This window comes from Chenopodium album, chromosome 12 (genome assembly GCF_948465745.1).
Source record: "Chenopodium album chromosome 12, dcCheAlbu1.1, whole genome shotgun sequence".
Classification (NCBI taxonomy): domain Eukaryota; kingdom Viridiplantae; phylum Streptophyta; class Magnoliopsida; order Caryophyllales; family Amaranthaceae; genus Chenopodium; species Chenopodium album.
The window spans coordinates 48,649,210-48,721,298 of NC_137845.1; the positions used below are offsets into that span (position 1 = coordinate 48,649,210).

General features: G+C 36.0%; 2 protein-coding genes across 2 annotated transcripts in view; both read left to right on the forward strand.

Moving 5' to 3' along the window:
* The window catches only part of LOC145570564 (serine/threonine-protein kinase CTR1-like), a 17,616-nt gene extending 12,243 nt beyond the window's left edge, over positions 1-5,373 (forward strand). The window contains exons 9-16 of the mRNA XM_081629690.1: positions 67-167; positions 331-415; positions 634-732; positions 1,585-1,653; positions 1,741-1,872; positions 2,935-3,029; positions 3,124-3,343; positions 4,923-5,373. Of these exons, the coding sequence (XP_081485816.1) occupies positions 67-167; positions 331-415; positions 634-732; positions 1,585-1,653; positions 1,741-1,872; positions 2,935-3,029; positions 3,124-3,232 (690 nt within the window). The 3' untranslated portion in view covers positions 3,233-3,343; positions 4,923-5,373. The remainder of the gene's footprint in view (positions 1-66; positions 168-330; positions 416-633; positions 733-1,584; positions 1,654-1,740; positions 1,873-2,934; positions 3,030-3,123; positions 3,344-4,922) is intronic.
* A 15,348-nt stretch (positions 5,374-20,721) lies between these two features.
* On the forward strand, positions 20,722-23,559 carry LOC145572495 (heat stress transcription factor A-3-like). Its single transcript, XM_081631468.1, has 2 exons — positions 20,722-21,420; positions 22,342-23,559. Exons 1-2 carry the CDS (start codon positions 20,848-20,850, stop codon positions 23,437-23,439), a joined length of 1,671 nt encoding a protein of 556 aa, XP_081487594.1. The 5' UTR covers positions 20,722-20,847; the 3' UTR covers positions 23,440-23,559.
* Positions 23,560-72,089: the final 48,530 nt, after the last annotated feature.

The following is a 72,089-nucleotide window of genomic DNA, read 5'->3' on the forward strand; positions in this document are numbered from 1 at the left end:
ATAATTGCTTGAATATGTTGATTTCTTGTGTTTCTGGTCCATTTTAATTGAAATATTGTTAATTAGGTGGCAATAATGAAACGATTACGGCATCCAAATATAGTTCTCTTCATGGGGGCAGTTACTGAGCCACCTAATTTGGCCATAGTGACAGAATATTTATGCAGGTCTGCGTCCTTTAAACTTTTATACCACATTCTCTTAAAAAATCTTTCCTCTGTTTTTCTTTTGCTCCTTCTATTTCCGAACCCCCCACCCCCTCTTTTTTTTTTTTTTTTTTTTTCCCCCCCCCCCTTATTGAACTAGTTATATATGGTACTTGGATTGCAGAGGAAGTTTATACAGGCTTTTACATAAATCGGGTGGCAGAGAAGTGTTGGATGAGAGGCGGCGTTTGAGTATGGCTTATGATGTGGTATGCATGCTTAGTCTCCTGTGCTTCCCCTCATATCTTTTTTTATATTTTTTTAATTTTTAAAAAAGAACCTACCATGCAAAAAAAAAGAAAAAAAAAAAAGAGTAAAAAGGAGTAAAAAAAGAAGAAAGAACTATCATGCATGATTCTCAGGATTAATGACATGTTTGTTGGCACTAATTGTTGGCTCTTCAACTAAAGAACTTTCTGCTTTGCAGGCAAAGGGAATGAATTATCTCCATAAGCGTAATCCACCTATTGTTCATCGGGATCTAAAGTCTCCTAATCTTTTGGTGGATAAGAAATACACTGTAAAGGTAAAGTTGCTATAAACCCTACCCCCCTCGCTAGGGGCCTATCCTTCTGTGTGAAGACCGAAGAATAGAGTTGTATTGTAGTGCTAACTTTTGTACAATTAATTTGGCAAATACACTATAAAGGTAAAGTTGTTATACACCCCCACCCCTTCCCTTGGGCATCTAATCCTCCTGTGTGCAGACTGAAGAATAGAGTTGTATTGTAGTGCTAACTTTTGTACAATTAAACACCATTTATTGCTTTAGCGAAATGCTGGATCTAGACTGAAGACCTCTATTTTTATGCATCAATTAATTTAGCATTTCCCCCTTTTTCAATGCTTATTGTTATTGTGCATATATAACTTGTCTTGCACAAGGGCATGGTCGCGTGAGGGGATAATAATGAGTAGGGGAATGGGTTTTCAAACTTTTAGTGATAACCTTATTCCTTGGCAATTGAAACAATTACATTGAACTCTGAACATCATTGTGTATTTAAGGACTGTTCTATGTAAATTCCGCACTATGGGGTAGTCTTGTGACAAGAAGTTCTATCAGAGATGGTTAGTGATTAAAAGTCCTAATTTTTTTTTTTTTTACTATGGGTCATTCGTTCACAAATGTCTTGTTACCCTTTTACACGTATTCTAGTTCTGTCAATTGCTCCTAGTTATCTATTTGTAGCTTTTTGCTATTTATTTAGCACACTAACTATTTTTTGGGCTACATTATGTTCTGGTTGACTTTGCAATATGTCTTGTCTTCTGTCCTATTTTACATAATTCTTCATATGTTCTGTTTTTAGCTTTTTGTCTTTCACTAATCACATCGATTCTAATTTTTCTCTTATGATTACATTTACTTGAATAGGTCTGTGATTTTGGCCTTTCGCGTCTAAAAGCAAATACTTTTTTGTCATCAAAATCAGCAGCAGGAACGGTAAGCTCTTGTGATGAATGGCATGGGACCAATGTTAATTTCTCTGCCTGTTGAATTTGTTGTAAACTGAATAATTGTATTGAACAGCCTGAGTGGATGGCACCTGAAGTTCTCCGTGACGAGCCGTCAAATGAGAAGTCAGATGTCTACAGCTTTGGTATAATATTGTGGGAACTTGCAACATTGCAACAACCGTGGAGCAGCTTAAATCCTGCTCAGGTGATCCTCCCCCCCCCCCCCCCCCCCCTCCTTTCTTGTTTCTCTTCTTGATATGAATTTTGTATCTTTTTTTACTGATCTTATTTTTTTCGAGTTTCCAAAGTTATTGGAAATGCTAAATAAGTTATGTTGTTGCTCCCTTTAATGATAAAGCTGGTGTGAAGATATTATTGGAGATAATTGAGGGGACATTTGGTTCTCTTTTTCTGGTAGTAGGTTTTCTATTAGATTCAAAACCAAGTTGCTGTTTGTTTCAAGAAATTTTCAATGATTAAAACCCAAGCTCCTTATCGGTATGGGGTCCTTAGATCGGAGAGAGATGGGGTTTGGGGGGGGGGGGTGTGCTGATGGCCCAAATAGCATATATGGGTCAGATGAAGAGAGAAAAAGGGGAGACAAAGAAACTCAGGGGAGTGAGAGCATTGTTAATAATTACCTTCCCTATGCTTTGTAAATAGGTACAAATTGTACTTACCCTGTTTTGACAAAGAACGGAACTTTGGGTTTTGGAAAATTCAGGGTGCTGATGTCCCAAATAGCATATATGGGTCAGATAAAGAGAGAAAAAGGGGAGAGAAAAGAAACTCAGGGGAGTGAGGGAGAGCATTGTTAATAATTAGTTAATTACCGTCTCTTTGCTTTGTAAATAGGTACAAATTGTACTTACCCTGTTTTGACATAGAACGGCACATTGGGTTTTTTAACTGGATAATTCGGGAATGCTCAAGTTTTCAGAAGTATCCCTTGCTAGTTGTCAGTGGGCACTGAGGATTGAGTTATAGTATTTTTGAATAATTAACAATCTCTATAGTCTGAATAGATGACAGTGACATGTATTTGGCATAAAGGGAGCATCAGTTCAAAGGCTAACTTCTTGTTCACACTATATACTTTCTTATGACTAGTTAGTGCATCTTCATGTCTTTATGCTCCTATTCCCTACACGCACATTCCTTTTTTTTTTTTTTTTTTTGGGTAAAATTGTGCTTAATATTTTTGTATGGATATTATTTCCTTAATGCACATTCTTTCGTGACAAGTTTGTGTTCTACCCTTCTGTAGGTTGTTGCAGCTGTTGGTTTTAAGGGCAAGAGACTTGATATTCCACGTGATGTAAATCCTCAAATAGCTGCTATTATTGAGGCGTGTTGGGCAAAGTGCGTAAAAGTCCTCTGTTTTTTTGTTTTTACCTTGCATCTGTCAGCGTTTACTATATTGTTTTGCTTATCTGATTTTTTTGGTTTTCTGTAGTGAGCCTTGGAAGCGTCCATCTTTTGCCAATATCATGGAATCCTTGAGGACACTTCTTAAACCTCCTGCACCTCAATCAGTTCGTGGAGATGCACACATCATTACGTAAATCATTTGTCAGATGGGAGTTTTGCCGTTTTGCTCTCCTCATTCGTATTTGCAAGATTATTTTCCTGGCTAGACGTTTGGAAAAGGGTATCTGTCCATCCAATAATCCCAGGTGCGCCCATCTGGGTCTTGCATCCTACCCTCTCTGATTATCATATCATTTTGGCGTTTAAAATATATTCCAAGGATGATTTCAGCTGAAGTTGATATTTATAACCTAGGACAAATGAAATATTTTAACACAAGGACATATCTACATGTGGACCGATGAATTGATTAAATTGATATCTGATAAAAATTATTGTGAAGACCGACTAAAGTGGCAGCTAATTTGAAAAACAAAAAATTTATGGAAGAAGTTGATATGCTAAATGCTTTCAGAATATGTTACCATGTCCATATCTATCTTGAACGAAAGTGGATAATCATTTTATTGAATGAACTGTGCTCTTTCTTGTTCTTGGCCGTGCTGCTGGCTGGTTATCTGTAATCTGTGAGCTAATAGACAGATCTTGGATTCCCTGTCTTCATCACTAGGTGAAACTGGTCAGTACCATGGATAGACTCTGTTGGATACCTCTTCTGGGTGTTATTGAATTTCAGAGTTGGATACCTCTTCTGGGTGTTATTGCATGTCGTGTGAGGTCACCATAGGGTATTCACTCTAGATGGGTCTTTTAGTTTTTGTAGAACTGAATACTTCTTTAGCTATTGAGGGGGAGAATTCTTTGGCTCTTGACTGGCGAATATAACCAGTAGCTGAAATGTCACTGTCTTTCCTGCTTTTCTAGTTTTCATTTGCTCATCTTGGAGTTTGGTCTTTCTAGTGTCACATGCGTATGACCTATTTGGAATATTTGTCAGAATCCACCTTCTAAAATGGTATGGCGTTTTATGTTAGAAACCACCTTTAATTTTTTTGGTAAAAAAAGAGTTGTTTCTAATTTTTTTTTTGTTGTAAAGTAGCACCTTTTCCATTGACTTTTTATTTCAGGTGTTGACCACCCCGTCATGACTACTGAAATCACCCATTTCTGACACACCACCACTTGACCACCAACACCGCCCCACCAAAACCCACCCTAACCACCCAAAATCCACCCAATCACCTCCAAAACCACCCATCCACCACCAAAAACCCTACTCAACCTCCTTGAAACCACTTGTCTACCATCAAATCCACCAACCCACTACCGAATCCCACATCAACCTCCTTAAAACCACTCCATTTCCACTAAAAATCTACTTAGTCACCACATAACCACTCTTCCACCAATGAAAAAAACACCCTATACCACAAAATCACTCACCCACTACCAAAAACGGCCCAGGGCAAAGAGAGAGAGTGAGAGTTAAAACGAAGTCAATGCCGGAAATGTGAATCAAAGCCCACAGTTTGGCTATAAAGGTGGACTTTGGCAAAAACAATTATAAATCAAGTCTTCTTTTTCTTTGACAGAAAAATAAGGCGGTCTCTGACAAAAACCGTACGTTAAAGGTGGTTTTTCCAAAAAAATGTCCATTTTTTTTGGGTGTTGTGATAACAATGATCTGGTACTCCGAATCTGATAACCCAACTTCTTGTTCTTAACACCGTATTTTCTATCCTTTTTATCTGAATTATATTTTTGTAATCCGAAGATGAAGACCTTCGTTCTTGTAGGTTCTGAAGCCTGTCTCTGTTGATGCAGGTCAAATGCTGTACATCTCTGTTACCTTGCCAATTGAGAATTGATTTTTTTGACAAATATACATTACTCATACACTATACTAGATGATCAAAATGAATAGTCTTCCAGTACAGTTGTCCGCCTATTCTAATTGTATCATTATGATTTTGTATGTAATTTAAAGCACCGATGCGGACAAGGTTTCTGGAAATTAGCATCTGAGTGAATTGTGCATAATTTGACGTAGGAACTAGATAGATAAAAAAAACACTATTTTTTTCTCTTGATTTCGGCACTTTGAATTTGTAATAGCACTCTCGCTTATTCTCTCATTGATGATAAAAGTAGGGTGAGAGTGTTGATGTAAATCATATCTCAATCAGTATAAAAGTCCTAACGAAGAAAGGTTGAGCATCCCAAAATGTCTAATAAGATTTGGTTGCTCGTGATGGCCGACTTTCGTGTGTATCAATTCAGCTAGAATTATAATCTCTTACAGCAAAGAATATTACCTAATACTCGGTATTGTTTTTCTAGTTCTTGCGAATAGTTTCATTGTAAATTTGTTATGGACATTGGATAATTAACTTTGTCTGCGCATAGAAGACACATCCAAAGCGGGTGTAAGTTACAGCAGCAATTTATCGTTGATTAGATTGGTGCTAAAAAAGCTCAATTTAAGCTTACAATTTACAAATTTCTCCGCTTCTGCATTAGTCTTCTATCTATGCAGCTGGTGCCTTCTCTTTTTCCTTTTATGAATATGGTAATGGGATCGGTTCATTGAAAAAAGTCATACACTATGTGCAAAGAAATATAGATCTAAAAAAGTTAAAAGAAACATAACAATTGAATCAAATATAAGCGATCTTTCGTTGTTGCATATGTTTATGCTACTTCATAGTATGGAGATTTACACGTTGACAACACCTGTTAAAAGTTTTACTAGTGTGTATTAATTCTGTTCAAATTGGACGTGAATGTCTAATCAACAAAAAGAAACACCTATATATTTGCTTGTACATTTGACAATAATCTTATTAATGGATGATGAATTGTTGGACGATTTACAAAACTAAGGTCATTTAAAGCTTTTTTATACTTGTGTCGTAATGAAACTTAATCACCAAAGTATTGCTCATGTAGGATCATATACAATTACTTAAAGTCTTAAAAAATTTTGCAGAGCGGAACCACCACTGCTTTAGATAGCAAACCGCTACAAGTTACAATTAAAAAAAAAAAATAATAATAAAATTAAGTAATCTGTAATTGTTGTTTCATAGAGAATACTATCCCCTTTCCAAAATAATTGACACGGTAAACTTTCACATTTAATATACAAATTCAACCCGCAAGTAATTTATATGTTTATAAAAATTGTTAAGAAGTTGATATAGTTTATATTAATACTTCTTTGTATTTTAATGAGTGTTACATTTTGATTTTTTTTTTTTAAAAAATATTCACATAATGGTTTTGACTTGATTAATTTACTAATATATAAAAAACAAATGATATTGTATAATACATTGTTGGATTCGTTATAATGTATAGTTTCCTATAACTTTACTAATGTATAAGTAGATAAATTAGTGGTCAAAGTTGTGCCTTGTGTGTTTGGTCAAAGTGTAACACTTATTAAAACATGGAAGGAGTACCTTTTAAACTACATTTTTACATGATATGGAGTACCTATCTAAAAACAGTCAAATTGTAGCAATTATTATGAAATAAAGGGAGCAAGGGTGCTAATCCAGCGAGTCGATCACGAGCTAAGGGGTGCTCAACTCGACTCGAAATTTTTTTATATGTACTCATCTCGTGCTCGCTAAAGTTTCGAGTCAATAAAACCTGCTCGACTCGTGCTCGTCAAAGTTTCGAATCGAGTCAAGTAGCTCATGATCTGCTCGTTAAGATTTTGGTCCTTTTAATTTAATGTTGTAGGCCTTAATTTATAGTTTCCTTGATTATTAATTTATTATTAAAGCTATAACCTTTCTCTTTTGATAATACTAGGGTAGCCAAACTGCGCGTTGCGCGCGGGGTGGTCAGCCCTTTCGGCTTAATTTTTCTTGGCTTGTGTTTGCACTTGACATGGAGTTAATGGAATTAGATATGAATATCTCTCCGTTGCTTAGCCTTAATTTTTCTTGGCTTGTGTTTGCATTTCACATGGAGTTAACGTCCGCTGCCTAGGGCTCTTGTCTTTAATGTTGTAGGATATTCTGGAAAATCTGATACAACATGTGAACAAGCTACACCCTTATTTAAGTAGTTAGTTAAAAAAAAACGTGCTAAGACTTTATATAAGAATTTATGATACTAGTATATCCTCTACGTTCATTAACCTAATTGGAAACAAGGTACAACATATAGCCATACAGGGTACATCATAATACATAGCAGTGGCATTAATATATAATAGTATTCAAATACACATGATTTCACAATGCTCAAAAGTTAATCAATAATTAAAAAAAAATGAGCTTGGACAAAATGCTTCGTCTAACAATTTGGTTTGACGGTAAAATAAGCACTATATGTAGCCCCATAATCCCCTTGATAATTCCCTTGAATCTCTTCTTGCTTTCTTCCCCTTTTCACCATAGTCAGTTTGGTTTCCTTTCTTTTTAGTACATCTACTTCGGCACAACCATAGATTAATTTCATTAGTTTCACTGTCCTTTAAACACAATTATGTGTAAGTCGTTAAATTTTAACCTTTATAAAAAATAAAAAATAAAAAATAAAAGGTTTTTCTAAGCTATGCCCCCCAAGTTCTTTGGTTTCTAAGCTGTATCCATGCATTTTCAAAGTTATAAGCTTTGGCCTCCACCTCACGATATTTTTTCAACAATACCCTTTGACAGCCATATCCGTTAACGAAAGTTAAGTTATTTTATCAACAATAGTGTCGTGGCGTTATTAATTTGACACGTGTCCCATTCTAATTGGTTTAACACTTTAAAAAAATCTAAAAAATATATATATAAGGTTGGGATCCAATGAGAAGGATCTTAAAATGAGAAGGAATTTTGTAAAATGCACATTCAGCCCAAAAAATATGCATATTTAGTACATAATTTATGCATATTTAATTCAAAAATTATGCACGTTCGTTTTTTAAATTTCATTTTCCTTTTCAACGAAATATATTCTTTCTCTCTCCTCCATTAAAGCTTATTCAAAGTTCCAACTTCTAATTTTAGAGGTGATAAAGTAAATATGGTTATGAGCAAATTGCAAACCTAGTAATAAGGATTGGATTTCTAAGCTTCGCTACTTAGGTGAGTTCATATGTCAATTGCACTCCCGAACTCATATAGTTAATAAATGATGAATTATGGAAATCATCAAGCAATTGGCCGGAGTTTAACATAAATAGACATACTTAATCATATAGAGATTGAATATTCAACAATATGTGCTTTTAATAAAAATATGCATATTTAGTATAGAGGATTTGCAGATTTCTGCTAATAAATATGCACATAATTTGTAAATTATATATGCACATTTTTTACATAAACAGTGCAAATATAGCATAAAGTTATGCATATTTAATCTTCACTTTTTGATATATTCCCCTGTTACTACATATTTTCAACGACACATTGTTCAATCATAATCATTTTTTTTTTTTTGTTTTTTTTTTTTTTTTTTTTGAAATCAGAGAGAAAAAAGGGTGAGAGAAGAGATAATTAAGGGGGAGAGGAACAGGGAGGAGAGAGAGAAACGGGGAAAATTTCATAAGTTATTGAACCTTCTTTTGAACTCTAAGAAAAAAATAACGGGGATGAGTGGTGAAGAGGGAAGAAAGAGGGGAAGATGACTAGAGGAATATGAGGAGGAGAAAGAGAAATAGAGAAAATTATATATTATTTACAATTTTGCCATTAATGAAGCTTATAATGAGAGCCATTAGATTAGATCATCTAATTTGAACGTATGAGATTCCTTCTCATTCTTCTCATTATAAGGTCTTTCTCATTTGACCCTATATATATATATATAATTTAACTCATATAAAGTGTCAAATTTAAACCTGGCAACTTTATTTGTAGATAATTTATTAATATAATACATTTATTAATATAATACATTATTGAGTTGCTCCCGAGCTTATCGAGTAAGGTTAGAGCTTGTTCAGTCATGCTCGTTAACCTTCGAGATGCGTCAAATTCGAGACGAACCAACTTGGGCCGAGTTGTGAGCGAATTGAGTTCGAGTTTTTCGAGTTCCCCTGGGCGCATAGACCCTATTTGTTTGGCTTGTAAATAGGAGGATAATTTGGAGTTCAGTGGTACATTTTTTCCCTCTTAATGATATAGTGGTACATTTTTGTATACTATTATGCATGCATAATGTGCCATTAAAGCACCAGTTGTCTAAATAGTACTTTTTTGTGTACTATTATATATTATGCATGTAGTGATACTTTTTGCCATCATATTTTCCACCTTTACGTTTCCATTATTTACAAAAATGTCATCCTATATGCAATTTTAGTAAATAGGGCCTATGCGCCTATAGTTAACCCGATTTGTTCGCGAGCTGTTCAACTCGATTAGCTCCCCTAGAAGGGTATACTACTTTTGGGCAATGTAATAAATATAATTTCCTAAGTCGACTAATAAAGTTGTTTTGTCACTCTTAAGTTTTTAAGACCTCGTTTGTTTTGACGAAATTATTTCTTATAAAATGTTTTTCATGAATTTCTCCTTTCCATTGTTTGGTTAATAAGGGATGAACATCAATTTTTCCCTAAAGTAGAGAATAATTCTTTATATATATATATATATATATATATATATATATATATATATATATATATATATGTATATATAGGGTCAGGATCCGGTGAGAACCACCCTCTATGTGAGAACCCATCCATTATGTAAGGACTAATCTCAGCCATTAGATTGTATTAAAACCAACAGCTGAGATTGTTCAACTAATAATGACAACAATGTAATTTTTAAAACGAACACATCAGCCCCCAAAACCCAAATTACCTAAAATTTGTATACTCCTCTTTCTCTCTCTTCAAAGCTTGAAGGTGGGATTACAATGGAGACTAAAAATTGAAGATCAACGATTTCTCTCTCCTCTTCTTCACTACTGCATAATTTCAAGTAGTAATTTTCAGGTTTCTCTTATTCGAATTTCTCTTAATTTGATTTTAATTTTGATAATTTCAATTGAACATTGCAATAGCGCCGAAGATCCGGAGCAGAAGAGGAAAAGCAAAGTAGAATGCTCGCAATCCCAAAGACCAATACAAGCAGCCACGATTCAATTGTTCGGAGACATATTCAGTAAACTCTTCCCTTCCTTCGGTTGATAGTGATGGTACATTAAGAAAGAAACTAATATGGGCATAATATCTGGTTGTCTGCATATTGCAAAAAATGCTACAAGAAAGCATATTAAAACTGATAAATATTTAATTGTATTGTGTAGTTTAGATTACTTGAGCTGCTAACAATAGCACTGATCAATGAACTCAGAGTTATTGCAATTTGCTAAAAGTGTCCCAAGATAGTATTTTCGTCAAAATTTACGAATTTGATGTTCTAATTTTTTATTTTAGTATTCAGAAAATTTACAAATTTGATAGCTCATAAATTTCGTTGTTATTCAAATGTAACATTCTAATTTTTGCTAGATTTTTTTAGCTGAGTGTTCTCAATTTAGGATGTTTGTATGGCAAGAGCAAACAGAATTAAAATGAGCAAACAAAAACTTAGTTGCTCATTTGGCAAATGAGCAAATAATTAGTTGCTCATTTGACAAATGAGCAAAAAAATTCTTTAATCAACAAACATTTTTTTGCTCATTTGTGAAATGAGCAACCATTAGTTTGCTCATTTGTCAACTAATTAGTTACTCATTTGTAAAATAAGCAAATATTTCTTTGATAATTTAAATTGGGTAATGAGCAATCAATTTTTTTGAAAATGAGCAACTAGTTAGTTGCTCATTTATCAAATGAGCAAATACTTAGTTACTAATTTAACAAATGAACAAAAACTTAGTTTCTTATTTGTCAAATGAGCAAACATTTCTTTAATCAACAAGCATTTATTTGCTCATTTGTGATGAACAACCATTAGTTTGCTCATTTGTCAAATAATCAAATAATTAGTTACTCATGTGTAAAATAAGCAAACAATTCTTTAATCATTTAATTTGAGAAATGAGCAATCAATTTTTTGCTCATTTAGCAAATGAGCAAATAGTTAGTTGCTCATTTGTCAAATAAGCAAATACTTAGTTGCTAATTTAACAAATGAGCAAATAGTTAGTTGCTTATTTGTCAAATGAGCAAAGAGCAAACAATTTCTTTGCTCATTTGTGAAGTGAGCAATCAATTATTTCCTCACTTGACAAATGAGCAAATATTTCTTTACTCATTTTTCAAATGAGCAAATAGCTCGTTGCTCATTTATAAAATGAGCAAATATTTCAAGTAAACGTTGGGTATAAAAGTCACCATAATATAACCACCACAAAAGTCACCATGATATAACCACCAAAATAGTCACCATAATCAAAAATCACCACAAAAGATCCAATTTTGATTCAAATATAACCACCATTTTTACATCATTCAAAAACTAACAAAGATCTAACCACCATTTATAAAATGAACAAATAATTCTTTGCTCATTTATCAAATAAGCAACAATTCTTTCATTCTTTGTTCATTTATCAAGATACTTGGTGAAGTAGATTTGTCAATTTGTCATCATCATATCCTCATTTTTGTATCTAACTCTTATTTGTTTAAGTAAGTAGCTTCGATAAAATAGTAACATTCACTAATACATGATCAAGATACTTCTAATCTGATATGATGAATCAAAGCATAAGATGAACTAGAATCTCAGACTTTGATAAGATGTAGTATGAATAGAATCAAATACAAATTACAGAATACTAGCTTGAATGCAACAATTCCAGAAAAGGCACCAACTTAGTCTCTAACTTGAAAGTATAATACTACATATAATACTTTCAAAGTCTGAAAGATGGAACTAGACACTCCATCTTTATCATAACTTGAAAGTATTAAAGATCATTTCATAGGTCATACACATAATGACTCAAAGATGAAACAAATGAAGCAATATATTCAGCACAATGATCTACTACAGAAATTCCAATCACCGCACATGGATGTAAGGCATGGCACAGAAGATTGAGAGGCAAAAGGTAATAACACATATGATATCAGAAAATAAATAAAATTAAGAAACTGATATATGTATAAAAATACCACAGCTAACTGAGAAGAGGTTACGATAAAGGTCTCTTCAAGTCAACCATATGAGATGGAAGATGCAAAAAAACGTATAAGTGCCATCACTTTAAAATATTCAAATACTTAAAACTCCACCAACAAAGCAACCTTTTTATTCCTACCCAAAAAACAAATGTTGCCATGTCTAGTGGTTGCGACACATTATCCATTAATATTCCTTAAGTTGTTTCTGAGTAAACCTTAGTAACAATTAATTGAAACCTTCACAAACATGCTTGTGCAACTACATTACCAACCCCAAAAAAAGATCCAACTACTGCAAGAGAAGCAAAGTATAGTGCAGCTAAAATGTGCAAGTCTTGGGCAATAAAACCCAATCAATGTCTTACATTTTCATCATCTTATTCATCTATATGCCTCAACAATTCACAATATTTCACTAAATCTGCAAGTGGATCTTGGTTGCAATTTGCATGTGCAGTGTCTTGTACCTTAATGTCCTTGAATGTAAATTCTTCTATTCTTTTATAATTGAAACATAGAGAGAGCCACACATATTAAGGAACCTATGTGATGAGAAGAGATATAGAGAGATAAACAAAGGGACTCGTGTGATGAAGAGAGGTGGAGAGAATCCAAAGCCAAAACAAATAATGTTGCATTTGAATTTAAACTTCCTATACAGGAAAATGCTCCCATCCACTTCTTATGGACAATGGACCACACTCTCAAAAGTATATATATCCTTAGATGAGGACCAATAAGTACCCATCTCAAATAGATATCTGGAAGTCTAGGCTACTCAAAACTTTCAATGAACCTGAATTAAACACAAGATTTCATCTTTTGTATGTCATTCAATTGGTTCCAAATTCAACTGTTAGCCACAATTAGTTATCTGGCTGTCCTAGCAGGTCAAACAGCTACGCGCAGTATAATAGTAATCCAACCAAACTCTTATTCAATAATGCTTCAAATACGGAGAATATGGCAACAATTAACTCAGGATCATCCAAAAGTTGAAGTGTACCAGAACTACGATTCAAAAGATCAACTACAGTCTCATTGTAGATCTCCAAAGCAGACATTTTCATAGAAAATTTTCTTTCAAGATGCTGCAAGGATAGTATAAAGTATCAAAACTAGCCTTCAAAACCAGATTACAGTAACATGGACTACTAGGTCTGCTGTAATATAACATTATCACCAATTACAGTCATTTTAAAATTCACAACAAACTATGAAATTCAAAGTAAATTACTTCCAGCATACAAATCCCACATAACTAATGTAAAACAATGACCACAGATATAACAGGAACAATCACAAGTAGTTAAAGCTTACACTTTGCATACACTGACATATGTCCTCAATTGCATATTTAGAGATTCCTCTCATGGTATATGTTTTATCACTACTACTCACAAGTACATGATGATGTGGTTGATAGGATCTTGGACAACGGAGTCTTGGGATCTCCCATTTTCAACACCCAATTTCAAAATCCACTGCTCAAATAGTTCAGGCATTTTATCAAACACTTAGATGGCAATTATAAGAATTGGGTTTAAGTGTTAAAAGACATTAAACAAAACTCTTGCATATGTAACTGGGTACAAAATCAATCTAATCAAACTTCACATTATCAATTACTATTAAATTAAACATAATTGAAGCAAATAAACGAATATATAACCTTAATTGAGCAATTAAACGGAAACATATAAGAACATAAAATTCTTGAAAAAATAAAAAAAAAAAATTTGACAACACAAAATTTTTGAAAAAAATGCAAAATTACATCCAACTAATTCGTATATAACAAAAAATTAGTTATTTTTTTTAATTTTTTTTTTCTTTCATAGGTAAGAACAGGAGATTTCGATTCTTCATCATTAGTATCTTTTGTTAAATCCATTTAGCGATTCATGATTTCTAGGCTTTTCAAGTGAAAATCGAATTGAATAATAATGCACTAACAATAATTGAATATTGAAGCCAAAAATCAGAACTAGGTAATAAAGACAACAATTATCTAACAATATTCAAGATTCAAGTGGAAATTTGAAGAAATTCAAGTAGAATTTGAAGATGTAGAGTGCATTTAGAGAGAGAACGTTCTGTTAGAGAGAGAAACAAGCCAATGAAAGAGGAAGAAGAAAAGGGGTATATAAGTGCATGAAATTACAATTTTGCCCTTACTAAAATGCGTTTTTGGCTGTTGGATTGAATCTAATCAACGACTTAGATCTATTCTCATATAACAGAAGGTTCTCACATAAGGGATGCGTTCTCATATGATCCCATTTATATATATATATATAATTCCTCTGTTTTTCTTTTATTGCACCATAAGGACTTTTACACTATTCACTTAATCTTTTTTGACCATCTTTTGTGATTTATCCATTAGGAAAAACATAGTCATGTGGGATCTAGTTAGATTCATCTCGAAATCTACTTTTCAAATATCAATTTTTTATTTTTACAAAAGTATAATTAAAGATATTAATAGCCAAAGTAATGCATTGGCAAGCGTGAAACCCCTTATGGTGCAATAAAAAAAGAACAGAGGAAGTATATAAAATAGATTTGGGGTCAAATGAAAAGGTCTTTAAAAGAGAAAAATGAGAAGGATTTTATGTGCATAATTTTTTTACTAAATATGCATGTTTTTTTTTGAACTAAATGTGCATAAAAAAATTTGACTCAAATTTTATGTGCATATATTGTGAAAATAATGTGCATAATTTTGTTTGTTTGTTTTTTTTTTTTTTTTTTTTTTCAGAAAACTCAAAAATAAAATTTAGTACAAAATCAATCATGCACATATAGTGAAAATAATATGCACATTTAGTGAAAAACTTATGCACATTTCATCCTTCTCATCTTCTCATTTTAAAAAAACTTCTCATTGGAACCCAACCCTATATATATATATATATATATATGTGTGTGTGTGTGTGTGTGTGTGTGTGTGTGTGTGTGTGTGTGTGTGTGTGTGTGTGTAGACACCTAAAAATGTCTCCCCAAAACCAAACTCGATGATGAGCAACCTTTCACCGCCATTATTGGTCGGGTTGAGTATTAAACCTTTGGAGTGCTTAAATCCATATACATTCCCAATACATTTCATAAACCAATCCAATTCCTAGCTCATTTCCCTAAACCATAACTTACTTTTCACTTTTCGTGTCCATATCACAAAACCGAGAGAAACTGATTTTGTGGCCCTATAATTTTTGATCCAATTATTATTTGGTTGGATAGGCCTTGAAATAAGCTTTCCAACGATATATCATAAGCCCAATTCCGATTTAAAACGAAGAAGATATGAGCAAAATACTAAACTCGATCCAAAACCGATACCCTTTCACTAAAACGGCCATATCTTAAAATATACAAATGATTTTGATCTGATTCTATTTGGGTTGGAAAGTAGACTTGATAAGATTTCCAATTATATATTATATGCCTTATTTCGAGTTATGGATTAAAAGTTATCATAGTTTTAAAAACGCGTAAAAAACTGGAATTACCGCGCAACAACTAAACTGCCGCGTCGCGGCAATGCTGATGTGTCACGGTGTATGGTACAGTGATACAGTATTCTACACCGTGTCACGGTACATACCGTGACACGATGCTTTCCCGTGTCTATTCCGCATTTTTTCAGACGCGCTTATGAACCTGGACGCATTTTTAGGCAAACTGTACATCGCGACACGGTGTGCTATACCGTGCCATAGTGGACCAGTGCCATGTCATGGTACACATACCGTAACACGATTTTTTCACGTGTCTTCTCCGTGTTTTCTTTACGCGCTTTATGAATCTGCACGTTTTTTGGCCGAATTGTGCACCGCGACACGACGCTCTGTGCCGCGCCAGGGTGGACAATGTCGTGACACGGTGCTCCGTACCGTGTCACGAGGCCCAACACCATGTCACGGTGCCCAATTAGGGTTTTTTTTAGCAGCTCTTATCTTTTTCTAGGGTTCCGTGCATCCCTCTGCTCGTCTCCTCTATAAATACAAACATGATTTCCTCAGTTTCGGGGCACCAAAAAATCATTCTCTCTCTTCTATACCAAAAATCATTCTCTTCTCCCTTTTTAGCCTAAACACTAGCCTCCCTATTCTTCCATAATAATTCCCCTAAGCACTCCAAGGAGTCCATACGATACCCGAAATTCTATACTTAAACCAAGACGTGAAAGGTATAATTAACTGAGCGTTTGGACCAAATCAACTCTATTTTTTATTTAATTTAATTGTTTTAATTTGATTTATTATTTATTGAAGTTACTAACAGTTTATTCATGATGTAGCAATTTAAAGGAGCGCGCGAAATGTGAGTATTAATTAATTTAATTACTTATTTTATTTTAATATTGCTAATATCATGATTTGGTTTGTTATGTTTTGATTTGACTAACAATTTATTGTTGAATTGCTTCCAATATTATTGTTGATTTTTACTATATTTGTTGATTATTGCATGTTTCAAGGGAATATGTAATTGAAAATCACGCCTAATAAGATAATTTGGACGATCGGTTTAGATTTCTTTTTAATCTTGTTATTTAATCGAAGTGATCACAATATTTTAGAATTATATGTTGCATTAATATTCAACCAATTTAGCATAAATAATAGTTTAGAGCGAATTGAATCTTTGTTTGTATGCCTTTGAGATCGCATGAATCACTTTTCACTATAAGAATCGAGTAGAGGCCAATACGGGTGAATGTGACTCCATGACTCACTTTGCACCATCATCCCCGATCCTCCTTTCGTGGTTCCGAACGATATGGAGTTAGTAATCTCATGGATTATGAATGGGGTGTAACCTTCACGGGTCAATCGTTGTTGTCTTTCGTTGTCCCTTAATCGTGGTTGCCTTAAATGATCCGTGAACGGTTTACAAGTTCCTTAAAAACTTAGTGGTGGCTCCCTACTTTATTCGTCCCTAATCGTATATGTCAATTCTCACTTCCTAAAAGTGCCAAGCATATTCACAACATGCTTACGTAGGCGCACTTCAAACGACGCCTACAATATATACATATATATATATATATATATATATATATATATATATATATATATATATATATAAAGGCAAAGTATGTCGATCACATTTTTCTCTATACGCCTTACATCCCTTACCTCCTTTCTCATCATTTTCTCTCTTCCACTTTCATTTTTTTCTTTCTATATTATTTTTCTTGTAAGGAAACAAATAAAGGAAAACTATTTTTATAATTATATTTTTCTTGAAAATTATTTTTTGTGGAGAATAATTTCATAAAATGTTGTTTTTCGTTAATGAAATTAATATTTTTGTTTTGTTGCAATTTAAAAAAATTAATACGGAGTCTGGAGTGTGGAATTTAATTTTTTTTTTTAAAAACAAGGAGTTGTTAAACATCGCCCTCGAATCTATAAGTAACGCCTGCAAAATAAAATGTATTTTACTACTTTACCCTCATATGTAAACAGAAATTTACCCCACAAACATAATTTACCCTAACCCTCATTCCCTCTTCTCTCTCTTAAAAACATTTCTCTCTCTAAACCACCATCACCACCACCTCCTCCTCCTTTTACCACCCATCACCACCTCCTCTTACCATCCACCACCACCTCCTTTTACAACCAAACTACTTAATCCACCTAATTTTCGCGGAAATGACGAGGAAGGCGGTCGCCGGAGATCGATAGTTTTTTTTTTTTATTTTCTGGAATCGGGCTGAAACGCCCAACTATTTCAAAGAATCTAGGTTGAAAAGGCTAGATCTTTCGAATAACCAAGTTATTCGAAAGATCTAGGCGTTTTAGCCTAGGTTCTTTGAAATAGATGGATTGTAAATCGTTGAAACACACTTGTTTTATTCATAAGACAAGCTTTGAGGTATTGACGTATTGTGGGAGCTTTGTTGCCAGAAATATTGAAAATCTTGGAGCTTGTTACCTTTGTTAAAAATAAATGGTGGAGGTCTTATCCTATATATAAAGTGAAAGGGGGTTTTGGGTGATAAATTTCACTTTCCTAAAATACCCTTCTCAATTATTTTTTTTTTAAAAAAAACTACAATTCTTAAAAAAAAGAAAAAAAAAAACTATCTAAACAAAAAAACTACCACCTAAAAAAACTACCATCTGAAAAGAAAAGAAAAAAAAAACCTTCATTGAAAAGAAAAAACAAAGAATCGAGCCTGATATATTCACACACACGAAAATATTCGTGTGTAGCTTAGCTTGTATACATAATTAGCAGAGACATATACTTCATTCATGGAATTTCAGTTACATTATGTTGTTTGAGCTCTCCGTCCATTTCAGCACTTCTCTTCTCATCATTTAGATGTCATTTTTGTAGTTAAAAAAGAAAGAAAAGGCTGATCCAATGTGAGATTTTTGTGAATTTTTTATTTTCCATGAGATCCAAGGAATTTTATTTTGCTAAATTTAAATAATTTGTTTAATTTTGAAAATTACGGTGGTTGGTGGTTGGTGGTTGACCATGATCGTTGGTGGCCGGTGAACACTAGAAAGAATGGTTAAATTTTTTGTTTAGGGTAAAAGTGTTAAGTTGAGGTAAGATTAAATATTTATATAATAAGGCTACGTACGTTATTTTAAGTTATTTTGCGGGCGTTAGTTAGAGATTCGAGGGCGACTACTGTTGAACGAACCAATTAACCTGTCCGAATATATATATATATATATAAATATATATATATATATATATATATATATATATATATATATATATATATATATATATATATATATATATATATATATATATATATATATATATATATATATATATATATATATATATAATACATACACACACACACTTAAATAGAACTGGTTCACTCTAATTTATTGTGGACCGCTAACATTATAGACAATTGGACACTATGGTTGCTTTATTACTTATAAAAAACAAATACTATATTAAAATAAAGGTTATTATGTTGAAATAAAAGTCATTGTGGTATTATAAAGGCAATAAGAGGTTAGTTTTTTTAATGAATATTTTTATATACGTGTCAATATGAATAATAAAGGTCACTATGTTAATAGAGACATTATGTTCAACATAAAGTCGTATATCAGATTCACAATAATATTAAAGGCCACACAAGTTTTAATAAAGGTTACTATATTAAAATTAGGGTCACTATATTCAATATAATATCAATTGCGTGCGTATTAACCTCAGGTCGGCAATAATATAATCATGAATCAGATCCACACTTGTTTTTTTCCCTAATATTTAATACTATCTATATTTAGTATTTAAATACACAAATCATCATACCCTTCACGCCACATACAAACTTTATTTTCCACCAATGCCACATGTCTCTTCACCTTTTCATTAATTAAATCCCCTTTCTCACAGTGATTTCCTTAAATAATGTTAAAATACAAATTAATTCTCTATATAAGTCGATTTAAAAACTATTTCCCACAATACCGTTCACGTAGGATCGGTTCCTAAGTTTGGAACTTGGCAGTAAAGAACTGCTAATACCATTAGAGGTTCTATATATAGAACCGATAATACCATTAGAGGTTCTACGTATAGAACCGCTAATACCATTAGAGGTTCTATGCATAGAACCTCTTCTTTAGCTTCACTAGCGACTCTTTATATAGAACTGCTAAAGTGTTAATGGTATTAGAGGTTTTACGTAAAGAACCACTAATACCAATAGAGGTTCTATGCATAGAACTTCTATAACCTCTAATATCATTAGAGGTTCTATATTAGTTAAAACCGCCAACAATGTTAGCGGTTTTATACTTGCAATACCGAACCTTGAAACTGAGCTTACGTGGACAATATTGTGGGATATAGTTTTTAAACCAATGTATATAAGGAATTAGTTTATATTATTACATTACTTTGGAAAATCACTCCCTTTCTCATATTTAAAAAAAAAAAAAAACTAGCTTTAATTCTATATATGTATGAATTGAATGTTATTTGATTCACCTTCCCCCAACTTAATCACTTTTACAATTACTTTTCATTTATCAAGTAAAGCATATTATAAAATAAAAATTTATATTGTACACCACTAAACAACCTATGCATTACACGGACCAAAAAGCTAGTTTAGTATTAAGACGAAAACGTGTAGTGTACAGTGAGCACTGTTTTACTGATACAGTAATACTAATATGTCGGTTTAAGACGAGTCGCGTTTTTTCTTTTGTCCTCCCTTCAACCCATCAAATTTGATCGTCAAATTAAAAAAAAAAAAACATCAAAGTTACACTCACTTGTTTAATGGATGAACACGATTGGCTCCCAACATCATCACTCGTGGAACTCCACCATTGGCTCCTCCATCTCACCCTTCCTCATAAACCATCGACCCCACCAAAAATATCTATCATGACATTTTCACCCAATTTGCCAATTTGCAAAAAAAAAAAAAAAAAAAAAAAAAAAAAAAAAAAAAAAAACCTCTCACTTTCATCTAAAACCCAGAAAAATTCCCAGTAAACCCAGAAAACAGAGTACAGTATCCCATTTATATCCAGGAACATTCCCACTAAAAATTAAGGTCGGTGACCCCTTCATACATTTACACCGCCTTACTTTGCTCAGATATTTTTCCCCTCTTTACTTAGTTGGCAAGTCTCCATGTTTATCTATAAATTCTCTCCTCCATTTTTTTTCCCATTTACTCTACTCTGTTTTTTTTTTCTTTATAGTTTTCGTTTTCCGGCTCCTCAATTTATGGATTCTGATGATAAAATGTTTTTCCCAGAAATACCCACTTCATCTTCTGCTCCAATTCCATCTGGGTCGACTTCGACTTCGACTTCGTCTTTCGACCCATCCTCTGTTTTTAATGAACCATTTTACTCAACTGGGTTTGAATCTATGACATCATCCAATATCAATATGAATTTTCAGGGTTTTTATTCTCCACCTCCTCCTACTCTTCCTTCGCTTCCTGCTGTTTTTTCTGTGGAGTCGGAAACTGAGCAGAAACCGCAGCCATTAGAGTGTTTACAGGGTACTCCAATTCCACCATTTTTATCCAAGACTTATGATCTTGTTGAAGATCCCAACTTGGACATGATTATATCTTGGGGTTCGCGAGGCGAAAGCTTTGTGATTTGGGATCCTGTGGATTTTGCTAGACTTGTTCTTCCTTGGAATTTCAAGCACAATAACTTTTCCAGTTTTGTTCGTCAGCTCAATACTTATGTGGGTATTTCCCCCTATATTTTCTATTTATTCTGCTGCTTTTTTATTTTATTTTTATTTTATTTTTATTTTTTATTATTTCAATTATGTTCAATTATTATGTATCATCATTTTGTATCAAATTTGGAAAAGTTGTAACTTTGGTTGTAAAAGGGATTGATTTTGCTGTAATGTTGTGGGGTTGGTTGTTGTAGAGTTGTACATATTTTGAGATAAATGTATTAATGTTTTTTATTTGTAGTGAATTGTGTTCTTGGTTGTATATTTTGTCGGTCTATCTATATGTGTAATGAAGAGGAAATGCTTCTGCGATGACTGGGAATGGATCATACATACTTGAATCTTGATCGTGCTGTTCTTCGCATTTCCAGATATAACAATGAATTTACTGGTTTGATTGTTTGCTCGAGTAACGGAGTTTCACCATATTACAAGGTAGAATCCGGGTTTTAATGAATTTTAGTAGTTATTACTGCTACATTACTTCAATTCATCTTTATGCATAATAGAATAGTATGTTTAATATTGTTAGTGTTACACTGGTTGCTTGGCTTCTTTTTTGTAACAGTAGAATGTCAGGTTATTGTGAAATTTCAGCTTGCTGTTGCTAATCACTGAATCAGGTTATGCTCTACTTGTTTCTTTTATTCGAAGTTCTTTTGTACTGTTGTATTAAGTAACTGTATGACTGAAATTTCGAGTGAAGTTGTATTAATGCAATTTATAACTGAGATTCCAAGTGTTTCAGTGTACTGATGCAGTGTATGACTGAATTATCGAGTGTGCCTGTCGTTTTGATGCAGTGAATGACTGAAATATCGAGTGTGTCTGCACCTTGTCATGAGTTGATGTTTGTATTTGGACTAGTTGTAATATTTCTCATGATTTAGCATTAATTCTGGACATTTTTGGTTACTTCAGGGTTTTCGTAAGGTTGATCCTGATAAGTGGGAGTTTGCGAATGAGGGGTTTTTGCGTGGAAGCAGGCATTTGTTGAAGAATATTCACAGGCGAAAATCCACTCAATCTCAGCAGCTTACCTCCTATGGAGGGTCATCATCTTCTGAGTCTGGAATTGGAAGTGAGATTGAGAAACTAAAGAAAGAGAAGAGTGCATTAATGCAAGAGGTTGTTGAGCTGCAGGAACAGCAGCACGGAACTGCAGAGCATGTAGAAAGGGTGAAGGGTAAGATTCAGGCTTCGGAGCAGAGACAGAAACAAATGGTTTCATTCTTAGCTAAAGTGCTTCAAAACCCGGTATTTGTAGACCGTTTGAAGCAAATGAAAGAACAAAGGACAATTGTTTCTCCAAGAACAAGAAGGAATTTTCTGAAGCAAGCACATCAAGAAGCAGGTAGTTCTGGTACTTCTCTGGAGGGACAAATTGTCAAATACAAACCCGAGTTTGAAGAATTGAGGGTGTTTCCGTCTTCTGATATTCCAATGACAAGTGCCCAAGATTATCTCTTGCAAGATGTGATGGGAATGTCAAGTAGTGGAGCACTGAGTGTGCCTTTTCAATGTGAAGCTGTTCCTTTGGATGAATCTGCGACAGCACAGGAATTTATGGAAATCCCTAGCTCAGTTGGAGCTCCCCTTTCGAGTTCTGGGATAGGAGATCCCTTTTCAAAGGGAAATCAGGTAGCTGCTCCTCAATCAGAAGCTGCAGGTGACTATTTTGTTTCATTTCCTGAGGAATTGGTCCGACAGAAAACGTTTCCTGAATTCTCCTCTCCTGCAATTGGAAATATAAAGCAGGAGGAAGTCTGGAGTATGGGGTTTGATCTCAGCACAGATGTCTCAAGTTCTACTCCTGCATTTTGGGGCAACGTTGCCAGTTATGATATTCCGGATGTTGCAACTTCTTGTCCAGGCGAGTTTTCAGATGTTTTTGATTTAGGTTCTCTTCAGGCAGGAGGTACAGGAATTGAAAATTGGCTGGATGATGATTCTTCTTCTGGCCACCCTGAGAATCAAGGTTTCGAGTCAAAAGATAATATTCCTAGGACTAATTCATAGGTTGCACTTGCTAGCTTAATGCGAGTGCAGCCCTATAGAGTTTTTAGGTTTAGATTAGTACATAATTGATTGAACGAGTGATTCTATCATTTAATCTATAAATTTGTTTGATTGATTTTAGCTTCAATTTCTCCAAGTTTCTTTCTTTAATCTTATTTCATTTTACATAATGGATGTGGGTATTTATCCCCATCTGTTTGCTGATACACATTTGCTGGCTCTCCATTAGATATCTGCTAATGACTGTATTTCCTGCTAGATATATCTTTGCTAACAGCTAAAAGTTTCTGAGTTATGAATGTTGCAGGTAGGCATGTGCAGCAATGTAACCAGGCTATGTGGTAGGCACTTCTTACAACTGACAAAAGAAGAAGCAAGATCCGGTAAACACTTTTTTATATCAGCATGCTCAGTATTATAGAATTTAAGCATGCAACCCGTATATAGCCTGTTTTGATTTTTCTTAGTAAGGATGATTATCAGTTGGGATCACTGGACTTGGGAGGAAGGGGAATAGAGCATCCAGGGTGATTTCGAGCATTTAGATATAGCTTCTTATCTCTCCTAGAGGTCGAAAGAAATGAGAGAACTGATAATTTTTGCACACTGATTTTCCTAACCTTCAATAATCACCTCTAAAATCTCAGCTCATCATGCTAAAAAATTCTCTCAACTTTTGTGCTTCTTCTGGAAATCATTCTTACATCTCAAGAGAGTATATAAATAAGCTTAATCCCTGATATTTAGATGCTAGGACAATGTAGAAATAGTACATATATACATATAGTATAACAAGTTAGGCTCCCTGCTTCCTGCTTGAAAGGTGTATCATTCTTATCTATGTCTGTTAAACTCAAGGAAATATGGAGAAAACGGCTTAACCCTTGCATTGATATTAATCACATATATATACACAATACATTAGGAAATCTAATTAGCCTAAAATTCCTAACAAGATAAACTTAACATAAATACAATATTAACATAAATATAACCAAACCGACTCTAATACTCCCCCTCAAGTTGGAGCATGCAAATCACGTATGCTCAACTTGCGTAATAGAAAACCAAACTGCTGTCGTCCAAGAGCCTTGGTTAAAATATCTGCCAACTAATGACCTGTCGAAACATAGGAGGTAGAGATATTACTGTTTATCAACTCATCACGCACAAAATGACAGTTTATCTTAATATGCTTCGTACGCTCATGAAATACTGGATTCTTAGCAATATGCAGGGCTCACTGACTATCACAAAACAATTGCATAGGCTTAGAATGATAACACCGAGAACAAACAACAACTGCTTCAACCACTTCAACTCACGAGTAGTGAAAGCTATAGACCGATATTTGGCTTCTGCCGAGGACGTGGAAACAGTAGGCTGTTTCTTAGTCTTCCAAGAAATAGGGGATCGACCTAAGAACACAAAATAGCCTGTCAAGGAACGCCGAGTCAATGGGCACGCCGCCCAATCACTGTCGCAAAACGCCATCAAGCGTAAATCTTTCATAGGTCGCAATAAAATACTTTGTCCCGGACTACCCTTAAGGTAGCGCAAGACACGAATTGCCGCATCCCAATGAGAAACCTGTGGAACACTAAAAAAAATGTGCCAAAACATGCACTGAGTAACTCAACTTTGGTCGAGTGACCGACAAATACACCAAACGACTAACCAAACGACAATATTGTTCCGGTTGAGCAAACGGCTCACCATAAGCATGTGCAAGACGATGATTCTGCTCCATCGGAGTGTCAATAGGTTTACAACCCAACATACCTGCCTTAGTCAAAATATCCAAGGCATACTTTCGTTGAGAAAGAAAGATGCCCTCCGGACTCCGAGCAACCTCAATGCCTAAGAAATACTTAAGCAAACCCAAATCCTTCATATAGAAGCATTTGCACAGATATGCCTTAAATCGAAAAATAGCATCATGAGAAGAACCTGCAATGATCAAATCATCGACTTAGACAAGAACATGCAAAGATACACTGCCTTGGACATAGCTAAATAGATAGTAATCAGCATATGAGTTTTTGAATCCAAAACCTCGCAGAATACTAGACAACTTCGAAAACCACTGTCTCGGGGCCTGTTTAAGGCCATATAAAGACTTCCGCAACCTGCAAAATTTGCCAGGTGTCGGAGTACCGTACCCTGGAGGAAACTGCATATACACTTTTTCATCCAAATCACCATGAAGAAATACATTATGAACATCCATCTGATATAACTCCCAATTCAACGACACAACAACAGCTAAAAAAATATGTACCGTATCCATCTTTGCAACAGGGGCGAACGTCTCATTATAATCAACACCTTCAACTTGACGGTTGCCATGAATGACCAGACGAGCCTCGAGACGTTCCACCTTTGATTTGTCGGTGTACTTGATTTTATACACCCAACCACTACCAATCGCTCGCTTGCCGGGAGGAAGATCCTCAATGGTCCATGTGCCATTGCGTTCTAGAGCATCAATTTCATCTTGCATTGCCTTACGCCATCCGACATCTTTAACCGCCTTTGTGAATGAAGACGGTTCCTTTCCCTTAATAATCGTAGCCAAAAAACACCCGTGTCCCATAAAAAAATGATTATATTCAACATGACAAGCTATAGGGAAAGTTTTACCTGAGGAATGTGATTGAGAAGGGGCGACAATTGATGTAGAGGGGTCTATATTTTCAGTGATGATAGTGTGAGAAACATAATTATGATGCCACGAAAGAAGGCGTCTCTCACGATGACTACGACCCAAATTTTTCGACGAACTCCCCCTCAAATAATTCGGCGAAATAAAAATATTTTCACCGTCCAAATCTTGCTCAAGAACCACTCCGGTGTGAGAATAATCACCGGATGCATTACCGGCGCGAAAACCATCGCCGGTTGCTTCGCCAGCAAGCTAACCGGAGCTCACCGGGGCTACAACCAGTTGGGCAGCAGCCTGCTGTGACGCGTAGGGCTGCTGCTGCGTAGCACCACCCGCAGGACAGTGGCGCGGGGGGGGGGGGCTGCGGGGTAGCTTCATCCGTAGCTCCCCTCGTGTGCACTCCATTTAAAACCGGGTCATTGCCTTCATCATCTTCCTAAATCGGAGGATTTGCAAAATACTTTTCCCACAACAAAAGTCGGTCATCCGGAAGAGACTCTAAATACGGGAACTTATCTTCAAAAAATTGCACATCCCGGCTCACAAAAAAATCATTTGTCTCTAGATCATAAAGACGCCAATCTTTCCTTCCATGAGGATAACCGACAAAAATACACCGCCGACTTTGAGAATCAAACTTGTCCTTAACTCGAGGACGATTCGCAGCATAAGCAAGACAACCAAAGACCCGCAAACTATCATATGAAGGTAACTGACCGAATAAAAGCTCATGAGGGGTTTTACCTTTCAAAACCGGAGTAGGAGTGCGATTAATAAGATGAATCGCAGTCAAAACACACTCACCCCAAAAATACTTCGGCAACTTTGCATGAAATCGAAGAGCACGGGCCACATTTAAAATGTGATGATGTTTACGCTCCACTCTACTATTCTGTTGAGCCGTATCAACACACGATGTTTGATGTAGAAAGCCCTTATGAGCAAAGAATGACCCCAAACTCAGAAATTCTTGGCCATTATCACTACGAACCACCTTCACTTTCTTGCCAAATTGAGTCTTCGCCATAGCGCAGAACTCATGAACCAACTGAGAAGCCTGATATTTACCAACCATTAAAAACACCCAAGTAGCACGAGAAAAATCATCAACAATGGTTAGAAAATAACGAGCATTACAACTAGAAACAATCTTGTTCGGACCCCAAATATCACAATGAACTAAATAAAAAAATTCCAGATGCTTTATTCATACTTAATGGAAAAGAGTTTCGGGGCCGCTTCCCCATAAAACAAATAGAACAATCAAAAGAACAAACTGAGTTACTACTATGAGTACTACGACTACTAGAAACTCCCGGAAGAGAGCTTACAACTTGCATTGACGGATGCCCGAGACACCTATGCCATAACAAACTTGCATCTGAAATAACTACTTTGTTTGCCTGCAGATTCCGAGCATGAACTGGACGAAAAATATAGACCCCATCACATTGGACCCCCGCTCCAATCAGGTTCCTCAAACTACGGTCCTGAATAATGCATACCTTGTCAGTGAACATAATAAAATAGCATTGTTTTTTAAATAATTGAGACACAAATAACAAGTTGCATTTAAGAGCAGGAACATATAAAAACATTTTCAAGAGTTAAATTATCAGACAATATAACTCTTCCTTCCTTTGTTGCCGTCGTGCTCTTCCCATTGGGTAAACCAGCAGGCGAAGAGATGTCATGTAAATCAGTGAAAAGATCAATATTACCAGACATATGATTTGAAGCTCCAGTGTCAATGAGCCAATCAATGGAGTTAGACGTACCAAGTTTGTTGCCATCTGACTAAGAACCAGACTTGGCACCCTTTACAGCAGACATGAGTTCCTTCCATTGAGCATCAGAAATCGTAGGAATACTCCCACGATCAGAATCAGACACCGGCTCATTATTACCACGAGAACTACCAACAGCACCAGCAAACTCACCCTTGCCCTTACCGGACGACCGACCACCACTACCTCCTCGACCACCACGACCACTACGACCTCCACGCCCCTCACCCGGGAAGCCATGAAGCTGATAACAGTGGTCCTTATCATGACCAGACCTTTTACAATATGTACACTCTATCCGTTCGGAAGTTCGACCGAAAGCCGTACCTGTTGCATTAAAACCAACAGTCGCAGAAGAAGAAGAGGTCTCATGTGCCTCAGACACAGTTTTCTTACGCTATTCAGCAACAACTTTAACATAAGCAGTATTCATAGAAGGCAAAGGATCACTCATCAACAAAGTAGACACCACAGAACCAAACTTCTTAAGTTCCAAACCAAGACAAAACTGATGCAACAACTCATTTTCATGCAACTTAGCATATTCTTTCGCAGCGGAACAAGTACAAGCAGGAAATTTGACATAACTAGACAACAAATTCTGCAATTTATTCAATTCACCATAATAAATTGCAACAGAACGACTCCTTTGCTTACAATCAGCAATATCATGTTTCAACTAAAAAATACGAGGACCGTTACCAAGAGAGTAACGATCACGCAAATCATCCCATAAAGTTTTAGCATCATTAGGAATAATAACAGTAGAACGAATACTAACATCAAGAGTATTATAAATCCAAGAAACAACAATAGAATTAATACCCCACTGACGGTAATCTGGATGCTTGGGATCGGGTTGAACAATCGAACCATCAACAAACCCGAGCTTGCTCTTGGACCGAAGATTGTTGCAATTGACCTCGACCACTCTTCATAGTTCTCGACGGTAAGCAAAACAAGACAAATAACCAATTGAGACCCTTCACTCGGATGAAGGTAATAATCAATGAACGGCTCGTACTTAGGAGGAGGAGGAGGAGGAGGAGGAGGAGGAGGAGTTTGATTATCGCAACCTGCCATCACACACACAAACACGATCAACCAAAAAATAATAAAGGAGCACGCAACAAACCACTAGCAGCAGTACGTTGCATACAACGCACCACACAAGCGCACGCCAAGACTCGCAACAACAAAAGAACAGCAGCACAAAGGGCAGCACACCACTATCGTAGCACAACCCACAGCAGCGCACTACACACACCCACTGTCGCAGCACACCTACACCACAACTCACCCCACTGTCGCAGCAGCATCACATCACACACCAAACTGCACAGCACACATCCTCTATGCGCACCACACAAAAACAGCAGCACCCTCTAGGAGCACCACACACAAAACTAGCACCCAAAGATGCATATAACCAAACTAGAAAAAAAATCGAACCAAAAGAATTAGGGTTTGTGAGCCCTAATTTCGAACAAATTAAATGCAATTTGCAAGAAAAGTAATCTGTTGAAAAATTATTTGAAGCCTTAAATCCTCAAACAAACAAAAAAATGCGGAATTAAATCTAGAACTGACCAAGATTGAAGTAAAAATCTCTAATAATTAGAGAGGCTTGATACCATGTTAAACTCCAGGAAATATGAAGAAAACGGCTTAACCTTTGCATTGATATTAATCACATATATATGCACAATACATTAGGAAACCTAATTAGCCTAAAACTCCTAACAAGGTAAACTTAACATAAATAAAATATTAACATAAATATAACCAAACCGACTCTAATAATGTCAATTGGTTTTTAGCTATCACACTTGAATAGATTTGGGAAATAATGTCTTGTACCTCTGAAGTTTGTTAGTTACCTTAAAAACTAGGCTAATTCACTGGCACCCTTCTCAGTGATCTATAATCTGCCTTAGTAAAAAAGGAAAGATCTCGTTCTAAATTATTTATTAAACCATATGTTCTTGTAAAATGGTGTCTGCCTGAACAACTAAAGACGTTATACATTTTTTATCAGATCGAGGATTGAGTGTGTGTGAGAGAAAGTTTAACTTTTCAATCATCTTCCTCTGTAGATCTGGATCTGGATATAGTTCTCCATCATCAAAAATTATTTTGTTGTTCCTCTTCCTGTTTGTTATCTTCCATTTTTTTTTTGGTATATCTTCTGTTCGTCATATATAATGTAGTATATTACTTGAAGATTGGACTTAAAGCTGTCACTTAGAGTAGCCGCAATAGTGTGCTAGGAATTAGCTCAGAACAGAGTAATGAGGAAGATGATTAATGCAGAAAATAGATAAGTAACTGATATTTGTATTGATGATCAGTGTAATCAAGCAATACAATCACTCTTCATTCGAGAGGAAGAGTATCTCTCCAAGTTTGTTTACTCAATAATGATTTTTCATACCCTCATCCTCAAGCAAACCTCTATTTAATACAATTAATCATAACAAACTGACTGACTTTAGGGAATAACAAACTAGGAGATGAATTACAAAATTGCCCTCAAGGCTAACAAACTTTCTAACAAAATGTTCCAGCTTATTCATCAATTAGATGCTGAAGCTGATTTAGTTATCTTCTAAGCATAAGTGAACCGTATAGCAGGCCTGGGTTGAATATTGGGCCGATTCCTTGCAATACCCCCTTCCCAAAGATTCACCTTGTCCTCAAGGTGGAAGTGAGGGAACCCGCAATCTAGCTCAGTGAAATCCTCCCAAGTAGCTTCCCAATATGGCAGCCCTTTCCATTGAATCAGAACTTCAGTTGCTGCTTGAGTGGTTCTCACCCCAAGCATTGCTTCTGGCTCAGTGTCAAGTACCCATTCAGAAGTAAGCTGAATTGGTAAGGAAGAAGCCTGCTGCCTTACTCTCAAGGCTTTCTTGAGCTGGGAAATATGAACAACTAGATGAACCCGAGCTATGGCAGGAAGCTTTAGCTTGTATGCCACCTCCCCAATCCTTTGCACCATAGGATAGGGTCCATAGTAGCGTGGAGAAAGTTTTTCATACCTCCTTTTAGCCAATGTCTGCTGTCTATAAGGCCTGAGCTTCACATACGCCAAATCACCAACCTGAAATGAGCCTTCCTTTCTGCTTTTATTCTCATGTTGCCTCATATAAACCTGAGCTTTTGTGAGATGGAACTTGAGATCGTCCAAGATAGCATCCCTCTCCAACAGTTGGTCCTCCAAGGAAGACACATTAGTGCTGCCAGGTGTACAACGCAACAAGTGAGGTGAGTCTCTCCCATAGACTGCCTTAAATGGAGAGCACTTAGTAGCTGAATGATAGGCTGTGTTGTAGCAGTATTTTGCCCATGGCAGCCAGGTGGCCCAAGTCTTGGGTTAGCCATTAACAAAGCAACACAAGTAAGACTCCACACCTTTGTTCACAACCTCAGTCTGGCCATCAGATTTCGGATGATATGAAGTGCTCCTTCTCAATTGCGTGCCTTGAAGCTTGAATAATTCTGACCAGAACACACTCAAGAAAATTTTGTCCCTGTAAGAGACAATAGAAGATGGAATGCCATGAAGACGGACTATCTCCTTTGAGAAACTCTGAGCCACGGTTTGAGCAGTAAATGGGTGTTTCAAGGTTATAAAATGGCCATACTTGGACAGCCTATCAACCACAAAAAGGATTGAATCCCACCCCAAGGATTTTGGCAATCCCTCTATAAAATCCATGGATATGTCTTCCCAAACTTTGTCCGGAATGGGCAAGGGTTGGAGCAATCCAAGAGGGGAGAGAGTGGATGCCTTATTTTGTTGACAAACATGACAGCGTTTGACATAGTCGGTGATATCTTTTCTCATGCCTTCCCAATACCATTCTCCTGCCAACCTTTGATAAGTCTTCAGATCTCCAGCATGTCCACCAACAGGTAAATCATGATATTCTCTGAGAAAAAGAGTAATGAGTTCAGAATTCCTTAGAACAACCACTCTGCCCTTATATTTCAGAATTCCATTTTCTAAGGTAAACCATCTGGGAACCTCTCCTCCATTCCGTAATTGAGAAGTCAGCTTTTGTAGTGCTGGATCCTTGGCAATATACCCATGAACAACCTCCTAATTAAACCCACAAGTAGTGATTAAGGTAGAACACTCCGGAGAAAATTGGCGAGATAATGCATCAGCCACTTTGTTGAAGGTCCGGGTTTTTAGTGAATTTCAAAGGTGTATCCCAGCAACTTACTCACCCATTTCTGATATGCTTATCCCACTTCCCTTTCTTCCAATAAAAACTTCAAACACTTTTGATCGGTTCGAACCACAAATTGTCTACCCAAGAGATAATTTCTCCATTTCTCAATGGCAAACACAATTGCCATTAACTCCTTCTCATAAATGGGCTTTGTCCTAGCACGCATTTCCAACATTTTGCTAAAATATGCAATTGGGTGAACATCTTGAAGTAACACATCCCCAAGGCCATGGCCAGAGGCGTCTGTCTCCACAATGAATGGCCGAGAAAAATCTGGAATAGCTAGGATGGGAGCTCGAGTCATAACTGCTTTCAAGGACTCGAACGCCTTAGTAGCCTCCTCTTTCCACCCCCAACATTCTTTTCGAAGTTGGTCAGTCAAGGGACGAGCAATCAAAGCATAATTTTGAATGAACTTTCTATAATACCTCGTATGTCCCAAAAAACCACAAAGCTCCTTGAGGCTAAGAGGAACAAGCCACTCAAGCATTGCTTGGACCTTAGTTGCATCGACCTCTACCCCTACTGCCGAAATTATATGACCCAAATAGGCCACTCGAGACTTCCCTATCTCACATTTCTTTAGGTTAGCATAGAGTTGGTTTGATGCCAAGGTGAATAAGACTTGTTGCAAATGATCCTTGTGCTCTGCCATGGACTTGCTGTAAACTAGGATGTCGTCAAAGAAAACCAAGACGAAATTCCGGAGAAATGGTCTAAACACCTCATTCATTAATGACTGGAAAGTGGCAGGAGCATTAGTGAGGCCGAATGGCATCACTAAAAATTCATAATGCCCTTCGTGGGTTCTAAAAGCGGTTTCATGAACATCCGCTTCCTTAACCCGAATCTGGTGATACCCTGATTTGAGGTCCAATTTGGTGAACACCAATGCCCCAAATAGTTCATCCAACAACTCATCAATTACGGGAATGGACAATTTGTCAGGTACAGTTTCCTTATTCAAAGCTCGATAATCTACACAGAGACGCCACAACCCATCCTTTTTTTTTGACTAAAAGAACAGGACTAGAAAAAGCACTAGTTGAGGGCTGAATTATACCTGCACTAAGCATATCCTTCACTAATTTTTCGATTTCATCTTTCTGGTATTGAGGGTACCTGTAAGGGCGAACACTAACTGGGTTTACTCCACTCTTCAAGGTGATGGAATGATCGATCTGCCGTTGAGGAGGTAATCCATCGAGCATGTGAAAAACCCCCTAGTATTGAGTGAGCAAGGGTCTGAGAGTAGCTGGTGGCTGCGGTTCCTCCTTACCCAAATTCTCCAGGTGGTTCAACTCCAATAAAACACCATGGCCAACTTTCTAGATGGTTTTCACCATTGCTTTGAGCGTTATACAAGTGCGCCCCAACTGAGGATCCCCTCTTAATGTCACCAAATCACCACCCACTTGGAACCGTAGAGTCTGGGTCTTCCAATTAGAAGAAATTGTGCCCAATTTTTTGAGCCACTGGATCCCCAAGATGACATCCGAATTACCTAATGGAAGAACAAGGAAATCCTCCACAATTGTGACCCCTTGTAGCTCCAGCAACACACCCACGCACACTCCTTCTCCTTGTACAGCCGCGCCGGTACCCAAAGTAACCCCAAAACTCTTGGATTGGGTAATAGGCAGTTGCAAGTGCTTCGCCGCCTCCGTCGAAATAAAATTATGGGTCGCACCCAAATCCACCATCACAGTTAACTTGCCTCCATTGATAACACCCTCCATTCGCATGGTCTTTGGGTTGGTGATGCCCATGACAGAACAAAGAGAGACCCCAGGTGAAGGCTCAAGTGGTAGAGAGAGGGGCGGCGGTGCGAGCGGTTCAATTTCAGCGGCGGCGAGCTCACTAGTGTCACTGTCGTCTCCCTCCTCGTCATCTACCGCGAGCAAGACACTAAGCTCACGGCGGCGGCAACGGTGGTTTACATGCCACTTATCATCGCAATGGAAACATAAGCCCTGTTCCCGCTTTTGTTGCATCTCCTTCTCCGTTAACCGCCTTATTTCGCTAGTGGATTTGGGAAATTGGTGGGTGGTTCGATTTTGGGAATGTTGGGTAGTGTAAGGAGGGGGTTCCCATCGTAAGGGGTCCTCTCCTTAAATGCCCATGGCCCTTTAAAAGCCTATGACTTTACACTTGTTAGGGTGCAGTAGGATTTGAATTCCTGACTGTTTGGGGGACCTTGAATTAGAATTGATTCTATCATTACGCTTTTTTGTAAGAAACAAGTAGGGAGTCGCCAATGAGTTTTAGGAAAAACTCATAAACCTCGTTCATGCCTTTCTTCCATGTGGAGTTCATGGAATAATTAGCACGAATCATAAGTTTACCCATGCCCAAATTGGTCTATAAACCAGAAATGAGTTCAGGAGCGAGGGTACTAAAATAACGTTCCCTTTAGAGGGGAATCGTTATCTTAGCCCTAGTGCGGCCTCTACTAGCTCTTCCTTTTTTACAATTTCATCACCAAACAATATATGCAATGCGATACCTAAAACTATGTTAGTTGATTTTATTTACACGTACCAATTCACGTAGGAATTACATCGTAATGTCGTTATTCTTTATTTAATCAAATTCGTGAAAAGGACAAGAAAATAAACAATATTCTCCTTGGCTTAAGTGATCAACCAACAATTATTTAATTCAATTCTAATCTTTATTTAACGCAAGATATTATGTGGAATTGATTAATTAATTATTTTAAAGGTGATCAAACAACACTAATTAATTAATTAAGGTTCTTTTAAACAAGAAAATAAATGTGATTTAAGTAAGTGCTCGGGAATTTACCACTTCTCTTTGCTAGATCTCCGTTTAGAATACTTATGGACTCCTTCTTGTTGGGGAACCTCCACCGTAGTAACAAAATATCAAAGGGGGTAAGTGTTTAGGACAAGAGGGGCTAGGTTGCACAAGTTCACAAGTATTTCGCCAGAGTTTTTTAGGTTATTTTCTGTCTCTTTAAGCCTCGGTTTAAGTTCTTATTTATAGGAAATGATTAGGTTTAGGGTTACGAGCATTCTACCGCAGCAGGTGTCGCGCGCAACAGGATGAGTTGCGTGCGGCATCCCAGCACAAGTGATAAGGTTGCGCTGCTATGGGCAGCGCAACTAATTGTCTTGCGCGCGGCTTTATGGTAAGATTCGATTATATATTTTTCGTATAATTCTGAATCTTCCGCAGCGCAACTTTGGAGGTTGCGCTGAACTGAATTAGCTGCGCGCGGCAGCCCAGCGCGACTGTTTGAGATGCGCGCGGCTTTTTCTGCGGCAGCACTAAAATTTAACCTAGGCGCTCCTAAATCCGTCATTATTGGGTTTTAAGCACGGGCTTAAGCCTAATTATGATCGGGTTTAGTTAATTGGACCTTTGTTTTGGCTTTTATCTTTAATTTGGGCTAGTCTTTTGTGTTTTGTGGCTTAACCAGTTCTCCATAAGTATTCTTCACTTTGATCCAACACGAAGATGGATTTATTTATCGTCATTGCACTTCCTGTCGGGACAGGAGGCCAAAAGTAGATGTCTACAGGTAGTAGTGTTTAGATTCGGGTTTGTGTTTAGGTTTGGGTTATTTGGGTAGGTGGTTTGTAGGTTGGATTTGAAAGTCGGGTTTGGGGTCCGCCAAGTGGGTAGGCTTCCAGTGGGCTTGGGCTTTGGGCTGAGCTTTAATTTTTCTTCAATCCTCATAGATAACTCCATGGCCTGATCCAAAGTGACCGGATCTAGGATCCGAACTTCGACCCGGATATCCTCTCTTAAGCCATTGATGTATTGGCCTTTTGCGATCTCTTCCGGCACCTTATCAATTGGAGCCAAGAGCTCAATGAAGCGACGTCTGTAGTCGGCCACCGTGCCGGTTTGCTGATGAGCGAGCCATTGCTCATGCAGCGTTCCGGTGGCGGTGGTTCGAAAACGTCGGAGAATTAGTTTCTTCAAATCCTCCCACGAGAGCAAAGGGTGGCGCCGATGCTCCCATTGGTACCAAAGTAAGGCGTCGCCGTCGAGCGCAACCATTGTGACCTCAAGCTGATCCTCAACATTTAAGCGGTAAAAATGGAAGAATCGCTCAGCTATGAGGATCCAACCATCTGGGTTCGTGCCATCAAATAGGGGCAAATCAAGTTTTCTCAATTTCCAATTCGAATGCCCATTGTCTCCGTACTCCAAGCCCGGTTGCGAGCCGGTGAATGGATTGTCCCACTGATATGGTGGTCCATTCTCCATGGACGAGCGGTTGTCCGTTCGGTTTTTCTCTGACCCAGCAGCGAACTGAGTAGTAAGGTCTGCTTTTAACGTCGCCAAAGCCTCCGTAATCTCCTGAGCAACACGACCAGGTACTTCAGAAATCTCTTGTTCTAGCAAATCCAAGCGTTGCGCATGGGTCAGACGAGCCATCTTCTTCTTTGGTGAGGATTGAGAATGCTCTGATACCAATTTGCTAGGAATTAGCTCAGAACATAATAATGAGGAAGATGATTAATGCAGAAAATAGATAAGTAACTGATGTTTGTATTGATGATCAGTGTAATCAAGCAATACAATCACTCTTCATTCGAGAGGAAGCGTATCTCTCCAAGTTTGTTTACTCAATAATGATTTTTCATACCCTCCTCCTCAAGCAAACCTCTATTTAATACAATTAATCATAACAAACTAACTGACTTTAGGGAATGACAAACTAGGAGATGAATTACAAAATTTCCCTCAAGGCTAACAAACTTTCTAACAGAATGTTCCAGCTCATTCATCAATTAGATGCTGAAGCTGATTTAGTTCTCTTCCAAGCATAAATGAACCGTATAGCAGGCTTGGGCTGAATATTGGGCTGATTCCTTGCATAGTGACCAACCCACTAATTTCCTGTATTGTGAGACCTTGGCATGATCAAGGTACACTCTTAAAGTGCCAAGTTTGATCCATTAGTGGAAGAGATAAAGACGGTTGAAATTTGGGTCAGTATCCACTGTTCTCAAAGTTGATTAAACTTAGAATCTATTGCAAGCTTGCTTTCGTTTGATAATATTGGCAGGCTCATAAGATAAGATCGTAGATTCATAGATATATATTGAGAAAGGAAGTCATATTTTCTTGTGCACAAGGAAACCTAAGATGAGGCTCTCATGTATGGAATTCAATTGTTGATATGTTGTTTGGTATCAAAACTTAACTTGCTAATTGCTCATTTCGTGGTGATGAAAGTTAATCTAATGACATTTCATAAAAAAAAAGACAATATTATGCTTGAAAGTTGTAGCTACTGTAACCATGCTGCTTAGCCTTGCTAATTCTTTCACTCCTTGCAGTCTGACAGCTCGATACTAGCAAGATTGAATGTCTCAAGATTTGGCTCCAGTCCATGCTAAGATAATCCTAGCTACGTAGGATGTTTGAGGAGATGACGATTCAGCCTTCATAGCAATAAAGAAGGCTCTGATCTTCGCCAGAGTTATCTCATGATGTTAATATTATTTGAACATTTGTAGATTAGTGCACTAGGTGATGTTTAACTCTAATTCATAAAAATAAAAACTACTAGTATTTGTAAAGTAATTCAATAAAGGAAAACAATACTTCGTATTATATTGCATTTGCATATTTAGTACATCTCTTTGCTATAATTTCTCAAAAGTAATTCAATATTAGATTGCATTTGTAATCGTACAACTCGGTCGCTATTTGCTATTATACTTTTATCTAATTCCTTACTATGTATATTCACTAGAAAATGGACCAACGGTTTTGTTGTTAGATCACAAAAACAGATATACTTCTTCCGTTCTTTTTTTATTGCACCATAAGGGACTTCACGCTTGCCAATGCATTATTTAGCTATCAATATCTTCAATTATACGTTTGTAAAAATTATAAAAATTTTATATTTGAAAAGTAGAGTTCGATACGAATCTAACTAGATCCCACATGACTATATTTTTCCTAATGTATAAATCACAAATGATGGTCAAAGAAGATTAAGTGAATAGTATAAAAGTTCTAATGGTGCAATAAAATAAAAATGGAGGAAGTATTTTTTAGTTAGAAATATCATAAAGAACATAGATGAATATATATAAAGGCACAATTGATATTAATAGTATTTTTTATTTAACCATTTATTTGGAGTTATGTAGACGGATGATGAGAATCGATTTCATGATTTACCGAATCAGAGGAAGGTTTTATGTAGTAACAAATAAGCTAGCTCCCACTCTCTTCTATTTAACCATTAGATTAGTGCTCATGCAATGTACGATAGTAATAATCTTTTTCCTATAATTAAATGCGATATAATATAAAAATGAGGTAACTCATGTGGAATAAACAAATGCAATGCAATAATGCATATAGAAAAAATAAATTAATAAGGCAAACATTATTAAAACTATAATTGAGAAAAAAAAAATTATAATTGATTAGTTGTGTTGAAAATATTTAAAAGTATTATACATTATATTATATTAATGATGCTTATTATTCCCAATAGAACTATACAATCTAGTAACTATATATATATGACTAACAACAATTTTTTGGTGCAGCAGGCCACACCATGCAGCAGGGGTTACTCGAATTTTTTTGTTAGGGGTTACTTGAGTTACTCGATCAGGGGTTACTTGAGTTTTTCAACCAGGGGTTACTTACTTGAGGGGTTACTCGAATTTTTTTGTTAGGGGTTACTTGAGTTTTTCAGTCATGGGTTACTTGAGTTACTCGGTCAGGGTTTACTTGAGTTTTTCAGTCAAGGGTTACTTGAGGGGTTCAGACAGGGGTTACTCGAGGGGTTCACTCGGTTAAGGGTTACTCAGTCAGGGGTTACTCGAGTTTCTCAGTCAAGGGTTACTCGAGTTTCTCGGTCAGGCCGCATTCAAAAAATTGTGACTCGAGTAACCCCTGACCGAGAAACTCAAGTAACCCCAGCAACTCGAGTAACCCCTGACCAAAAAACTCGAGTAACCCCTGACCGAGAAACTCGAGTAATCTCTGACCGAGAAACTTGAGTAACTCCTAACCGAGAAACTCAAGTAACCCATGCTGCATGGTACAACATGCCGCATATAAAAATTTGTGTATGACTAAAGACTTATTTATAAATGTCACAAACAGAATAAAATCTATCGTAAAACTATTAGCACAACATACATGGAAATATATAAATTACAAATAATATATCACCTTTATATCCAATAAAATAATTTCAATGTAAATAAATACTACATGGATCTAAAGGCAAAAATAATCAATAATTAGGCAACATTAACCTAGTTTATTTTTTATTTATTTATTTATTTTTTATTTTTTAGAGAGCCACAAGAGTGAGTGATGAGAATCGATCACAGGATCACCTTAAACCGGGAGGGAAGCTCTAACCACTTAAGTTATCCCTCAGTCTCACTAACCTATATTATTAATAGTACATTTTTTGTTTATGAATTAATGCTATACATGATATAGTTATTGCTCTTTGTTATTATATAAAAATGTGTTTAGCTATCCAATAATTGTAGTTTGATCAATGTTTGTTTATTGCCTTAAAAATTTATTGAAAAAAGGATACATAAGAAGATGACACTTGTCACTATGTCCAACGTGTCTTTTACTATATATCTTATTTATAATGTAGAACGTAATAAATTTACTATCTCAATCACATATTTCAGCAAGAGATAATATATATATATATATATATATATATATATATATATATATATATATATATATATATATATATATATATATATATATATATATATATATATATTATACACTAAGATATTAATTTATCTAATTACGTAATAACAAAAAATAGATTGTTATTTCACATTTTCCTAGGATTAATAATATGATATGGTTGTCGATTGTCGACCACAACATTTATTATATAGTCAAATGTAATACTCCATTAGGAGCGCTACCCGGTTCATTCCCCAGATAAACGGGGTATTTTGGACTTTTCAAGTTAGATTATAAGGGTAAATGCGTCTTTCGCTATAGATGGCTAACTAACTGCTGTTGCACCAATAATTGAAGCGTTGGCAAGGGTTGGCGTGAAGGCGTTAACGGAAGTAAACCATAGTTACTTTTCGTTAGATAAATCAAATTTCTCTCTAGGTTACAATCTTATCTCTCCCCTTTTTACGGATCTGTAATGTTTGGGTCTTTCATTTAATACTTGCTCGGAGATTTGTTCTATATGGTCCCGATTTGCTTCGTCGACAATCTCACCGCTAGTAGTGGTCTATCGGTGTTTTGAGCTCTCCGATATTGGATACAAAATTCAGGTACTGCGGTAAACAATTGAGTCGTAGTAGTGGTTGTTGTATCAGTCCTCTTCGTGATAGTATTTTATTTTTTCCTCTTAGTCCAGCAATGGATTTATGTCAGTTATATGTGGTTTAGTTTATAGTTGAATACATTGAACTCGCTTTATATTTTTAAAGTTAAATATAAATGTTTTTGTGGAAAGTATATAAGTATGAATATAAGCTGTTGATATTTGTGGTGTCAGTGATGTGGTCGACTCATGTCGATGTGTGTGGGAAAATGTGGAGTCGAATTTTAAATTGATTCAAGATGTATTGTATACTGATTAATAATGAGTATTTCTCATAATTATATTGATTTTGATTTTATGACGTGAGTAAGAGTTAATGTTTGGACTTGTGCTGTCTAAATGGAGAAACAAAGGATTATCTTGTTATGGTTAGACTACGATACTAAGGTCTTACATTTAGTTGATTTCTCTTTGTAGCAGTTTTAGATTATATAACTAGGTGGACGAGACCAAAGTTTGGCTTAACGGTAGGGTGTATTTTGCAAATTATACTGGTTAACGAGACCAATGATAGGGTTAATGCTAAATTGGAGCAATGGAAGCGACCAAATTAAGTATATGGACTATTGTTGTAAGAGTGATTGTTTTAAGCACATTAGGAGTCCAAGGGTTGAATCCGTAAAGGAATGGATAAATGACTTAGATGTTACCCAATTATACTATTGAAGTTAGAAGTGAATATTCTATCAACTTATTAATCGACAAGTATTGTTTTATGGGTTGCAATGTTGAGGTTTATGTTAATTTTGAGCAATGGAGGCAGTTGTTACAGTCTAGAGGGTTTAGACTAAGAAGTTGAAGTAAAATTGAGTACGTGGAGTATTGTTTTGGCACTAGAAGGGAATCTTAAAGAGGATATAGTAGAAGTTAAATGATGTAGAGTTGCCTAAGAGTGATCAAATTTAACCTTTGGTGTCCTCATGTAAACTTTGGTGTTAATGTGAAAATACTATTGGATGACCATGATATTATCTTCATTGTGTGCATTGGAATGTTATAATATCAGAAACATATGATTAGTTGAGGTGTATATGTGTGGGGACACTTAAAACTATGGACTTACGAATGATGATGTTAGGGGGAAAGTTGGAGTTGCGGCTGTTGAGAATGAAATTAGGGAGAAACAATGACATTGGTTTAGGTATGCGAGTTGTATAATTTGAATGGCCTTGAGTTGGAGTTAAAATTAGGGAGAAACAATGGCCTTGGTTTAGGTATGCGAGACTACGAGTTATATAATTTGAATGTGCTCGGGGAGATTGAATATGATGATATAGAAAGAGTTGAGGTGTGTATATATATATATATATATCATTTGAGGATAAGAGGGCGGATGGAAGGACATTATTGTTGGTACGTTGCGAGATAGCTTGTATAAAGTATGGTATAACGTAAAATATTTAGTGAACCTAGCGTAAACTGCTGTACTAACACAATACTTTTTCTTTTTCCTTTTTTTTTGTTTTTTTTTGTTTTTTTTTTTGTAATGTTGTTTAATTGCTTTTATTTTATTTATTAATTATTTTTATTAGTGAACAATTCCCTTGTCTTAGAATTAGTTAAAATGTAATACCTATTGGCTGTTGCTGTATCTGCGTCTAAGAAGTTGCAAGCCAATTAGTTTCATAAAACATGTTCGAACCAATTCTGGCTACATTGGTAAGTTGTAAGGTAATTGTTGTGTAATATCGAGTTTTGTTTTTTGATACTTTCACTTTGCTCCGATTGGACTTGTGTAATTCAACGAATTGTATGTTCATTTAGCTTTAGGATTGTAATGGACTTGAGCTATTCATCCTCAGATAATGCGGTTTCGGATGGTGATCTGGATTTGGTAATAACAACTTACACTTCAACTTATTATGATAAGGCGAGAACTTTTACTAATTATTACTTTATGGTAACAAATTTAGGCATTGGGGCTAAGCTCAAAAAGGAGAAGGGATGGAAACAGGTATGAACGGATACCCTAATCATTCCACTTGTGTTTTAGAGAGCTTGTGATGATTCATGTTACATCCCGAACTAGGTTTATAGGACAACATCGAGTGTTAGAGCTAATGGGAAGCTTGTAGAACTTTGCCCTGAGATTTTTGAGGTATCACAAAGTTTAATTTACGCTGTCGGATTCTGCCAATTTTATTTTATTGAAGTTTAAATATCAAGTTATGTAGGTTTCTTACTGCTTGTATTCAACAGGATGATCACTTGACTGTGGGTAGGTTAGTTAAAGCTAAAGGTGAAGTCTTGCTATATCAAGCAAGGGGTAGGAGTAAGGTTTGTTACTGTTTTATTATATAAGTTTTAAAAATGGTAAGACCATTCGTCTCTATGTTGAATGTGGTTGACTCGAAATTTTTGTATTGACTTGTATTGTAGGCACCAAACTTAACATGCCGTATTGAGTCATTTGGTAGAATATGTCAGAAGTTGGATGAAACAAGAAAGAAGTGGGTGCACGACATGGGATTTGGGGGACTGCTTTACCTAGCATCAAGCATGCAACTTCCTAGACTGCTAGCCTATTGGCTATTGAGCCGTGTTGATCCATTAAACAAGATTATGCTGTCTCTTGATGGTAAGAAGCTAAAGATATCCCAGAATCAAGTCCATTGGGTCTTAGGCCTTCCAAACAATGGCAAAGCTGTACCGTTGAAGAAGAGTGTGAATGATAAGCTGCGTCTCAAGTTTGAAACATTGTTGAACAAATACGACCAATCTTGCGAGATATAAAGGAAGGGTATATATTGCTAAGGGTAAATGGAACGAGTTGAGGGTGAGTAGGAAGATGATGAGGAAATCGAATTTAAGACACTATTTCTCCTTTTGTCCTTCCACATGGTTCTTTGCCCGATGCAGTCACCACGATTGTCGTCTGATCTTGTCCCTGCATTGATATGTGCAATGGAACGTGATCAGTATGACGGGTGTAACCTTGTATTCACAAAATTTATTGGTAGTGTGATGAGCTTTTCAAAAAGGTTTTATGCCATAGGCTATGCTGGTGGCAGCGGGGGTTATTTGTTGTTTATTGTGGTTAGTGAACTGATATCGTTCTAAGCATACATTGTGAAATATCTTTCTATCTCGCACAAATAATTTACATTTTTGTGTATAGGTTTATTATCTGGACCATTTGAATAGAGACCCTGTGAAGTGGTTTATTTATCCAAAGTTGAGTGTATGGTATATGCAAAACATTAGCGCTGCTACCAAGGTTGATCGTCTCTATGCAAACGGTGATTACGGAAAGCTAGGGGTAAGTAACGATAGATTCACCTCACTTGTATGGTAAGTAATTCTTCATTGTTATCACAATTAGACTAATGTTTGTGTCCATGCTTAGATGTTGGATGTTGCGTATGGGGAAAAACATCCAAGGGATTCCCGGGATAGTGACGGTCCTTTTACCGGTGCCCATTTTTCGGTAAACACTAGTAATTGCAAGTATTGGTAAATATGTTTTTTGATATTAATGATTTTGTGGTTCGATACGTACCTGACTGTCACCAGGTATGTGCTTCTGGATCAGCAGAAATGTCGCATGTGAACCCTAGGAGGAAAAGGAGACCGAATCGCACTGGGGAACCCTGGTTTGCAAAGTGTATCTCTCCTATAAATGGGAATTTCGGTGTAGACATAGATATGCCAATTCTAGAGGAAGAACTTCATGATGATTCTACTGAAAGGAATGATGTCCTTCGAACAAGTGTATTATTCTGATAGCGGGTTCTGAATTATTAGAAAGCTAATATATTCAGTAAGGTCAAGTGATCGGAATGCCTGGGTGGAGGCCGCTTCCGATCAGTAATATTAATATATTTAATATTACAGCTTAATCTTGACTGAACCCTTCGGGTCACACCCAAGCAAATATATGCGAACCAACTCGACGAATTAATTCAGAAGAAATTAATTCGTCGCCTGAGTTTTAAATATTTAGACGTCGGTAATTCGAGCTTAGAGCGTCGAAACCGATCGTCGGAAGTCGAGTCTAAAATGATAAAAGACGAGACGCGCAAAATAATAATAAATCGACCATATTCCCGAAAATACCCCTAGCATCGGTGTGCCCCGAGCATCCGAATGCTAGGGGCAAGACGAGCTAGCACACCGTGCTAGCAGCCCCGGCCAGCCGCGGCTAGGCACAGCAGCAGCCGCGCCGTGCCACGGCAGCAGCCGCAGCCGCACCAAACCGCAGCAGCAGCCGCACAGCAGCAGCTGGTGCGGGCTGGGCTCGGGTCAGGTGCGGGCCGGGCTCGGGCTTGGCTCGTGGCTTGGCTCGGGCCATAGGGCCATGAATAAAGGGGAAGCTTGGAATATGGGAGTAAGTGGGAAAGGACATGTGGCACAAGGAGAGTATTGAGTGGGGAGCAAGTATGGTCCCCTACTCTCCATGTGGTCCTCACCAACCCATCTCACATGGTAATGCCACTTGTAGATTTATTATTAGTTTGCAATTTTAATTTAATTTAGCTTTAAATTAATTTGTGGAATTTCATGATTCCACATTGATGGGATAGAAATTCCCACTCATACTTTCCTTTATAAATACCAAACTTTGGGAGTTGGAGTAAAGTGCTTGAGTGGGAGTTAGAAAGAGCATTCCATAATTTTGGAAAAACTCTTAAACTCACATAACACTCGGGTTTGGGTCGGACCTTGCTAACCCCAAGGTAGTAGACCTTAAAGTTGTGTTCGCCCATTTGTGGGTGGATACCGTTGGAGGCGCGGCGCTTGACGTGCTAGTAGCTTTCAAGTAAGAGCCCCGGGTTTTGGGCAAAGCTCGCTTCGAGGGTAAGATTCGTTATCTTTTCTTTGTGAATATTTATTTATGCTTTGTGATTTTAATTATTGCGAGTGGTTCCTTGGGAGGGGTTGTTTCCGCGGTGAGTCGGACTCACCAAACCCCAACAGCGGTATCGGAGCCCCGCTCGTTTATTTTTATAATCATGTTTTTCAAGGTTTATTTTTTGGCTTAATTTTCTGGTTTATGTTGCTAATTAGATTAGTAGCTCGGTTTTATTTATTTAATCCCGTTTTTAATGTCGAATTTGGCCCAGAACCCAGATTTTCGCCTAAGACTAGTGAAATTTGGGTGGAAAACGTGTTCTGGAAATGGTTTTGCCCTATTGGGGCTGTGATTTTAGCCAAATTCTTACCAGAAATGCCTTTTTCGAGGGGTTTTTCATTTTTGACGAAAAATTTTAAGTCTTTTCTAACCTTGAAATTAATGGCATAAATTGTTGATTATATGGTTGATTATTTGCATAATTTTCTGCACTTTTATGTCCCCTTAAAGCACACTTACTTGGTAGTATTTGATGCTTAAAGGTTGATTTATTTTCACATAATTGCAAACTAATTGCCTTTTAGTGTGAAAATTTTATTTTTGAGGCTTCCTAAGTGTTAAAGATTCAATCTTTATTTATGATAAGTGATTGAAACTTTGAAAACCACTAAATTCCATGTTATTTTGAATTGAACTTTGTTGTTTTAATCATTTTGAGTTGATTAGAAACATAAAGTTTCGATTTTTGTGATAGAAATTTGGTTATCTTCATGTTGGAAGATATAATTTTCAAGGATTCACAAATTTTAGATGTTGGAATTTTCATTTGAACATTAAAGTTCATATTTTTCCAACTTCCCTTTACTTTGTCAAATTCTCAAGTTTAATTTAAATTGATTAAATTGAAAGTGAGAAATTGCCTCAATTTTATTTTGCACCAAGCTAAACCAATTTAATTAAAGATGGTTCTTGGAATTATTTTGGTTATTGCACTTTGAAAATTTTATTAAATTAGACTTGTTTAAAATTTTATTTTGCTCACTAAATTAGTTCTAAAATTAATTTAGAATTAATTATTTTTGTCTCGCGGAAAAGGGATCAAATCCCAAGGTAGTGGCACGCAAAACGAGGCAATGCACCACCATGGCGAGCCGGGCTGCACAGCAGCCCGCATGTGGCTGCCAAGGTAGTTGTGCCGCCTCGATTGTGGGCCACACGCGCGGCAGTTGCCACGCGCGGCTGTGCTGTGGCAGCGGCTCGCGGCCGTGTGCCGTGGGTCGTGTGTTCGTGGTCTTGGCATGTGCGTATGCTTGGTGCGGTGAGGTGATTAGCCGTAGTAGGCTTTATGTTAATTATTTTGCCGTTTATTTATTTTAATTAATTTTGTTCATTTTAATTAAAATTTTGGGAGGCTAGGCCTCGGGTTAATTGAGCGGCATTGGCAAAATTTCATTTTGTCAAGTTTGGGTGCTACCGACTTAATTAAGGAAATGCGGAATTTTAGTGGGAGCTTCAATTGTTAATGCCGTAATTTATATAATCGGTTAAACAACTTTGACTAGTTTTAATTAGGCGTGTTAATCGGATTAACCACCTAAATTAGTTACTAGTGCGCGCGTTGTTTGAATGCATTTTACTTGTTGTTAATTTTGTAAATTGCATGGGACATTCACAAATAGTGAATGGATGAATGGAATATATATATTCTCTCTATCTCTCACAGGTTTTATGAAATGGCAACTAGTGGGACTCGACTAGGATAGAAAATACGGACTACGTGCCGTTATGTATTTTTGTAAATCTAAATACGGTCTACGCACCGTTAAGTATTTTTGTACTTTAATATTTAGATTATTCCTAGTTATAGACACTAGTTTTTGCATAGTTTGGTTTAGTCTTGAAGACGGCGTATCTTGGAAGACAAAGCTTTGAAATGCAAATGAAGACCTTTTGAAGATATGAAGATTTCAAGGGGTCATGCTAGTTACCAATATGCATCTATTATTTCGCTTTATATTTTATGGTTATATATATGTGTGTGAAATATTCGTTAGATTCATGTTTAGGTTTTCTTGATGTTGCGATGATTAGTTAAGTTCACTTAAATCAATCAACATAGAAATCCTAAGTCCCTAATAATATTGAGTAAAACTTGCCTTTCCAAAACAACACTTACTAACCGGACGATGGTAATGGTAGGCTACGCCAAAGCGAGGTGCCATCACTCCTCTAAGGGGCATAAGGCACACCGGGTGTGCACGTTGGTTTTGGTTTAACTCATCGGTATGAGTGAGGAGTCCTCACATACCGTGGCAAAAGAGACACATCGTCAAAGATGCATTAGATGCGACGATTGTCTAACAAAGAGTGGCTTAGAGCCATTAGCAAGGCAATGCTTACCTAGAAGATTGAGTGTTTAAGACAAGCCAAAGCATGCTTAACCACTCTTTGTTTCTTCGGATCTTGGAATCGCCTTATTTTCATAATATAGGGACAATTTTTACGTGTAAATAAGACGTTAAATAAGTATTGAAAATTTGCATGAATAAAATTCAATCTTATTTAAATATTTTGAATGGTTTTTCATTAAAATTCTTTCAATTGTAGAATCATATCTTCAACTATTAACAACGACCTTATGTACCCGGAACTTCCCGAGAAGTTACCATTTTTGCTCAATTTGGTGAACTTCAAGGAATGGGAAGATGAACTCCGAAGGACTCTCAGGAATTGCTACCTAGAGCATATCTTGGACACTCCAATCCCGAGTTTCTACTCGAAAGGGATCATGAGTGATGAAGCTCATGAAGAATGGAGTATAGATTGCAAGAGAGTTTCCAAACTCATGGCAAACTCCATCCCGGATCAATGGAGAGGGGTTTTCTCCGGCTATTTTCCGGACATGATGCTCAAAGCTCTTGAGGATGTAGTCAATATGAGGGTCACCAAGAGTGCTAGGGGCAATTATGATGGTCATGTGGAGGATGTGACAAGGTCACTCTCCAAAATGAGGATCAAGCCACCGCAAGAAGGTTGTCTCTCGAAAGAAAGACAAGAGGTATGGGGAAAAGTCTACAATGCGAGACTTAGGCCCGGAATGCCACTTCGAGCTCATGTAATTAACATGACAAGGTTATTCAACCATCTGGAGCTAATTGGCAAACTAGTGGAAGACGAGCAAGCGACTCTCATGCTTCTTAGCTCTCTTCACTCGGGGTATGTGGGACTTAAGATGCGTCTCACCACCAATAGGGATACACTGTCCTTAAGGGAAGTCATCCAAGAGCTTCAAAAGACCTATTCTTGCAAGAAGGCTAACTTTGCCCTTAGACCAAGGAAGAAGGAGTTCAAAGACAAGAGGAAGATGCGCTGCTTCTATTGTGGTAACCCCGGACACTACAAAAGAGAATGCAGCATGTATCTGGATGATGAGGCGAAAGGAAAAGTAACCTCAACCTCAGGTATCATCTTATACACTTGAATATAAGCAATTTTAAAAGGTATTAGATACCGGAAAATTGACTCACAACACATTCCTTTTCAGGAACCAAGTGATCGGTGCTTTTTCAAGAGGAATCGAGTTCACAAGTAGGATGGAAGTGATCTATCCAAGAGAAACTTGTATATCTCATGTTTTGTCTAAAGTAGAACTTATTTGGTTTTATCTACCATACTTTTGATGTATTTCCGACGTTGGACGTCATTCTCATCAAATCGAGACCTTTTGTTTTGATGTCTTGAACATATTTATGGAATGACACTTTCATGTGTTTTTAGACAAATGTTTGATACCAATACAAAGAAAGCTAAGACTACACAGTCTAGTCAAACTTACTTGTGGCATTGTCGCCTTGGCCACATTAACATCAAACGCATCAAGAAACTTCTACAAGAAGGTATTCTTGACTCATTTGATTTAGAATCCTTTGAGAATTGCGAAGGATGTTTATTAGGCAAGATGATAAAGCAACCATTCTCCAAGTTAGGAGAAAGGGCGAGTGACTTATTAGGACTTATACACACCGATGTATGTGGACCAATGAGTACACCCGCAAGAAGTGGTTATCGGTATTTCATAACCTTCACGGACGACTTTAGTAGATATGGTTATGTCTATCTAATGTCGCATAAATCTGAATCGTTTGATAAATTCAAAGAATTTCAGAATGAAGTTGAAAACCAACTCGGCAAGAAAATCAAGGCACTTCGATCGGATCGAGGTGGCGAATATTTGAGCCAAGAGTTTGATGACCATCTGAAAGAACATGGAATACTTTCAGAGTTGACACCTCCGGGAACTCCTCAGTGGAATGGAGTATCTGAAAGGAGGAATCGAACCCTGTTAGACATGGTCCGATTGACTATGGGTCTTAGTGAACTTCCAATCTCTTTCTGGGGACATGCACTTTTAACTACGGCACTCACACTGAATTGTGCTCCGTCAAAAGCAGTGGAAAAGACTCCATATCAATTATGGACTAATAAACCGCCAAGGTTGTCTTTTCTCAAGATTTGGGGATGCGAAGCATATGTCAAGAAACTCATTTCTGACAAACTTCATCCAAAATCTGATAAGGTTTACTTTGTGGGTTATCCAAAAGAAACCAAAGGGTATTACTTCTACAACAAATCCGAGAACAAAGTGTTTGTTGCTCGTGATGGTGTCTTTTTGGAGAAGGAACATCTCTCCAAAATGACAAGTGGGAGGAAAATCGAACTCGACGAAGTTCGAGAGGACGAGCAACAAGGACAAGTTGACAATCAAAGTGCTTACCAAGTAGCTGTTGACGTTGGTCAAACTCAAAATATGCAAAGTCAAATTGACAATGCAAATGCTCAGTCCTTTGCCCTACGTAGGTCGACTCAGCCAAGATCTCAACCTGACAGATATCTCGGTGTTATATTAACCGAAGATCAGGACATCCTAGTAGTGGATGGAGATGAGCCGGCAACCTACAAGCAAGCTATGACGACCCCTGACTCTGCAAAATGGCAAGAGGCCATGAAATCCGAAATGGACTCCATGTTTGAAAATCAAGTATGGGACTTGGTTGATTTACCCGTAGGTTACACACCTATCGGATGTAAATGGATTTTCAAGATGAAAATTGACAAAGATGGAAATGTATTTATTTACAAAGCAAGGCTGGTAGCAAAAGGTTACAGGCAAATTCACGGCGTTGATTATGATGAAACCTTTTCTCCAGTTGCCATGCTTAAGTCCGTTCGAATTCTTCTAGCGATTGCTGCATATTACAATTATGAAATATGGCAGATGGACGTCAAAACCGCCTTCCTCAATGGGATTTTGGAAGAAACTGTGTATATGACACAGCCTGAAGGTTTTGTCGACCAGAATAATCCTAAGAAGGTATGCAAGCTTAAGAAGTCCATTTATGGACTAAAGCAAGCAAGCAGAAGTTGGAATCTGCGATTTGATGAAGCCATCAGTAAGTTTGGTTTTATCAAGAATCCAGATGAGTCTTGTGTCTACAAGAAGGCCAGTGGGAGTGACATCGCCTTCCTAGTCTTATATGTCGATGACATTTTGCTCATTGGAAATAGCATTCCATTGCTGGAGTCTATAAAGACTTGGCTCGGGAAATGTTTTTCAATGAAAGACTTGGGAGAAGCTCAGTACATATTAGGCATCAAGATCTATAGGGATAGATCAAAAAGGATGATTGGAATGAGTCAGAGTACTTATATCGATAAGGTACTGGCTCGATTCCAAATGGAAGGAGCCAAGAGAGGGCACCTACCCATGTCACATGGCATAACCTTAAGCAAGAAGCAGTGTCCAAAGACACCTGATGAGCGAGAAAGGATGAGTCGAATTCCGTATGCTTCGCTTATCGGATCAATCATGTATGCCATGATATGTACTAGGCCGGATGTATCGTGTGCCTTGAGTGCTACGAGCCGATACCAATCAGACCCAGGAGAGGCGCATTGGACTGCGGCCAAGAATATTCTGAAGTACCTGAAAAGGAACAAGGATAAATTCCTGGTCTATGGTGGTAAAGATGAATTGGTTGTTGAGGGATATACCGACGCAAGCTTCCAGACAGACAGAGACGACTTTAAGTCACAATCAGGATACATATTCTGTCTCGATGGAGGAGCGTTTAGTTGGAAGAGTGCAAAGCAAAGCACAACCGCTGATTCTACAACTGAAGCCGAGTACTTGGCAGCATCTGAGGCAGCCAAGGAGGCAGTTTGGATTCGCAAGTTCATTGATGAACTTGGTGTTGTACCCTCGATCAAGGGTCCAGTAGACCTTTATTGTGACAACAATGGAGCTATTGCTCAGGCTAGAGAGCCACGAGAACATCAGAAGGTCAAACATGTCCAGAGGCGATTTCATATGATTCGGGAATGGAAGTCAGAAGGTGAAATTAGAATTTGTAAAGTTGAAACGGATGATAATGTAGCCGATCCACTAACTAAACCTCTGTCTCAAGTAAAGCACAACAAACACATTGAGGCAATGGGAATCAAGCATGTTGCGAACTGGCTTTGAATTCCATTTATAGTGTTTTAATCAAATTTTGAGGAATGTTGATGTAAAGCACCATGATGAACCATTCAGTTTTTGGAGTAATTAAAATTTTCATGCAATTTAAATCACTCCGTCTCTATTTAATTGTGGTTTAGAATTAAATAATGAGTCCATTCGATTTTAATAAGTATTCAAAATAGGGTATCAAGTCAATGGCTTGGATAAAGAAACACCTATTAAGTGAACGTTGAATATTTTAATCGAAAATTATCCCTAATCAAGGTCGTATTTTGTGGACGAATAATGACCATTAGAGATTAGTGTGTAGTATGATTTGTAGCACCGTTTCTTGTGCTATGAGGATACAAATCATTTGCACAGGTATTGGTTTAGAACCATACTGGACAGACCTATGAGGATGCTTTAAGAGATTAAAAATCGTCATAAGTATTTTCTCATTATTACTATCGGAACTCTTTTCCTTTGACCATGAGTAGAGGGAGATCTCTTGTTTGCGTACTGGTCCGCTTTGGTATCCGCCAAACGTCTGCCGTAACTGGGGATTATAACGACAGATATCGGGCGGGTGAGTCCTCTTAGTAAGAGAAGCTACATTACAAGACTGGAAATGTCCCCCTACTAACAATAAGGAACATGTCTTGTTGTTTACAAGGCCTCTCGAAGAGCGAGACTGTGAAAAATGCATGGCCGTGCTCAAATGGATTTTAGAAATCATCTGCTTATTGACAGTCAAACTCGGATTTCGAGAAACACTTCTGGACGTAACAGAGATGACTAGTAATCTTACTCCGTAGTTCATGAAGAGACATGAAGAGACATAGGATAAGGGCTATACACTAACTGCACACTTGTCCGGAAGGACAAGTGGGAGATTGAAAGGAATGATGTCCTTCGAACAAGTGTATTATTCTGATAGCGGGTTCAGAATTATTAGAAAGCTAATATATTCAGTAAGGTCAAGTGATCGGAATGCCTAGATGGAGGCCGCTTCCGATCAGTAATATTAATATAATTAATATTACAGCTTAATCTTGACTGAACCCTTCGGGTCACACCCAAGCAAATATATGCGAACCAACTCGACGAATTAATTCGTCGCCTGAGTGTTAAATATTTAGACGTCGGTAATTCAAGCTTAGAGCGTCGAAACCGATCGTCGGAAGTCGAGTCTAAAATGATAAAAGACGAGACGCGCAAAATAATAATAAATCGACCATATTCCCGAAAATACCCCTAGCATCAGTGTGCCCCGAGCATCCGAATGCTAGGGGCAAGACGAGCTAGCACACCGTGCTAGCAGCCCTGGCCAGCCGCGGCTAGGCACAGCAGCAGCCGCACCAAACCGCAACAGCAGCCGCACAGCAGCAGCTGGTGCGGGCTGGGCTCGGGCCAGGTGCGGGCCGGGCTCGGTCCGGTCTCGGGCTTGGCTCGTGGCTTGGCTCGGGCCATAGGGCCATGAATAAAGGGGAAGCTTAGAATATGGGAGTAAGTGGGAAAGGACATGTGGCACAAGGAGAGTATTGAGTGGGGAGCAAGTATGGTCCCCTACTCTCCATGTGGTCCTCACCAACCCATCTCACATGGTAATGCCACTTGTAGATTTATTATTAGCTTGCAATTTTAATTTAATTTAGCTCTAAATTAATTTGTGGAATTTCATGATCCCACATTGATGGGATAGAAATTCCCACTCATACTTTCCTCTATAAATACCAAACTTTGGGAGTTGGAGTAAAGTGCTTGAGTGGGAGTTAGAAAGAGCATTCCATAATTTTGGGAAAACTCTTAAACTCACATAACACTCGGGTTTGGGTCGGACCTTGCTAACCCCAAGGTAGTAGACCTTAAAGTTGTGTTCGCGCATTTGTGGGTGGATACCGTTGGAGGCGCGGCGCTTGACGTGCTAGTAGCTTTCAAGTAAGAGCCCCGGGTTTTGGGCGAAGCTCGCTTCGAGGGTAAGATTCGTTATCTTTTCTTTGTGAATATTTATTTATGCTTTGTGATTTTAATTATTGCGAGTGGTTCCTTGGGAGGGGTTGTTTCTGCGGTGAGTCGGACTCACCAAACCCCAACATCTACGTCTACGGCTGGTAAGTCCACTCGTACTCTGAGGTGGTAGGTTGGATTATTGAACAGTGTAGTTAGTTAATTGTGACTCCGTGATTAGCGGCATTGTACTCTACAAAATGAGAATTACATTTGTTTGATTAGCGGCATTGTACTCTACAAAATGAGAATTAGTTATTACCTTTTTATAGTCACTGGTTTAATTGAGACTCAATAGTCTGTATGAGCCTATGAGGCACATCTACTTTCTTTTGGGCTAATGTTACCCACTATAGGACCCACGTATTTAAAGCAAATTAAGAAAGATCACTCCTCTTATTTCTAAATTTGCATGTTTGTTTCTTTCTTTACTGTGACAATGGTTAAATTACTATGATGTCTTGTTGTGTCTACTAAGGAATTGCATAGCCTTGCTAGATGATAATTAGAATGGCTGGTTGTTTTGATTTATTTTTGTCAATCCTATTCAGAGACTAAACTACTATACTAGCAGAGTTGGGAAATTTTGAACCTTGAACCTGCCTATCATATACTCAAGTTCATTAACCCTATTATTATGTAACACGACCTTCATGAACCCATAACTGTTCTGCTCCATCTATAATCTTCATTCCCTTTGTCTTCTACACTTCTTTAATTAAAATGAGGTTGACACAAGTTGAGATCAATTAGAAAACACTATGCTTGAGTTGATGAGGTTACAATCTGAATGTAACTCATTGTTTTTGGTAATGGAACGAATTAGGTAACCTTAACCATTTTGAAGGATTTTAAGATATCAATTACAGTGAAACATCCAAGCTTTCTTGGAATGTTACAAAGCTGATTAAGTGAAAGGAGGTTTGAAATGAATATATGGAAGACAAAATGAGCAGGCCAGTAATGCTTCAACTCTAAATGATGACAGGAAGCAAAAGCATTCTGTTAAGCATCCATTACATAACTATGATACTCCTGTAACCATACTATAAGGTCAGACTACTGATTACAAGCTTTTGCCACAACATAAGCTAATTGATTTCCAAACGAATTTAAAGAAAAATGACACAAACGATAGAGGGTTAGGATATCATTGACAATTCTGACACAAACCTTCTCCAAATAGAAGCTTCAAACATATTCAAACAAAACTACGCTGCTTCCATTTAAATATGATTTTTTAAAAACTAATCAAAACCATCCTCTATACTTTTTCTCTAAAACTAATCAAAACCATCCTCTATGCTTTTTCTCTAAAACTAATCTATGTAATCTCAATATTAATTGCCATGAAGGATTTGTTTTCCTCTATGGCAATAAACACAAAACATCCACAGTCATGTAATCCATTCAACAATCGAAACATATCTTTTGCAGATAAATAGCACACATAACTAGCATGATTGAGACTTATAATTATCAACAAAGGATAAATCACATACATTTGGGAAAACAGGAATAAACATCACTGACCATAATTTATGCTAAATTCATAACTAATTACATCCATCACACACTAATGTGACTAATTAGTTTAATTACATCCAGCAAAAGCTACTTTCCTGCCAAATCAAATGAATTGAAACGATGGAAAAACACATCATCATAGCCATCGTTTGATTTGTCAAACAACATTAATTATCTAGTCATATAGAGCTAATACTCCCAAAAACTAAAATTCTAAACTACCATAAACCACCAAGGGCTATACACAAACCCACCCAAAAACAAAACACGATTCAAACTTCAATTTTAGAAACCCAAACCTTCAATTATTTGGGATCAACTAGCTTTCTCTATCTTGCTTGTTCTATGTCTTCGTCAGATGACGACTTAGTTTTTTCAGCTGTCTCTTCACCTGACTCTTCCTCTTCGTCGTTTTCTTCTTCATCACCCTTCGCCACCGACCCACCTTGTTGAACCTGATCAGCGCAGTCGTCCTCTTTCCCTGAATCTCCATCTTGCTTGTCTCCGTCCTCATCGTCGTCCTTTCCAATACTGCCGTCACTACCACCGTCATCGGCGTCGACTTCAACATCCTTTACAGCGTCTCCATCCTCCACTTCATCAGTGTCAGACAGGATGATAATTGGATTCTCAGGACCATCTTTGTCCTCCCTCTTGCGTTTAACACTTGATTCTCCTACTTCTCGAGCACTCCCTGATTTAGATCTCCTACCTCGAAGATAATGACGGTATGAATCAATTTCGTTCTTCAAATTGTCAAAGTATGCATTAAACTTTCAATCTTTTAATGAAAGGTTTTTGTTAAATTAGGTTTCCATGGAGGTGGATTAAAAGGTTTTGTGGATGTTGCGGTGCTTTTATTGCTGTCAGTTCTTACCATTTTTGAGAAATTGAAAGATAGAGAACAACAGAGAAACAGGAAGAAAGGGAATAAAGCGAAATAAAGAAGACGGAAGAGGAAGAATTTGGGACCACATGTATTATTTTAGGAAAAAAAACAATGACATGGCCCCATAAATGGACCAATAAAAAACTGCCAGTAATAATTAGCCGGCTCATTATTAGCATGGGGCATTGAACTATTTTTAGAAAAACAGTTTGGCTTCCAAAAAAAGTTGAATTTGTGGTGGATGTTCTATTTTACTGTTATCTATGGACGTCGTACACGAATAAAATCAATCCTAAATTAGAAACTTCCTTTTTGGCATTTTACGTGGAATGTTTTATCGCAATGCACACGTGTTTAAAATTTGTACCAATGTGCACACACCGGGCGATGTACCGGGTTGTTTATAGGTAAACATTAATAATTTGATAATCGAATTCATTGTGCTCATACATATAACCTGACAACTTGAGAATTTAAGATTTCGTAGTGCAAATAGTATTATATGGGGTTACATGACTTTGGATAATGCAAAGAGGATTATGGATCTTAGTTGTTGGGATTTAATTAAACATTTTTTTGGGTTAAATTTAATATTCAAATAATTCCATTCAACATTTGATTAATTATCTTTGTACGAGTAATATATAAATATAAGAGGTGTTTTTAGTTGGAGATTTATGAATGGACCATTTTACCATCTAGAAGTAGTTTATTATACCAAATAAAATGTTACAATCTTACTTACTTCACCTCAAATTAAGAAAGTAAGATTGTAACATAGAACCCACGTATTTAAAGCAAATTAAGAAAGATAACTCCTCTTATTTCTAAATTTGCATGTTTGTTTTTATCTTAACTGTTACAATAGCTAGTGGTTTAATTACTATGATGTCCAGTTGTGTCTACTAAGGAAACCTAATAGCCTTGCTAGATGATAATTAGAATGGCCGGTTGTTCTGATTTATGTGTTTAACTATACCTAAATTAGGGCTGTCAAAAACTGGCCCTACATTATCACATAGGGTCTAACTATCCTATTCAATTTAGATTAAGAAGCCCATTTGGCAAAAAAAAAAAAAAAAGAAGCCCATTGGGGTTTTCAGTTTAAAGCCCAAACACATGTTACCATTAATGGGCTAATGTTACACGTGCAACGAAAGCAGAATTTAATGGGAGTGGAATGTCACACATTCATTTGGGCCGATCATGACAAGAAATTAGAAATGTGGCCAACGCATTTAGTATTTGAAACATCTCATTTATAACAATGGTAGAATTACTAGACATTAGAATTAGGGCCCAAAACATTTATAATTTAAAACATCTCATTTGTGATAATGATATAATTAATGCACAAGTCCGAACATTTGACTAATAAACTATTGCCATATTCTAGCTGTTTATATCTCCTATGTCGTCTGCTGAACTAAATTTTATGTCACTAGTAAAGACTAACAACGTAACTCTGCCATTAGCTTCTTTACTAGAACTCCCATACATTCCAAAGCAATTTGTTTTTTGACATATAAAACGAGCCATCTTTATAGACACTCGTGTTTCAGTCAACAACAACATATCTGGCACATGTAAGTCTACAATGTGTTTTAGATATGGTAAGAAGGTATCTCTTGACATATCTCTACAATTCCACACCGTTAATGTTGTTTTAACTTTTGATGCCATTGTGTTCTTGGTTGTAGAGAATTCTATCGATACTTTCCTGCCATCCAGCCGATGGACCCCGAGCCATTCCCATCTCGTGGCAATGCGGGTGAAGCAAACCAAATTTTCTGTAAAGTATAATTTCAAATCATTTGAGTAACTATTTATATGCAGTTGAAACTCACCACTCGACACAGCAAATGTTTCCAGTATACGTGGGATAGTACAAGTTGGATTTGCTATGTGATGAATTGACGAAGGGATAACGTGTTCTATGTTATTCCCCCGACTTCCCCCATTATTCAAAAGGGACCATCTAATTGCTATCTTCAGTGCTGCTGGAAGAAGTGCCAAATCAGATAAATCAGGCAGGTGGGCTGGGTAAACACCTTTTTCACCCAAGACCAGCACGTCACAGCCGTGTTGTATCCCATTTGCCACCCAAGTGGCAACCTCACAAGCATCTACTATCTCTATGACAACTACATTATTCATGGATAATTTGGTAGCCTTCACCAGACCAATGAGGCCTCTACCCATACAAGGTTGTCCACCCACCGGCCGCCGCTGCTTACACGCCAAACCAACCATATCTGTGCGTAAAATTAAATAAGGTCCCAAGTTGCAAACCAAGTTGTTTGATATCATCGACCCCCTTCTTCCCGAGTAATGGAGCCCCTTTGTTGATGCTTTGCGGGGTTTAATCAGCGAGGTTGGTATTTGAAGGTGGTTATTTGTGACTTGCATGGGAACTATATATATATATATATATATATATATATATATATATATATATATATATATATATATATATATATATATATATATATATATAAATATATAAATAAATATATATATATATATATATATATATATATATATATATATATATATATATATATATATATATATATATATATATATATATATATATATATATATATATATATTGGGAGTTGGGGTTGTGGTATGGCGGGATAGGATTGACTTATGGTGGGATAGTAATGACTTATAGCGGGAAAAAAAACAACATATGCAACAAACATAGTTTGACAATCATTACCCTACACATACATTTCTATGGCTACATGTGTATATATTTGTCTCCAACTCTTGGAATTTTATTTTAAAATTGTTATTAATACAACATATGAATAGTTGGATGCTTATCACGGTGATTAACTGATAACCATCCATGAAGCTAATTAAACAGAAATAGCGATTACTACGACTCGTTTGGTTTTTGTAGGTTTAGCAGACTACCAAGAGGGTTCACCCCGCAGATAATTTTGAATAAAACTTATATCGCCCGATACTTTCTACATACTCATTATTTTCTCCTATTTCCCTTTGCTAAAATGAGATTATTTCATTCTAGTGGTAAAAGAAAAGATAACGTATTAAGTGGACATAAAAGTCTAAATTGGAAGAAATACATCAACTAATAATGAAGACTAAGCAAAAAACGTTACCGTTTGGACTTGTGCTACTAATCTTATTTACTTCTAAAGTTTTACACTAACATATTTTATATACACTCAGCTACTAATCTTGATACAAATCATATCTATTATTGTTAAGCATATATTGCATAACTTTCCTTGCTTTCCTTCAATCTTTAATTTTTGAACAAAAAACTTAATCTTTATTCAAATATCACTATCTCAGCATAATCCGATTTCAATTGTTAGTATGAGTAAGTAAGAAACTTAATTAACATAAATTGAAGCTTTGGTTCAATTATTGCAATTTAGATTCGATTATTGTAGTACTTAAACTATAAGTGTTTCTCTGCAATTGTATATAATAAAACTAATGAGCCTATCACTAAAACCAAACAAAAGGAGCAAAATGCAGAATATAAACTCAAAACCAAATAGCCTTTTTAGATTAAATTGAACAAACTGTTTAATAAACATACCATAAAATATACAACAATAAATCCATCAACTTAAACCCTAAACAACTATACAATCAAGCTTTGACAAAATAGATTACCAACCTAAAAATCAACAGAACCAACCTTATCTCCAGACAAAGATTGATGCATCACAAACCATCCTAACAAACACTATCGAAATTACTTGGCGATCGCCAATAGGCATCTGAATTAATTGTGGAATCTGAAGCACCATACACACCATCATCGACCCTAGACTCATCTCCACTATTAGAGCTTGAAGACGAGTGCCTTCCATCATCTTCTTCAGGATCACCTTCACCTTCCTCTTCAGGGCCGTTTTCATTCGCCTTACCCCCTTCCTCACCGGCATTGTTATCATCAGCCCCCTCCTCACCCCCCTCCTCACCGGCATTGTTATCATCAGCCCCCTCCTCATCTTCAGTGTTATCATTGTCATCAATTCCCTCCTCTTCCTCATTGTCAACCTTAACCCCCTCCTCATCATCATTCTCATCATTAGCGTCATTCCCCTCTTCTTCATCTACTTCTCCTTCTATCTCCTCCTGCTCTGCTTCTTCTTCTGCTTCGCCTTGATCAGCATCAGCAGGAGGTTCTACCACTTGGTTCACCTTAACAGACTCTTATTCTTCGTCGCTTATCTCCATATCGCATTCGCCACCCTCAACACCACCAACCTCGGCTCCGCTTGCATTAGAAGCCTCACCCTGCATGTTGGATGATTCACCAACTAACCGCCTCTTCGTCGCCTGAATATCATCGTCATTGTCGCTATCTACTTCGATTACACCCTCGCACTTATTAACATCAATTCTAAGTCGTTTACCATCCCTCTTGTCTTCGTTAGACTTACCGGGATTGCCTAACTGCCGTTGAATCGACTCGAGCTCCTTCAACAGGGCATCAACCTTCCGAATTATATCAGCCCTAACTTCGACAAGTGCGACTAATTTTCCTTCAATATTATCCCTCCTTTGTTCGCGTATCCGACGGAAAACTTCAGAAATTGGAGTTCCTCCATTCTTTTCGGCCATGATTAACGCTTAAAACAGACAATTAAAAGAAATAAAAACCCTTTCTTTTTGGCAAACACAAACACTGGACAGAGAATAGATTTTGGACAGAATACTGGATGAAACTTTGAAATATAAAAGAGTATTATCAAGTCTCTTCATGTACTCTATCATCCCCTTTTGGTAGAAGAGGAAAAGATACATCGTTTCATACAAAGCGCGTAAACAAATGCATTTATGTTTTAATTGTCCAATAGTTAAAGCTTGTTAAATATGAAGTATACTACATAGGAACATTCTGAACATAGAAACAAAAGGTTTATATATTACTCCGGTTCTTTGCATATAGTTACGAAAGCCAATTGCGCCACAAACTCAATTACTGAAACAGTATTAATTCCCTTCTTTTTTTTTTAAAAAAAAAAAAAAGAAAAAACGGAAAAAATAACTATTTCTATAAACTATTTTAATATACATTTCCATATACATAATTAGGGAAAGATTATTCAGTGGCTACATTAAAATTGTGGCCATTATATTACTTTTGATCTACACCCTTTAATTTTAAAAAGGAGGTCCTATCCATTCATCTGTTTGCCTATGGTTTATTTTTTCAAAGTAAAATTAATCGCTTCTTCATTGATATATACTCCTTAACCGCTTCTCCACTGATGAATAAACTTGCCAATACTTACAGCCTCAACACTTTGATAGGTGGTTTTGATGGGAAATTGAGGATAATTTCCACAAATATCACATTATGAGTTCGATCGATCAAATTAATTATATAATCATATAGCATCAAATATATTCATGGTCGCATTAATTTAAAAAGAAAAGGAAGAAAAGGTGCAGAGGAGAAGATGTATGATTGATGGAATTTTAGCAACAAATTTTAATTTTGGAGTATTATTATGAAGATTAGAGAGTCTAGAGAAGAAGGGGATCGATATTGCAATTGTTAGGTTTAGAGAGAGAGAAACACACAGTTTTACTACTTTATTAAAAAAATATTATTATTCTAAGTCAACTTAAATCAAAGACATGAAATTTACAATGACAAATGTACGGTCTAGATTTAATAATTACAATGGGTACAAAAATATTGTTGTCATTGCAAAACTGTCCCATAATTAGACTATAGCTACTTATAGTCTTACCAATTAACAGTCAAATGTATACAAATTAGCTAAAAATAAAAAACATATCAAATTAATATCATATCAACTCAAAACATATCATATTAGGTTATTATTTGTATAATCAAATTTATAATTTGCTAAACCTTGATAAAAAACAAATCAGTCTCCTTAGAATTTATATTGTTTTACAAGAAATGGTAAGCAATATTTAAGCCTTTATTCTAGTAACACCCTATAAATATTTGCGCGAGCCATACCTAAATCACAATTCAATCCAGATTTAAAACAAATTGATCGAATCCAATTAATGGCAAGTAAAAATCTTCCTTTTTGAACATGTATAACTTTTTAGATTTGGTAAGCTATACCCAACTCAAAAATGCAAATCAAAAGCTATACACTAACACATTTTATATAAATTTAGCTACTAATCCTGATACAAATCATATCTATTATTGCTAAGCATATATTACATAACTTTCCTTGCTTTCCTTTAATCTTTAGTTTTTGAACAAAAAACTTAATCTTTATTCAAATATCACTCTCTCATTGTTTAAATTAAAGACATGACCGAAATTGAAATCATCACAAACATTGCATTGTAACCTTGGAGGTGCACAAGCTGATTTACTTAAAAATAACGTTATGGGCGTTCGAGGGCATACTCGAATCCGGGCACGGTTTTCCTATTCTTGTAGGTAATCTTCACTCTTTGCCCTTTCTTTATCGAATAATCATTCGTCCATTGTTTTACCCCTTTATTTCTGACGACGCAGCGTTTAATTTTCCCATTTTCGTTTCTATCAATAATCAAGGTCGCTTCATACCAGTCATTGAAATTCTGGAGTGAAACTGGGGTTGGACTATCAAATTTATCAAAGAAGTGATGTGAAAAATACAATGGGATATTCTGCAATAATGACAGAAGTAGCATAGTTACATCTTTAGTGTAAACAAACCAAATAACTATCCTAAGCTAGACAATTGAATTTATTACCAGTATTCCATCGCAAATGTATGATTGTGTAATCATTTCTTCAAATTGTGGGTTAATGTCGTATCCCATCTTATGAACGGCATCCGGATTAGTTATATTTATACCAAACCTAAAAATAGTCATGTGCAAGGACTCTCCATTATTGTTGTAAAAAATTTGCAATAAATCTCCTACTTTGATGTTGTTTTGATTGAAAAATTTGTCCCAACCTTCCTCTAAAGCAATATTACATGCATATTCTGAGCAACAAGTACCATCTTAGCGGTCCAATGCTGACCGTTTTAAACGCGGTACAAATTTACGGTATTACCATTGATATCATTTAAGTGATGCTTGAAATGTCTTGGTACCTCCTACATGCGGATCACGTAAATTAACAATCCATGCAATTGTTGATTTCTTGAATAACACGCACTCAATTTTCAAATGCAATACTAAAATGGTTGAATTTTATGTAATATAGGTGTAAAAGTAAAACATGCGACACACTATTGTTGTTGAATTTAAAGTCAACAAGGTTAAAACATCCGTGTGTGTATTTTATGTCAAATAATTGAAGTTTGATTTTTCGTTGATTTTTGCCTATTATTTTCAATTACTTTGACTACAAAGTAGATGAATTCTATGTCAAATAGTTGAAAAAGTAAAACATGCAACACACTTTACTAGTATTTATTGTGGAATTTCAAGTCACATACTTGGACTAAAACAAACATACGGTCAAAATATAGTTCACCTGTGTATATTCCTATTAAAAACAGGTAAAACACTAATCAATAATCAAGTCACACCAATTCATTTCTTGTATCTATTAAGAAAATAACCGAAATGATAATCTAGCGTCATGCTTTACTTTTATAGAAAAATATTAACTGTTGAGGATTGACAAACTAAACAACTACTCAAATACTATGGGTGCAATGATTGCAATCGAAGCTTACCAACAATTTACCATGTAGTTTGTTGTCAAATATCACATCGAACCAAGGCATATTTTCGTACCACCTCTTTTCAGATTAATCCTTTATCATAAACAAAGGATTATTATGATTTACAAATAACCACTCAAAAACAGTTTACTAAAGAATAAAACAAACGCATTTATATATAACCAAATTACCATTTGAGTCGATATGATGAATAAGGCAAGCAGCAAATACAATGTTTGATAACTAGTTTCACGAATTTAGGAAATTGAAGTTGAGTAGGTTTTAATTAGGGGATAAAGATTTTAGGAAAGTGAAGTTGAGTAGTTTTAAGGGGATGTTTGGGCGATGGACGGTGATAAAGGTAGAAATTTTGGTGGGACTATTCAAAGTATATGTTTTGGAGTGTTGATGATATAGAAAATAGGTGATATGTAGAAGAAAGGAGAGGATTTTGAGTGATGAAGGATATGAGGTGGGAGGAGGGGGGAACGACTCTTTGCGTAGGAGGGGAGTGTGGGGGTGGTGGGGGGGGGGGAAGGTGTTCGATTATTAGCACTAATAATTTAGTCTTTCTCTTTATGTCTCCAAGTTAAATAATCTAAATTATATAAAACAGAGGAATTCAATTGACATGAAATTTAAGTTCCTAATTTTTCAACCTAACAAGCTTTAAAGCTATGGGAGATTAATTCCAATGAAATGAAATTTAGTTGGATTGAATACGATTAGTACAAATACGATTATAGCTAATGGTTATTAGTATATGATTAAAATGATAAAAGGAACGTTCACAGCTGGTAAACACATTACATTATAAAACTATAAAACTTTAACAGGCTAGTCACATGAGAATCAGCTTGAATCCCGATTTGTTTTTGCTAATACCATACTCCGCGACCACTTCCTGACCCTCCTAAATGTCATGTGCCTTAATGAAACCCATAGCCCCTCCAATTGTGCACCGTGTGATCGCACCTTTTTTCCGTCCAATCCTCAATTCACCCACCTAGTAGTGTATACTTTCATACAGAATCACCTCGGTTTGACTTTTAAAATCAGTAAAATTCTCCCTCGCAAAATTTAAGGGGACATTCTGAATTAAAACAAAATAATGTAATCACATAGTTAATACTTTGACATCTCATCCTATTTAAACAACAGGGCAAATATATGTACATAATCAACAAGTGACCGTTACCATAATTCCTTGTGCAATGTATGATGTTGAAAAGGTCATGCTAAAAGCCGGTCCTCTACAGCGGTTGGCAATGAAATTGATCAATGATTGTCCATAACTTGTGCCAATATCATTGCTTACAGCAGCCGTCTACACTATCTCTGTGATTTCGTGACCATGTCTTTTAATCCTTATGTATAATTTGCCATTAAAGGCATAGTAAATGATCAACGAGTCCTCATGTTGAATATCGTTTTTATCAATGAACAACTCCCTTCCAGCTCCTCTTATAGCGACATTCCATACATGATGTTGTTCAACTTTAACTAACTTTACCGCCCAGTAATCACTTTCGTGACATCCGCTATACACCTTAAAATTACCGCTGCATGTAGGAAGCAATCTGAGGAATCCGTCAGGCAACACCTAACAACAACATGTAATATAAGTAAATGACTTCATATCATTATCGTAAAATATTGGTATGCATCATTCAATGAACGAATCTAATTATTGAATTTGACGGTATCTTAGATAGGGATGTACATTACTTAGTCTGACACTCAACCTATATTAAAAATTAGATAGTGTCACACTGTACACTAGATAAAAATTAAGTGATGTGTAATAACGTACCAAGTTGGTGCGATTGTGTTAAGTGAAGATTACATCAAAGCAGGGCAAATGACGATATACATCCCTTGATCCCTTTTCAAACAACAAAATGAGTAAATCACAATTCTTAATATGTAATATATCATAAAAAACCATATCTTAGGCAAGATCAGATCTATTCCTGACTTACCATTCTAATAACCTGAATTCAATTAACGGGCCATGACGAATTAGATAGATAGTTGTTAAATAGATAGATGGTTTAGAAATACATAGACGGTGATGTATTGAAATGAAATCGAGTTGGATATTGTTTGATTACAAATAAATACTCTATGGGTGTAGCAAAAGACATAAATACCATTTTGTCAATTTATAACTGATGAATACGTTGGTATATTGGAAGTTGCATGCAGTAGTTGAAAAATTAGAATCTTTAGGGGTTAGTAGTATTTAAGTTTGGTTGACTAGCTATTCTTGAACAATGTTATATTGGAATAGCTTTGAAAATGATAATGTTGACTATTTTGCCTTTTAAAATAGTTGGTGCTAAGTTGTTGAATATTAAATACGGTTGAATTTTCTTAACTATTCTTCGCTTGACTTTGTTAGTAGTGTAAATTAACCTATGTTAGTAGAAATAGTATGCAAAAAAGTAGAGAAATAAAGTAATAAAAGTAATTGGAAAAGCAAAATTTATACGGGAAAGTTAAATTTACACATATATTGTTGTAAATTGGTGGGAAATTTGGTAAAAAATTGATATTTATGGGTGTTGAAGAAAGGAAATGAGACTATCAATTTAGGAATTAAAATAAAGGTTATGATAGAATGTTCCACTAGGGCATACTTAGCAGGGGCGCAGGGCATACTATGCGGGTAACGAGTAGTTATTCGGTTACTCCCGAATGATTAAAAGATTCAGCTCTTTCGCCTCATTTAACTCTTATTTGACAGTACACAACTACGCACCCCACAGGCCCACACCCATATTAGGTTTAATTCTGTCCCCCATAGGTTGATTGTTTATGTGTTGTCGTTGTCAAACAAATTAAATATAGTAATTATTGTCATTGTCAAACAAATAGTGTACATTATGTGTTGTCTTTGTCATTGAAAGTTATTACAATTTGCATTTGTAAAGTAAGACATGTAGAAAACCTATATACTAGCTCTCTAGGACGGCACGCTTATTTAGCATAAGAAAAGACATTTGTCAAGTTTTGTACAATTTGCATGGGAAATAGGTTTAAATTAGAAGTTACTAGAATGACGTGTTTCTCGTTAGTATTGATGCGTGTTCACTAGCCTTAGGGTTTGAGTAGATTTAAGTGGATTGACTTGGTCAAATCACTACTTAAAAAAAATGGGAGTGTTTGGTAAAGTAGTGGTTAGGGTAGCTTTTAGAGGTAGATTTTATGAAGAGTTAGAAAGATTAGATTTTGAAATTAGAGGTAGCTTTTAAGGTAGATGTTGAAAATTTAATCTATAGCATTAAAAATGAAGTATTGATTTTTATTTGTAACATTCAGTTAACCGATTCTTTACTGAACACTTATACTTATTTAGCTTCACAGCTAACAGCTTGTTGAATGCTTACAACTACCTACATATCTAATAACTATATTTTTGTCGAACACGCCCTTACACTAAATTTACATGGTGGTATGAATAAATATAATAACAATTTTTTAAGAATTTTAATTCAATAATATCATATTATATTAAATTCAAAGCATGTGTTGTTTTAAAGATTTTAAATTCAATTCATTTTAGTATTGCAAATGCTCTACCAATACAACTGTACACTAGTTGAGAAATCCTGTTACATGTCAGTCAAATTTGCAATATCTTTATTTTTTTGCTTCATTTATCTATAGTTTCACCGTAAACATTGTCATAATCAAATTTACTACGAGTAATTGTATAGATAATTGTTTCCATGTGTAGATTGATAAAAGTCTAGTGGATATGAGTAGCAAGGTTGTCAGGATCAGGATCCTACTTTGAATCGATGAGAGGAGTAGGATCGAATCAGTAAAATCGGATTGTAGAATCTTATGATTCTACAAAATTGATAAACGGAGTAACAAAAAGGTTTCTACATAATTAGATAACATTTTTTAAGCCAAAAAAATGGTAAATTTTCTTAGCTGTAGGCAATCATCAAAACATATATTAATGGTTGAATTAGTGCATTCGCAAACGTGATTAAAGAAACGTGTCAATTAAAAAGAAACGGAGGAAGTAATTTATCAAATGTTGCGACAAAATATGTAATAAATATAATACGGAGTACGATGTTTTCAATAATTTGAAGCTAATAATATCATACTCCGTACTATTTTATTTTAGTATTACAACACGGAAGCCCTAGAAGCTTGCAACTGCTCTACTACCGTACATTAGTTGACCAATTACTTTACATTTTTTGTCAAAGTTGCAATGTCTGTTTTGCTTCATTTATCTACTGTTTGACTCTAAAGAGTCTAAATATTTTCTTATATAGGTAATCGTTCCCATGCATAGATTGATAAAATTCTAGTGAATATGGGTAGTACCAAATTTAGACTATCTAGTATCATTATTTCTTCTAGGTAATGGTTTCTTTGATTATGTTTAACTAAGAGAATCAAAGTTGAAGCATTGAAAATAGCAAATCATTGAAAATAGTAAAGCATTGAAAATTGACAAACTACAATATACTACTCACACCCTTTCACGGCACCCAAAAGTAGAAAAAAAGCTACTTTGCATGACTTGTCTTGTCATGTTCATCAATATACCATATATAGGCCTATAGGCAATAGGCATGCCTCTCCTACACGGCTACACCCATTTTTGCATGCTCTTGTCCTACACCTAATATAGCATGTCTTGTCCTTACTATATTAATGGGGTATTTATCACTATGGATATCATTTGATATCTTTGATACGCGCAAATAATTAAAGATATCATTTGATATGGATATCATTTGATATCTTTGATAATCGCAAAGATATGTAAAAAGAAGTACTCATCTTTTAATCATTCTTTGACATTCAATTTGTTCAAAATATTCTCATCTTACCTTAATTATAATAAGGTGATTATTCACAAAACACATATATTTCTAATAAAAACTTGATTCCTAATACTTAACTGTGTTTTAATATCTCAATGTTGAAGTAAGATTTCATAAAAGGAACAAAATGTGTTTTAATATCTCAATGTTCAACAACCAGTAAAAGCATCAAAATATGACAAGCGAGCTTCAAACTTACGCATTATACAGGTCCTTAATTACTATCGCAATTTCTATGTTACTCCCGGAGTACCATGCACAAGGTACTCCAAGTTTATAAAATTTATGTTATTTTGATATTAATTATTTATTATTTTAATTATATATATGTTATTTTGAAATAAGTACATGTTATTTTATACTTGCATATTGTTTTTTTTTATATTCAACATCGATTATTTCACTGTACTCCAATTCTATAAAATTCATGTTATTTTGATATGAACTTATTATTATTTCAAATTATATATATGTTATTTTAAAATAAGTACATGTTATTTCATTATTGCATGCTTTTTTTTTTTTTGGTTGTTGAAGTGAATAAGAAAATAACATACAATTTTAGCAAAATAACACAAGATTTAAACAAAATAACATAAAGTTTAGGCAAAATAACTCAAACATAATTGGTATGGAGTGCATGATCCAGGAGTATATAATACTAATTGAATTACTATAACTAAAAAAATTTACGCATTATATATGTCTAACAATAGATTACTTACAAAGATTTTAACACAAACGCTTTAACACGAATTACACAAGCTATGCATAGAAGGTCAAAACGTCGTCATTGAGTTTGAACTTAATGTCCATTCTCTGACCCACAACATTGTCATGCCTCTGAATGTAGTCTCCGACGGCATCATCGTAAATAACACATCGGGTCAACTTACCTCTTGAATATTCCGCCTTCAACTTAACCTCCCCTTGAAGGTTTGCATCCTCGTCCGACAAGCTGACATACATCGCTCCTCCGTTGAAGTCGCTATGGTTGAGGTATTTGTTGGCAAAGTGCAACGGGATATTCTACAAGAGTTTAAATCTAAATTATGAACTTGCAACATTCACATTATTATATAATCATCAATTCAATTAAACTCTTTTAAAATATTAAAAATACGTAAAAAAAACATAAGATTACAATAATGCGTGTGGTAATGTATGATTTATTCCACATCATCGCAAAAGCCTGCTTTAGTCCTTTATCCCTAATGAACCGTTCGACTCCTTCTCTTGTACTTGTAACTGTCAAAGATGAACCCACAAGAGATGATTTTCTTCCGTGACCAGATCCAATGGCCAGATCAAAAGTCTCGGGTGCATAGTTTTCAAGAGGATGGAGTACAAACTGATCCCTTTTAACCTTGATTCGCACAACCTCGTCAAAGCAATAGTACAGCTTGATGGAGTCCCCATCTTCTAACCCATTGTTTCGGACGAATTCTTCCCACCCTTCGCTGATAGTGTACCATCCCCTCCTGTTGGATATACGGATGTCCCAACTTTGTTCACCAATCTTTCCCCGATACAACTTATGTTCGGTCACGTCCCTAGTGAGATCACGAAACCAATTCTCCGGTGGCTGCAATAATTATGCAAGACATATATTTAAATGGCCCCTTTATGTAAAAAGTAAACTGACTAATAAAATACATCATCTCCGATCCTAGGTATCAATCTTTTATGGTAGTTGTGGTGGTGGCGGTTTTTCACAGGCCCGGTATACTTTTAATGTTTTTTATAAAACCGACACTCCGATAACATGACATATAATAATTATGGGAAAAATATTGCTTAACCATATCAAGTTACACGGCCATGCATATTTAACGTACAAAGGATAACTATGTTAACAATATTTGATAACAAATCATAAATTACCAAAACTCTATCTTTTGCCAACTAATACTCCTAATCAAATCAAATCAAATCTTCACCATAATATAATCGTAATATAAACTCACCAAGTGTTTGCTATGTCTAGTAGCATTATAACAAATATAAATCGAGGGAGTCGCCTGCACAACAATGGATCATGCCAAGTGTTAAAAAAACGATTAACGTTAACATAAATTAAAATGCAAAAGATACAATTACGAGTAGTCAAACACCTAACCATATTCGAGAGTAATGAAATTGGTGCGCTCATGGAGATGCGATAGATGAAGGTTATTGGAACAAGGAGTGAGGTGAAGGGGAACGATGGAATGAGAGAAATGAACATGAATGTTGGAATTAACTTCCTTCATCATTTTATAGGAGTTACATTTCATTTTGGAGAAACCGTTTAAGTTCAATTTTCAATTTTATATTTTTTGAAACTTAAACATTGTATCAAGGGAGTAACCGTTTAGAAGTTTCCTTTTAAAAAAAATGAATTAAAAAAACGTAAAAAATTCTTCTATTTCAAATAACCCCTTGCCATGTATCAACAACTCAATAGCCAATGGCCCACTACCACGTGCAAAAAGACGATTAGTGTACATGTTGGGATTGAGGCAAATTTATGGAACAACTCTACCTCCTCATGGCTATTGTTAGTTTGTTACGCTTATAATACACCTACATTTGATTCAACTCTCTAGTAATATAAGTAATTATTAATTAATATAATTACATTAAGCGCGGTCTAAAATTCTAATTATATATTCTATAACTTGACCAAATTAGTATACATAATCTATATCCTGAATTATGTAATGAGTAATGATGACATAAGCTAGGAGTAGTTATGTAATGAGTAATGATGACACTTAAATAGGAGTAGATATGTCGTATTGATAATGACAAGTATTTGCACTTTTATATTTTACTCGTATTAGAAAAATGAAACCTATAGCATGCTATATCCCAACAACATCACAACTTGATACATAAACATTACTAATCATACTAAATACTTGTAGTTACATAGTCTACATGTTTAGGTTGCATTTTTAAAAATGTGTTACCTAAAATCATAGTCTACATGTTTAGTTGTTGGAACTTGACATCATCAAAATAGGCATGTCAAACCCATCAATACTCCCGAATAATAAACTTCTTAAATTATACTCCCTCTGTATTTTTTTATTTGCATCAGTTGTGTTTACACAGAGTTATATGAGAATGAATTAGGATTATAATATACAATGTGATTAGATGAATAATTTATTATAGTAAAAGTAATGTGCCCATGAAAGTTTTTCATGTGAGAAAGAATAGTTGGGACCATTGGAGAGAGAAATGATAAATTATTTGAATTTGTGTATCAGAATTGGTACAATTTAAGGTGTCAACACCTCATTGACAACCCATGGACATTTTAGTGTCTAATTTTTTTGCAACAATGCAATGCATGGTCATTATTTAAAGGGAAAAATTGTCAAAA

Excerpts from the sequence above, each read along its gene's own strand:
- LOC145572495 (XM_081631468.1), top strand. The coding sequence starts at position 20,848 with ATGTTTATCTATAAATTCTCTCCTCCATTTTTTTTCCCATTTACTCTA. Across the intron at positions 21,421-22,341 it reads TTCGTCAGCTCAATACTTAT|GGTTTTCGTAAGGTTGATCC; the intron begins GTGGGTATTTCC and ends TGGTTACTTCAG.